General features: G+C 37.1%; 2 long non-coding RNA genes across 2 annotated transcripts; one reads left to right on the top strand and one right to left on the bottom strand.

The window, feature by feature from the left end:
* Positions 1–17,875: 17,875 nt before the first annotated feature.
* Positions 17,876–29,091, bottom strand: LOC138105836 (uncharacterized). Its single transcript, XR_011148724.1, has 3 exons — positions 29,005–29,091; positions 18,949–19,108; positions 17,876–18,108 (listed from the first exon to the last, which is right to left on the bottom strand). It is a non-coding gene; the product is annotated as an uncharacterized lncRNA (long non-coding RNA).
* A 70-nt stretch (positions 29,092–29,161) lies between these two features.
* Positions 29,162–39,812, top strand: LOC138105838 (uncharacterized). Its single transcript, XR_011148725.1, has 4 exons — positions 29,162–29,245; positions 36,720–36,943; positions 38,142–38,191; positions 39,717–39,812. It is a non-coding gene; the product is annotated as an uncharacterized lncRNA (long non-coding RNA).
* The last annotated feature ends 32,277 nt before the right edge of the window (positions 39,813–72,089 follow it).

The following is a 72,089-nucleotide window of genomic DNA, read 5'->3' as shown; positions in this document are numbered from 1 at the left end:
GCACACTGATGATTTCAAAACTCTCAGAAACCAGATACCTATTCAAATTGGATCTCTGATTCACATCTTGAGATTTGCTTGCTAGCATGTTGATGCATTAATTAAAATGTACTCAGTTTACATCCGGATGCACTCAACCACAGTGAAATAACTCATGGGAGGCAAATTCTTTTTGTAAATGAAGAGATGCTGGCTGCACAGCAACTGTGGCAAGCTTCAGCCCATCACTCATTTTGTTAATGACTCTGGAGTGCATGGTTCTGCAGAAAGCATAAAAGGAATTCACTGCACCTTCCTATATGTTGCTGAATGGCCCGATAACCTTGTAGTATCTTGTCTTTTATTTTTTGTTTAATGCTATAGACAAGAATGAGTGTTGCTGTCACCTAAAACAAAATAAAATTTCAAATTTAGTGGTCCCAAGATTGCCACTGTATGAATACTTCTACCATATCATACAGAAAACATGTAATTTTCCCATACTTCAAGTGCCTGCTCTGTAGACCTGGAAATGCTATACACTTAAAAACCAAGCACAAATTGAAATGGCAATAATACAGCTTATAAAGTCTCTCTTTAAGTGAGCAGGAAATAAGAAAGGTGATGGCAATTATAACAGAAATTTTAAAAACCCACACAATATAACTTGAACTCTGTTTTTGGAAAGCTCTCAAGAATGTCCAACAATTTTTGCTCGTATTTCCTTCTGAGGCTATTGTTTATAGCTTGCTTTCTGCTCCCCTCCTTTGCTCATGTATTATTACTGTATATTTATCACTTTCTATACTTCTGCACAAGAATAGACATAATATGCTACTGTATTGCAGATAATAAAATCTGAAAATGGACATTTTTTTAGCATTTCTAAACAAGTAACATCAAATTTGTCAGAAGGTGGAATTAAACTGGAAAGATATATTTTTCATTTTCTTAATTTCTTTTCCAGGGGAATGTTGCAGTCATTTATTTCTAGCACACTGCTAATGAGGAAGAAAAATACCAGATTGTTTTTTAGATTCAGATTTTTTTTAATGAATCTTTTTATTCCTATACACAATGATTTAAACTTGCTCAGAAATAGCAATTTGATTTAAAAAAAAATTACCAATGTACCTAAGCTGCAGCTTAGCATAAAGGTGTGCAAGCTCCCACTCATCAGGGGGAATGGGGAAGAAGACATTGCTGTGTTGCTTTTCAGAGTAAGGCCTGATATCTGTGAATAGGCTTGTGCATAAATCAGTAGGCACATGGAATTCTATTGGATTGAACTTAATTGTAGTATTTTCTACTTTAAGGTTTTTAACATTCAAAACCCGTGTATATTACCTTGTGTTCATATGCATGTGTGTACATTTCATTCACATTACTTTTTCTTGTCATCTGTGCCTTCTAAACAATTCTACTGGAAGATATACATTACATATGAGCTGAAAGAAAGCCTTCTGGCAGTAGTAGGATTCAGACAGTAAACTCTTCATAATTTCATTTTCTAACACCCATAGGAAATTTTTTTATCAGCAGTAATTAAGAAGTGATGATTAATACTAAAAGTAATAATTTTAAATCCACCATTACTTCTCTATTTCTACTTTTTTATGCTTCTCTGGTGAAAAGAGAGCCTCTCTTTTTTATTTTTTTTTTTAATTTCCTCCACAGCCTTAAATATCATTTAGAACTCAAAGTATATGGAAAAAAATAGGAATTATATTACTGAAATTTATTCTTTAGTTGGCAATATTAAAGTGAGGGAGAAAACCCAGAACTATGTCATACTTAACTCCTTTAATATTGCATATTCATACTATTTTATATGGACAGCCAGACTTGACTATCCATTTACCCATGTGGGGTTAGCACTTGACTTCACATTATAATGGAAAAGAGTCATTCAGGAAAAAAAAGGGGGATTTTCTTGGCCGGTTAAGAGAAATTGCAGCTGGACTTCTGTGAATCTTGAACAGTAGTGCTTTGTTCATAGGAACAAATCATTGTATAGCAAAATATATTACAATTCATAATCTAAGGTAATGCTTTGGACAAATTACATCAGAAATGTTTGTCATCATTCCATAGCAGCAAGGTTATTCACAGGTGTAGTGGAATCCCAGTGGATGGAAAAATCACAGAAATTCTTCAGATTCTTTGAATTATAGTGTCATGATATGTCTTGCTATGACTCAATCAGCTAATTGTCCCTCTCGTGCCTGAACAAGAGCAGGCATATAAGGACAAATAATAAATGAGGGTAGCAAAATAAGATGAAATACAAATCAGGAAAAAATTCACACCTTAGATTAAGGTTTTACTAAAGCAGTTAACCAGTGGTTTAAACGTTAAGTAAAATAACTAAAGTGTTCCCTGATAAATAAAACCTGTAATAATACATATAGATATATGTAGAGATATGTAGACATTTTAAGTTCACTCTTACGAAATTGGTAGCAATCTTGTGCTGAAATTAGGACATGCTTCTAATTATGGCATAAAGTTAGGTACTGTTTGGTATCCACTTTATTTTTCTTTTATGGACCCAAATATACACCTTCCCGCATTTTTGGCCTAATGATAACATGAGATATTTCTCCTGGTATCCTGCTATTTCCTCCTTCATGGCAGAGAAAATGAAAGAGGTACTAAAAAAATACATATATCAAAGGCCATGAATGATGATAATGATGATGATGATTATTATTATATAATAGTAATGCTGCCCACAAAACCACATGAATGAGAATGAAACAACTCTCATTGTGTTAGGCTGTGAAACAAGAATAATTCTTCCCTGCAGTTTTGTTCTAGTTCATTTTTCATCCAAAATCAAAGACAGTTGTAATCAACAGTTCTGGATACATTAAGGTCCATTAACATTTCTGGATACATCACTTTTCATTAACAGGAAGATAAAAAAGTTTTCAAATGTTAGGAAGAATATAGGAAGAAGCTATTGGTGTCTGCTGACCATGCTTTTAAAAATGCTTCAAATTTTTGTAACCAGTGACTTGACCTTAGAATGGCTACAGAATATCAAACTGATGGTATTCCAATTTCTAGGATATGTGCCACAGAAAAAAGCTATGACAAACCAAGAATTTCCATCTTTAGTCCCCTGACTTTTGTACAGGTGATGCCTTATGTTTTAACTTTCATATTTTTCAAATTCTGTACTGCTTAGTGTGTAACTCTGAAGTTTCATGTAGCCTGTTAACTTCTGCTCTCTTGTGCTAGGTAGACATAACAAAGCCTCTCCGGGCCTGCTCTCCAGGGACATTCAGACTGTCCTAGGCCCAAAATGTGAAAACCAAAGCCTCTAAAGGGAGGGGCAAGCTTGGGGAAACTACACCATTAACTGAGGCTTTAATTGGAGAATTAACCCTGCTATGCAAATGAACCAAACCTATAAAATTGTAAAGAACTCGTGACCTGGGGTCCATCTTGGGGTCCATCTTGGCAATAGCCTGTGGCTCCCAGGAGGTACCTTTGAAGGCCTTTCAAACAAATACCTACCTTTATTCCTTTACTCCTTTCTAGTCTCTGTTTCTATGAGGCCTCTTAAGGCATCAAGGAAGCATATGTTGAATATGTGAGAAGATCTAGGTCTTCAACACCATTTTTATAGGTCTCCGTAGATTTATTCCATTAATGAGGAACATGTGTTTAGCTGGACTTTGGGACTATTGAATCAGCTGCCAAATGGTGCTGAAGACATTACTGTTGATTTTTAGTTTTCATTTTGGAGAAAAAAGAAAGTTTATTGGTTGTATCTGACAGAATAGTCATGTTATGAAACACTGGCTGTCCATTTTTCTCTGAGAAAGTGAGACAGAGTAACCATGTACAGCAGGAATCTCAATTTAAATGCATACTATGTGAGAAAGCCTAAACATAGATGGGCTCTTCAACTCCCACTTGTGAGGTTATCTAACTGCCAACAGCACATATTAAATGTCATGTGCATGTGGTGTGACTGCGATATGAAGAGTGTTAATCCTGATTTCAAATAACACTCTGATAAAATGTGCTGATTGCTCCTACTTCCACCATACCCACTACAACTTACCTGCAGATTTCTTGCTTGTGTTTTCTAGAAATTATGTGTAATAGATCACATTTTTCCTTTAGATTTTCACTAAATTATTTGATTGATTAATACAATAATAAGGGTTTCAGTTAGCTGGAACAATTTTTTCAAGAAGGAATTTTCATTTCCCTGGTCCTTGAAATTTCTTCCAGTTAGTACTTTAACAAGAAATAAGTATTTTTGCCATTTCTTTAGCACTTTGTTGTATGAACAAATCCTTTGATTGGCCAGAAAATATAAGCCTTATTTGGCTACTGTTAAAGACAAAGGAATTTTTACTGATGCCTATGAAACTCCTTAGTCTCTGAGATCTGAGTTATCACCTCATCTGCCTGTTTTCTACCTAAGGATAGTTTTAATCTTTCTTTGTTCCACTCACGTTACCAGTGTTGCTAACTCAGGAGTTCTAGCTGCCAAAGACCTGGTCCTGCTGGCCATAATATTTCTGATATAGGCCAGGATGCCTTTGGCCTTCTTGGCCACCTGGGCACATGCTGGCTCATGTTCAGCTGACTGTCAACCAGCACCCTCAGGTCCTTTTCTGATGAGCCTTTTTCCAGCCTGTGGAGATGAACAGGGTTGTAGTGACCCAAGGGCAGGGCTTGGCAGTTGATATTATTGAACTTCATACAATCGGCCTCGGCCCATCGATCCAGCCTGTCCAGATTCCTCTGTACAGTCTTCCAACCCTCCAGCTGATCAACTGTCCCACCAAACTCACTGCCATCTGCAAACTGATTGAGGGTACACTCAATACTCCCATGGAAAAGGCCACGGTGAAGCACTGCTACTTATGGCAACAACCACACCAGAGCAGTTATTGGCACTACAGTCACACCAGAGTGGTCAATAAGCCCTGGAGAAAGCTCAGGTCATGGAGGGCTTATTCCTAGAAGGAACCATGGTCCATGAAAGGGATCCCATGCAGGAGCAGTCTGTGACTAAAGGGCTATACTCCACAGAAAGGATCCACAGTGGAGCAGTTCTTGAAGAGCTGCAGCCTGTGGGAAGGGCCCATGATGGAGAAGTCTCTGAAGGACTGTATCCCCTGGGAGAGACCCCACACTGTCAGAGGAACAGTGAGAGAAGGAGCAGTAAAAACTGACCACAGCACCCATTCTGCATCTACTCTGCACTTCTTTGGGCAGGAAAGGAGGGAGGCTGAAGAGTTAGGAAGGACGATGTGTCTGAGCAGAGAGGGAATGAAGATGGTTACAGTTTTGTACCTATTTCTCACTATCTCACTCACTAATTGGCAGTAAGTGAAATTATTTTTCCCCAAGATGAGTCTGTTTTCCTGTGATGATAATTCATGAGTGATCTTTCTGCCCTTACCATGTGAGTTTTTCATCATACTTCCTCATCCTGTCCTGCTAGGGGCAGGGTTTGAGAGAGTCACTTGATGGGCCCCTGCCAGCCACCAAGGTCAACCCACCATGATACCACACTGTAAGCTGGAATTGTAGAAATGACATTACCTTTCATCACCATCTAAAAAGCAAATATTGATCAATTAATAGGAAGAAGAAATGGATTCAGTAAAAAATTATGGACAACTTAAGAAATTTTGAAGAAAGAAAGGATGTAAAGAAGACAGAATGAGGAGGGAGCACCTAAGAAAGGCATCAGAAATTCTGCATGCTGACAAAACATGTACATATGTTAACAAAATATTTCACAAACAACCTTGCTTCCACCAAGCAATAATAATTTGACATAGGAATTGATTAGAGCATCCTCATACTGTTTTTCACAGCAAAAGCTTTTTCATCTTTAAACAAAGGTATTCTGCCAGTCTTCCTGGAGTCTAGAGTACAGTTCTGCAGAATACCACAAAGCTTTCTCCCTGTCTGTGCCCATGTCCTGAAAGCTGTCTGACAGGAGTATGCTTTACACACCACACAGAACAACATAATGTCTAAGTAAGGATGGCTATTCTCTTCCTCAAAGTCAAAGGAGGGAAACCCTTGGAACACAAAGCATTGCTTTGAGTCAGGCTGGTACACATAGATGCTGGTGTTGATGCTGTCAGTGGCTAGCAGTTAGGCAAGATAAACATTTCAGCTCTTCACTGTAATTTCAAATCCTGCAGAAGTTGCTATAGACTGTCTGCATGATCTTAAGGTCCAAAGCAAAATAAAGTAGTTGTTCTAGTGTCAATCCTATGAATCAGCATCAACTTATACCACAGTCAAAAATTGTTAATTTTCTTGTTAATCTTCTGGTTACCAAACTCTGACCTATATATTTTGATTTATTTCAATTATGCTATTTTAATTATCCAAATATCAATTTAATTTTCTCCTACTTATGTCAGTTTTGACTACCTAGATTAATGATTCACTATGAGTTGATGTCCAATAATGTCCAAACTGAAAGAAATGTGACTATTGAAAATATGTCTCATCCCTGACTCTGTCTTGGATGGGTTTTGCATCTTCCTTTCTTTGCAGATGCAATTAACATGGAAATTTGCAACATATAATGTGAAAAGACCAGAAGTGGAGAAGTAGATCTTTTTCCAGCTTGGCTGTATGAGATGATAAAGAGGGTAGTCGCAATGAGTGATAGCCTGAATCCCTCTTCTGAATCTCCAGTTGCTACTGTGCATTCATTTTCAGCTGGTACAAAATCATTTTGTTGGAAAAAATAATTTTCTTCCTCACTTATTCACTATAAATCCCGGGAATAATTTTGTCTCACTGAAAACACTTTTATAGCACAGTAATGCCACTAATTTTGATGGATTTTCTGCGTAGGTAGAACTGAGAGGCAAGGCATGTGCTGTGCCACATTAAAAGCTTCTAGGTGGGGAAAGTCAACAGAGGATGTCTCTAGCGTCATTTAGTTTCATGGTGACTAACACTGCATTCAACATACCAGCTCCACAAACGGCCACATTTACAATTTATAACAAAGTGAATTTAGTCTGTGGTGCTTTACAAATATAGATTATATTTGTTTGACCCCTGTTTAGAGGAAATAAGAGGTAAGATATAATCCATACAATAGCCACTTCGAATCAAGGTCTAGAAAGAAAGTGAAGAGAAGGGAAAATGGAGAATATTCCTGGAATGCATTAGAACACCTATGTGAGATGCTCACCGATATTTTGCTTCTGTGTAAAGGAGATGTCTTTACAAATAAAAGAAAATACATAGTTTGTAACCCATTTTGTTTGAGAAATGTTTCCATGGACAACCTTCATGCAAACCTGGAGCAAAGATGTCAAAAGAGCAGAAACCAGAAAATATTACTGATATTGAAGATTGCTCATTTAGAGGAAACAATATATCTTAAAACCTTTTATTTTTCTTACATATTTTTGCTTTCTTAACTTAGAAAAAAACTAGATAAACTTGTGTGTGGCTGCTGCTGCTGATCTTAACCTTTGCTTGCCGTGATTTCACATGCATCTGTTATTCTAAAACACCACCATATGAAAATGGTTGTGTAGGACAAGCCTGATGCCTTGTTTGGCATGTCTACCAGCTAAACTATTTCAGTTTAACTAAATTACTATAAAATATGAGTTAAATTTTGCAGGTTTGGGTGCAGAAAACCTGTACTTTCCATTATGGGGAAATGCAGCAAACTGCAGCACTCAAGGTTATGTTCTTTGGTATAACAAGAGACAGAGGTTAGCTGTACATTTAAAGTGGGAATGACAGAGAGTTCAGGGGCCTCTAAGCAAGCCCTATCCAGTACTTCTGAGTTGCATGTATATGATGTTCTTCTTTTCTGCGGCTGGTGCCCCATGTCAGACATTCCTCTGGCAGACTCAACATCTTGCACCCAAAGGGAGCTGGGCTGAGAGGCAGGCAGTTTGACAGACAGGGAGCCAGAAACAAGACAGTGTACTATTTATATTGCTGTCTGGCTTATCTGTTTATATGCTAAAGTGTATGAGCTGTTCAGCCTTGAGCTGGAACCCCAGCTGAGTGTAGCTCTGGTGGTACAGTCTAATCAAACACCACAATATTTTAGGAATGCATAGTTTTAGTTAGGACTCCCTCATTTATATGGAAACACACCTATGATAACTAGTGAAAGCTGATGATGGTACAAATGTTTCTTTGGTCCTAACAACACTGCAGTTACTGCCTTCTTTAAAGGCATGATCAGCAGTGCCAGGCAGGTAGGTACTGTCCCAAAGTGAGAATTTATGGGAGACCAACTGTAACTCTGAGCGCACAGCCTGTCCTGCTGTAAAGGTGTCTGTGTAAAGACAGTGCCCTTGCTTTGTAGGGGGTGCCACATGACTTGCCCAAGGTTGTGATTTTTCCCTGCAGCCTAGGATTTGTGAAAGGAAAATATCTTGCCGTGTGTGGGAGAAAGCAGGAGAGAGAGCGGGAGCAAGTTAGTGAGCGAACACTGAGCCCTTACAGGTGATCCATTACCCTGCAGCCATTACAATTTGTCATATATGCTTCACCTAGCATCAGCTGCAAGATGAAATGTTTTCAGCTCAGTTTATCAGTCTACCTGGATGTGCCAGGTCAACTTCCTTTTAACCCACTGTTCTGGTTCATGGGCTTTTAGAAAATATGGCACAGCTGATCAGAGCTAGCAGTTGTCTTTCTTTTTTTTTTTTTTTTATGTTGCTCACAATGTGAACCAGGGATTTCTGTACACAGATGCCACTAAAAATTTGACTTCCAGATTACTCCAGTACAGTTCAAAAATCCTGGAATAAGCCTTCACTTCTGTTCCAAATGTTAATTAAGAAAGCATATTATAAGAAGAACTTCCTTTGTAAATATATTTTCACACACACATGTACATAAGCATGTAGACATGCAAACACACCTACCTACACATCTGCATTCGAAGAATCTAACCATATTGAAATAAACCCACTTTAAATTATTATGGTTGGTTACCAGACTATAGATACATTTTTATATATAAATATATATAATATATATGATATTATATATATATTTATATTTGTATATATTTATATTTATATAGTATATATTTTATAATATATTATTTATTCTTATATATTGATATTATGATGGTTTTCAGTTATATTTATCTTTTATATTTATTTATATTTTATATTTCTCTTTCCCTGCAACTGTCTACAATTGCAGGGAGGAATCATGGAATACACTATAACACCACTCAAATTAGAAAATTCTATTTGCAAAATTTTTAACCTAGTCCTATACATAAAGCAGATAGAACCTGAAGAGCTTAATTTCTGTTTTTAATGTCAGACATAACTGGCTGAATTTCTACGTACATGGTATAATTTTAGAATGGAAATCATTGAAATGATAGATAAAGTTACATAGTCTGACACTTCACACAAATTACATTGCCCTTCTTCACAGAATGTCCTAAGATACTGCTGCTGGTGTCCTGGTCATTGCTCAGTCCATCTTACTCCCAGAACTCATTAATACTGACTACACAGAGATTGAAGGATATTTGTCTATATTTTTTTCATGGTGCCCACTATCCAGTGTGCAACCAAAGTGGGGTATTGCTAACAAGTGCAATTACCATGTAGTTTTGGAAACCTTGCCATTCTTCTGCGCACTTGACTCTCTACGTGGTCTGTTAAAATTATAAATGTATAAAAATATCACACAGCTGTCTTTTTTTTTCTAATTTATCTTCTGCCTTGAAGGGAATGTGGTATTATTGGAGACACCCTGAACACATTATTGTTATTATTTTTATTATTGTCTAAATTAATGGGTGTGTAATATCCAACAACAAACAGTACCTTATGTTATTTGTGATCCTTCATAGTTACTCTACTATTATAGGTAATTGTAGTAGTACTGTAGCAGTAGTAGTAATATTATATTTCCCTACAGGTTGCTAAACATATATACTCTATTTTTTGAAATCTGCAAGCATATAAATGACAGTTTTTCAGTTTTTGGTGTTACGACCCCTCTCCAAATTTCCTGTCTATGAAAACACAGTAAACAAATAGAGTTTTGCCATGGAACAAACCCCATGCAGCACAGAAGAAAGACTGGAATTTCACTGGTACTGTTCCTTTTTGCTCAGGCATGATGCTTGATAAAGATGACTGCTGCCTTGAGTACAATGCAGTTTGATAAAACCTACCCTTTTAGATAAAAAAAAAAAAAAATAGAGTATTCTTTTCCACTTCATTTTTTAATTGCAATTTCTGTGAAGTTACTTCCAATCTTTGTGTTATGTGCTGCAATATAACAATTTCTCACCTCTCTTTTGCCTCAGCCTCAAGTGCTTAGATGGGTATTTTTGAACCTTTCTTCCTGGGATATCTGTTTTTCCTGTGCACATTATCTTACTAAGCTAATGGTGACGTGGTTTTTGATGAGACAAAATCTGTAATTATAGAAGTCCAGAAAAGGCTCACCTGCTTGCCACAGGGACCATAAAGATCTACTTGTCTGTCATCTCCAGCATTTTTAGAGGCATGCTAGAAGTTAGGCCTCTTCCAAACACACAACCCAGTATCCCTGTAAGAACAGTATGGGGAGAAGCTGGATGGGAACCATACTCACTTGAATAGTGGGATGTGAGGGAAAGAAGCTATCCCTAGGCACATGTCAAAAGATGATCTAGTAGAAAGAACATCTAAATGACCTAAGGAGCTTAAGCACTATACAAAAACCCTTGATGTGAGTTGTCATGCCTGAAGGACTAAACTTATTGATAGGAGAGGGGAAATCCAACCTGGTAAGACTGATTGATATTCACCAAATTGCTCTGCTTCTGTTTACAACAGCTAAGGCTAGGCTGGGAATTGTAAATAAGGGAAGAAATTTATTTAAACTATAGCATGAGCTATCAACACTATATTCACTGAGACAGAGTACTAACAGAAATGATGCAGCTTGAAAACAATGAAAATAATGAAATTATGCTACAAAATGATTTTACTAGATACTTTCACCATTGGAGGAAACAAATCTGACTGAATTTGAAGAGTAGGAGAACATTTAACTGCAACATGAAGCCTTCCTCATAGTTATAAACACAAGGAATTAAACATCAAGAGAACATTAAGTGTTTAGTTTAAACGTGCATATTCATGATGGTCTTGGGAAGACTGTTTTATTGACAAGTGATTTACTTCTTTTCATTTGTCTATTCAAACACTGTATTGAATTCCAACAAGCTAAGGAATTCCTCTAATTAAATAAAATAAAATTATTAAGGTGATGTCTTAAATTTATTCAGGAATGACTGCTTTGCTATTAGACTTAAGCATATCAACAAACATACTAACAAAATCATCTAAGGATGAAATTATTTTTGTCACTCAAAACAGCAAACCATGTAAAGCAGCTGTGTTAGTTATATGAAGAAATGTCACCACATTACTGTATTAATTTAAATTGTTCATCTTTGTTAGTCTCGATTAACAGGAAAACATCAGCATAAAAGTCTTCACAGTATTTTTTTTCATCAAGTCATACTTTTGTAAGTGTCATCCTAGAGTGGGAAGGCACATAAGATTCTGCCTCTTTCCAGGGAAAAAAATTGCAAATTACCAAAGGAGAGGAAAGAGCTAATACCTTGAATTGTCTGAAACAGACCTTTCTAGGCTTTTCAATGTCTTCTGCTTTCAACATTTTGAATTATTCATCGTTTTTCTGTTTGACCTGTCTTGTTTCAAAGGAAAAGGCCAACAGAAATGGAAAAGAAAAACAACTGGAAATATATAACCACTTTCTTTCAAGTAACAAAAGTATGTCTATAAATCTACTTGTGTATTGTGTAGAATAATTTCAGAATAAATATCTGCATCTGATCACAACTGTAAAATCTGAGAGAATTTCAGTTTTAAGAACTGTAATAACGTGGGCTTGATTTGCAACATAAATAATATTTGTCTATATCAACTTTCTTTCCCTTGTAGTTTATAAATAATATCTTAAAATGATCCTCTGAGAATTTTTGGCTTAATTGCTCTCTAGCAAATGGCTTATATAGTTTGAATTGACAGGTGGTTATAAGGTAATAAAACATTCCCTAGACCACAGCTTTAAAAGCTCCATGCAAAATGAAGTAAACTGGCTTTATTTTGCATTTTGACAGTGTTTAATCCTTAATGGGCAACCTCTCACACTGACCAACCAGCCAACCAAAACTTTCCTAATACCATACAACCTGGAAGAAAACACCCAAGTCTTTCAAGACTTCAGTGAATTTTGTTCGATTCTTCCCTTTACTATGGCCTTTTTCCTGCATGGAAAGCAACACCAGGAAATCCTATTTAATTTCTTTATGCAAAGAATTTTGTGTAGCAGGACAATGTGCAGAAAGACTTAATTGGGTCAAGTAAATCCTATTTAATTTCTTTATGCAAAGAATTTTGTGTAGCAGGACAATGTGCAGAAAGACTTAATTGGGTCAAGTAATCAATTTGAGAAGTTCTGACAGCATGACCAGATATTTTACTTAAACACTAACACCCCTAATTGACAACAGATTCTAACAGTGCATCAGTTAAAGCCGTGCCATCATTCACTGAGTTTTAAATTTTATGAGCACATAATGCCAGTTATATAAATTTTATTTTTCCTGAGCTTAAATATTCTATTAGACAAAAGCCTAGTCACCGTGCAAAGCTGTATAGTTTCTTGATAGATGACTAGGTTAGAGAAGGTTAAGTAGACATGAGTGTAAAGTAAATAAAAGGCTGAATCGGGAGCATTCCTTTTACACACAGACATTCTTGATACTTGTTTACTTTAGCATTAATTACTTTGTTAGGTCAAAACTGAAATTTGGAGTCTTAGTTCAAGTGGATGAGAAGGCTACTTTTATGTTGGGAGAATTATTTTCACTTTGACGAGAAGAATAAGAAAAAGGCTGGAAATAGAAGACATTATATCTCATCAGGGCACAGCTGCTATTAGAGGAGAAGAGGTGTGAAAACAGACATGTCAAACATGTCTGAACAGACATCAAATACAGTAAAAATCAGTATCTTGGACATTATGTCAGCCCTTTGTCATGTCACTTCTGGTTTTCCTGCAGAAGTTTGGTTTTCAAGCTCTATCTCTTAGTACCTTTACTAAAAAGGTCACTAATATAAGCCCTATGAATCATAGAGCATGTTGTGGTTGCAGTTTGTTTCATCCTGAAGGTCTATGATAGCTTACCCCAAGTTTAATTTGGTTCTTTAACAACACAAAAAGATAAAAGAAGCACTTTAATTGAACTCAAAGGAAAAAGAATAAACAGAGCTGAAACAGGTGTCCTACAGTTACAAATTTATTTGCACTCTTTGTTATCCTCTTTCATATTTTTTTTTACAGATGATTAGATGGCTAGTGCCTATATAAAACGTATGTAATCCTTGTTAATCTCCACAAAGAGTCTACTTAAAGTTTTAATTTTATGTCTAGAGACAAAGTTAAGTTTATTAAAAGTCTAAACCCGGATGATCCAATCTACTTTTAAAATATTTTTTTGCAGTGTTTTTAGATAGCTGTGTATTGATACACCACTGTTGAAATATTATTTTGGGTAAGTGGAAAGTTGGTATGGTAGAGGCATTTCACAAGCAATTGATTATATATTTATTTAAAAAAACTATTAATATTTTTCTGTTTACATGTTTGTACAAAGGAAATGTGGTGTTAAAGAAACAGCAATGAAAAAATAATTTTAAAAATATTTGCTAATTTAAATTCTGATTTATAGCATAAATATATGATATAACAGCCTATCTCAATTTATGTTTTTATGGACATAACATAATGCATAGATAAATAATATAATGACTATGTAATAATTCAAATTAATTAGCATAGCACTTCTCTTTATGCACATGCAGCTGTGTCAGTGAGAACTGTTTCTTTCATAGCTTTGAAAGAAGAAATTCCTCACTTCATCACAGTCTTCTTTGGTAATAACATTAATGTTATAATATGTTACATGTGGAGAGCTAATTTCCCAAAGAGACTCTAACTCAGTAATCAAAAAGCAAGAAATTAAGTTTAAATGCAGAATGAAATTCTAAGCATTCTGCTGGCACTCAGGTATAAAATAATAGAATCATAGAAAGTCCTGAATTGGAAGCGACCCACAAAGATCATTGCAGTCCAACTCCTGCCTCTGCACAGGACCACTCCAAGAGTCACACCCTGTCCCTGAGAGCACTGTCCCAACACTCCCTGAACCCTGTCAGGCTTGGTGCTGTGATGACTTCCCTGGGGAGCCCATTCTAGTGCCCAACTGTCGGGGTCCCTCCCCCTGCCATGTAGCCCTGGGAGAGGGGCCCTGAGGGGACAGGGACGGGGTTTCCCGAGCCCCTGGTCAGCCTCGTTCCCACTGGTTGTTCTGTGTTCCCTGCACGGGCAAGGACCCTCGGTCCCCAGGACTGTGAGAGTTCCTTGGCAGATTCCTGGCCATGCAGCTGGAGAAATAAACATCTCTCTGAAACATCTGTCAAGAATCTGTCCATATACATTTATTTTCCACGGCCTCCTTGTTTGGTACATCGTGTTACAGTATCCCCACTGCAACACCCAACCACCTTCTGGGTGAAGAACCGACACATATTATCTCCTGTTATCCAACCTACACCTCCCCTGACACAACTTCAGGCTATTCTTTCGGGCCACCGATCACCAGAGAGAAGAAATCAGTGCCTGCCTCTCCTCTTTCCCTGGTGAGGAAGCTGTTGAACACTTGGTGAAGAATTTCTTTCCAAATATTGTACATAACAGGATGAGAGAACCAAGTACTCACTTCAGAGCAAAATAAATATATATAGTCTCCCCAAAAACCCAGATATGATCTCTGGAATAATGGATCACATCAACTAATAATTTGTTTTGAATAAAACCCTGTTGTTTTACAAACCTGGCTTTGAAACCATGTCATGAAAAGTGCTTTAAATAAGGATTAACAGAACAAGAAGTGTTAACTGAAGAATGCCAGTAGCCAGCCAACAATAAGAAACAGTAATGCACACAAACCTCTATAACTGGGGAAAGGGGAAGTGAGGCTTCTTGGTGTGATTAGGACATCAGCAGTGTATGACAGTCTGCAAAATACCCTGCTACAGGTATATCAAGGGAAGAAATATGGGAAAGAAAAAAGTGCTGAGACTCTTACCAGTTGGTCAAGTTTGAGAATAAATTGGTATAGTAAATACATGATAGGATAATTTTTATTACTGGAATGTTAATATAAAATAGGAATAGCTTGTACAAGAAAGGCAGGTAATGAAAAAAGGAGAAGAATTGCTTTGAAGATGAAGGATGCATTTACTTGCCAAGATAGAAAATAACAGAGAGAAGCTTGTTGAAAATCTCTGAGTAGAAAGGAAGGGGAAGACAACAATGGAGCTATCTGATTAAAATCTACTAGAGTCCAAAATGTAAAGTTGTTCAGGATAAGGCTTTCTGTGAAGAAATACAAAAATTATTCATTACACAGAATTGGCCTTCAAAAGGAATAAGGGAATTAGGGAAATGATACAGAAAAGTAGAGCTAATTCTGGCCAACATGGAGGTATTGGATAAGAATGTGAAGGTGAAAGGCCATCTTAATGTGAATAAAAATAAACCAGTGGTATTCAAGATCTGGTAGGGTTAAGAAGCAAAATGACATGGAAAAAATATTAAAAAGTCAGGCTCTCAGGAAGACATGTACTCAGAGGGTTGACAAGTATTGCAGGTGAATGTAAGAAAAAGTGATATAAACCATAAGTGTCCTTTTCTTATGAACACAAAAAATAACTAAAGCAAAGATAGGCAGTTGGGAAACTTCTCTGAATTGGGAGTTTTTTATAGATCTCAGATGAGTGGAGAAATTCTGCAGGAAGCAAAAACTATGTTAGCTTACTAAGAATAACTTGAAAAGCACAGAGCAAACACATAGGGACAAACTCTTAAATGTCTAGACACTGAATGAGGTGCAACTTACAAGAAATGGCATTGATAGTGCAGAAAAAAAGTATATTTGTAAGAAAAGGAAAACGTAGAATATAATTGGTCAGCTTCTTCATGGAGAAGGAAAGGTGTTGGCAAATGAGGCCTAGAAGGCCAAATATTTTATTGTCATATGGATTTTCATAAGACATTAAAATTATAAGCCACCATTTGCTATTAGCAAGATTGATGCAAAAAACAAAAAAAAAAGTTTCCAATCTAGAGCAACGGAATAAGAAGTAGGAGTACTGTCTTGGGGTGACTTTATGATGTGTATCCCATATCACTGCCCTATGCCCAGAAATTAACTTTGTGCCTTTCTATGCCTTTAAACTGAGCCTGAGAAGAGGAAAAAAAGTGAGCAAAACTTTCAAAGCAGTTTGCAGTTTGTTTCAAGGACACACACACTCCTCTGCATTCTGCTACAGCGAGAGAGAGGAGCGTGAGGAAGCACTGCTTGCTTTCCAGTCAGCTTTTGACTTTCTTCTTCTCCGGAGGGAGACAGAGAGTTGAACTTTTGTTTTCCTGGGACTTCATTTCTTCCCTTCTTCTTTTTTGGACTGTTTCAACATCAGAACACATCGGGACTTTTTCCACTGAGGTGGAGGCCCTGGAGGAGGGCCCACCCCATCCCAGCTCTGAGGAGGAGGAGGGAGGCTACCTATGGAAGGACTCTGAAATTTTCCCAGGTTTTCTCTCTACAGCGAGAGGTTTTATTATTTAGCATTATTATCCTCTTCCAGTGTGTTTGTTAAATAAATAGGTTTTATCTCTTTCACTTTCCTCCTAGGAAAAAAAATCTTTCTTTTTTTTTCCCCCGAGCCTTGTGGGGGAGAGATGGTTGTAACCTGCCTTCTCTCAGACAATATATTTCCAAATTTGTCCAAACCGGCACAAGTACTTAAATAGGACAATGTTTCCAACTGATTTGATTCCGATATTGTTCAAATCACAAAAATTAAACAGATATTTTCAAGACTGAAAAATGTGAGAGTGATTCATTTATTTAAAAGAAAAAAAACGGAAACAAGAGGCACGTCAGTTATATATAATCCTTGTCAAAAAACCAAAACCAACCAACCAAACAAAACACCCCAAAAAAATCAAAAAGCAGAGAAGCAACTAATGAAACCATCTCTAACCATCTGAAAGACCAGAGAGAGATAAACAGCAGTCAACACAGACATGTATAGAATAGAGAACTATAACTGTGTGTGTGTATATATATATATATATATATATATATATTTGAGTTTTTAATGAAAGGATGACAAATTTGTAGGTCAGGAATTTGTTGTGCTTTTTGACCTTTCTGAGTGCCATTAAAAATAGATTATGATACAGACCTATATTGTTAATCCACCTTTTTTTTTTTTTTTGTAAGTATGGTGCTAAATGAATTACTCTTTTAGTCACATACATTTTTTAATGACATTTACCTAAAATCCATTTGAACTTTTAAATTTCCTTAAAAGGAACTTTTTCATTGCTTTGAAGAAAATAATAGTGTAGTTGACAGAATGATTGGTACTTGAGAGACAGAGATTGAGAGTGATTGTGCAACTACTTTTCTTTGTTTTCATTTTAAAGACAAATGGGAATCAAATGCCAGCATGAGGTAGTTATAAACATAGTGAAATTGTTCTACTAATCTTGCAATATGCTGTCAAGATAATAATAGCTCTGAGCATTCCCATTGATTTCTGAAGGAATTACTGACTTATTATCTAAAGAAACTACTTATAGCTGGTTAAAAATGAAATGTGGGTTTGAAATATCCACTATTTCAATAAATGCTGTGAAAATTACCCTTTTATTCAAAAAGAAAGCAAGGAAAATGAGAAGTAGCATGTTATGGATGTGTCATCTTGAGTTACACAGTTGTAAGGTGGATGGAAGGGTCCCCACATACCTTTTCATGATTGCTTGGAATTGTCCATTCAGAGACTTCTATTTCACAGATCTATCTGAGACTTCAAAATTTATGTTTTGTCCATATTGGACCAAACTGTTGCATGCCATCCCAAGACAGAACTGTAATAAAACAGTGCTCCTTGGAGCAAAACCAACAATATTTCTTGGATTCAATTTCTCTCCTTCTTTCTTTACCCTTAGAGAACACTGGAAGACAGAAATCATCCCATTAGAAAGTACTAAATCAAAAAAGCTCTAATTAAACAAAAAATTTTGAGAAAAGTACCTTTAGCTAGAACTCTATCTTTCATTCTCTACAGTGCAAATTCAGTGAGTAAGGTAGGAATGAGGATCAAACCTTACATCTGGATAGTAAATGTGTGATTTCTTTGATGCATATTTTTAGGTTGAGGAGGTCTTTTTCTGCTCTAGGAAGGAATACATCTCTGGAAAAAATTTGCAGACAAATTTATTACTTTGAAATTGATGTTAGAACTCTTTTGTTATGCTTCCTTTTATGTGGTAGTATAACTGTTCATTCAAAATCTCAGGATACTAATTTTACTTACACAATGCAACACTTAAATAGTAGCTGCTTTAACAGGCAGGGTCCTTTTGTAATAAGAACGGTAATCTTATTACAATGTTTGAATACTTTATACATTAATTTGCAGAAGACTTGCATATGTTTTAGGTACCGTGCTCAGTCCACATCAGTTTAAGTAGTTTACTGAAAAATATTATAATGTTTTCTATTATAAGCATAATCTGACAAATTATTTCCAGTGTCATGCTTGCTGTGTTCTTGATGCAATGTAGCCCAGTTTACATAGGATGTTTAGAGCATGTGGTAAATTTTCCTGCTTTCTGCTTTTACCCCAATTCTGCTTTGGAAAATTTCATTCCTTAACCTTGATAGGCTAAAACTTTCTGTTCTGACGATTGGGAGCTTCAACCCTCTCAAACTATCGCCAGCTACTCATCCACCTATGTTCAGCAAGAAAATACAAATACAATTATCTGCACACAAGGAAAAAATTTACATGCCTGTGTCAAGCAGAGCCTTTGAGTCATAAATCCCAGTTTCTCAAGGCATGCAGCTCAGGACCATGTGTAATTGCTGAGCTCTGGGCAGCGTGTAGCATTCCTCTCATCATCGTTTCCAGATCACTTTGTTATGTGGCATCTATGAGACACACATAGCACGCTGTGGGGAAAACAGAGAGATGGCCATGTGTGGAAAGGTCACACCACAGGTATTACTGGTAATGCAGCACCATGTGGATGCACAGCATGGGGCAGCACTGGTGATCTTAGGCTGAATGCATCAGCTAAGGGCACTCTGTGACAGGCCTGCAGCACCAAACCCCGCTGCAGGAACCCCAAGCTCACAGCAGCAGGTGGGTGCAGAAAAGCATCTACACACGGGTGTACACAAGGCAGGTGTTGCAAGCAGGACTTTTGACCTCAGTATAGGGGGGGTACATTAAGTCTGTGCTTTTTATTATCTGTTTTTACCCTCTGCCTACTCCTCAGGCAGCCTTCAAATCCACAGTCTTAAGTGCTTGCTTTGTACTATTTCTTGTGGATGGAAAACAGGCTTCTACTTTAAGTAGTGAATGTCATGAATAGAACATGGAACAGGTAGGCATCCTTTGCAGTCTTTGCCGAAAATGAGTTCTGGCTAGACGGTAATTTGTTTCAGTCTTCACAGTGTACACGAAGGTATCTGGCTGTGTTTTCACACTATTAGAGTGATTTGAAGTACCCTGGTGTGGTGGAGCAAGTGGCTCCAGCCACTCTGTCTCCTGAGGAGAACTCAGACAACCAGCTGTGGTGGTCAGAACCCATGTTTAGCATGTAACTTGCAGTCACAGTGAGAACCCATAATTCCTTTCTTCTGCTGTTTGCATCTTTTCCCCTGATTGGTTAATGTTTTCCCCTCTCTGTTTTATGTATGAGTTTATGTATATTCATATCCCTTGTTTAATATGTATCAGTTCAGTTCTAGAAAGTTCTTTGTTCCTTGAGTCCCCATTGGATCCTTCCCTGAGTCCCTCCTATGTGTTGTCCCCATTGGTTCCCTTGCTGTCAACCCCATCTACTTGCCTTTATCCCATTGGCTGAGATCCCTTTCCCCACCTATTCAGTACTTGGTATAAAATCCCTGGACCCTGTCAAAAATTTAGTTCTTTGTTCTTGCCCTTTCAGTGGAGTTGGCCTGTATGGAACACATATGCACAGTCCCCTCTCTTTCTTTTTTGCCTTGGCCTTTGTGCCTTTATTCCAGCAACAGGAGGAAAGCTCCTTTGGGTGAGGAGCTCTACCCCTTCTTTTTGTGTGCTTCAGTGGGGATTTCTGCCTTCCAGAGGGGTTGTAGCTTTGACCTCCGGGCTTCCTTTTGTCAGCATGCGAGGGGTAAACCCCCTTCAGCTTCCTCTCAGCTGCAAAACCCCTCACCTTGGATCTGAATACCTGAAGTAGATCAGGAAGCACTTGTTAAGGGGGGCTTGAAAAGACTTAGTTTTCTGCTTTCTGTCAATCAGAAAACAATGCTTATAAATGATTTCTGATATATCTGAAGAGTATGTCCTGTAAATGTTTACCATGACATTTTCTACACCATGAGAAAGGTAGCACCACATTGACCTTCATACTCACTAGAATGAATGCTCTATTTTGAGAATTAGCACAACAGAAATATTTTTATTTCTTGATTATCTGTGTACCGTTGGAGATTGTTTTGAAAAAAAAAAATAGATGGATAGCAAATTAGAGCAACTATATCATGTTTTGTGTCAGTATTGGTCCTTCATATCCTGCACGGTTGTATGTTACTGTCCTTTGTGTGTTATGGTTTCAGTCCAATTTTCACCAATGATGTTCATTATTTAAATGAGACAAATAGGCTATTGTCAGGGACTGTGATCCTGGTGACATTATTATTCTGACCTAGTGTAAATATCATGACCTATTTTGGAACTCTGGCAGTAAATGAAAGGGTTCAGGCAGTCAAGGTGAAAACAGACTCGTCCATAAATCAAACCTTTAGACATTAGGATAAGTTTTATTAAAGAACAAATGGATTTCTTGACATTATGACTTGTATACAAGAGTCAGTAAATATAAGTGTAGCCATTTATTTAAAAATATAAACTAGATTAAGTTGTGAGACTAATGGAAAATATTGCTGTATCTTTTATTTTCAATTTTTTATGTTGACTATGGAACTTCTAAAATACCAGAGGTGGATGATACACACAAAAATCCACTTATTCTGAAAGACAGCAGGAACCTAAGTTGATGAACATAGCTGCTGTTAGAGATCAGTGCCTTAATTAACTCTATACTCTAACCATTTCTATTTAACATAAGGTTTCATGCCATTATTTCATGCTTCAGAAAAGTTCCACTATATCTGGATATGTAAGATAATATGAATTCTTAGGAAAGCTTTAAGAAAACTGAGTGTTTTTTCTTCAGAGGATTTGATCTGAAATCAGATAGTTCAACAATTGAAAAAATATATTGCAGGAACTAAGATGTCTTACGTATACTTGTAGCTTTTTTCATCCTCACTGTACCAGTTTAAACTTTGCACATCCATAAAATAAAGAATTCTAAACATATCATAAAGTGTTACATATCAGAAAACATTGCCCAAAGACATTTTTTTCAAAATAGTTTCATATTAAAATATGTGAGAAATGAAAAACATACAGTTCATGTACAAGATACTCTTCTGTTTAAAAAAAGAAATACCTCAAAAGTGCTGAGAGTCTCATTTGTATAGTCAAGTGTAATATATTTATTTATAAATATTACAGGAAAAGTATATGCGTCTAGGAATTAAATCTGATCTAGAGAAATTAATTTCCTTGGTCAGTAAAATATTTTTTCTTCTAGTTTTATGCAGTGGAAAAATTAAGTGCAGTCTGAGTCCACATGGTGTATTAAATATTGACAAATCACTTTCTAAATTTTCACCTTTGCTGTAATGGTTATGTTTCCTGCCAGTGGGGCACAGCATTAGCATTTTGATAAGTATAGGTCTGTTCTCTTTTCTTATGTTTTACAGTGACTATCCTTTCTATTTTGTTTGTATAGTATTGATTTGATGATCAAAAATCAGTGTTTATATTGAAAGGTGTCTTTAAAGGAGTAGCTGCTCCAGGCCTGAGTAAGGTTGATTAGAGATCAGGTGATAAGTGGTGTAAAACAAAAAAATACCAAAATAAAGGGGTTACACATGAACAAACATGGTAGTACCTAGCATAAAAAGCAACGTCCTCCATAATGTTATTTATCCCAACCTCTTTTCATCACAGCTCTGAACTGAAAACTGCCATGGATTTTGTGTGTTAAAATTTAAGTTGGGTTACTGAAATTTGCACAGCAAGCACCCTGTTGACACTTTGCCACAGTCAGCTTAAAATAATGAACATAATAGCCAAAATAACAGGAACGAATCCCAAACCCTGAATTCTAGAACCATTTATCCATACATGACAAAAATGTGAGTTGAACTTCATCCTGTCTCATTCTCCACTTTACACACTTTAACTTAGCACTGGTAAGGCATCCAGGAGTCACAAATATCAGGATTTTGTTTATTTTAATTTGAAAAGACCCTTTACTCATTTCCTCCTCACTGTTTTTGAAGTCTGTACTCCAAAATAGCCAAAGGCACTCAGAAATTCTCCACAGTTCAGATCTATGAGACCGAAGTCCCTCAGTGCCTTGCTCCCACTCTGCTATCACCAAAAAATCTGTGAGTTGTCCATGCTGACTGTGAGGGTACTGCTCTCCCTGCCTCATCCTGGAATGGTGTTTGGACAGTTTGTGAGAGAAAGCTATCTGACCTGTGTCAAAACCATAGCAAGAAACATGCCAAGAATTGAATGCCTGGTCTACATCAGGATATCCCTCAAGCCCACACCTTTGCTCAGCTGGATTGTTAATGTGAACGTAGCTGTCAATGTGTAAATATATTACCCCCTTTTTTCCTTTCAGTTTTTTTAACTTCCAAAAAAGCAAGATAATTTTTTCCAAAGCCTTATACTGATCAGCATTGTTTCTTTACTTTTAATGTACCATTTGCCTCATAGGTGACTATCTCCCAGCATGTAGCCACCAGCTTACTTTTCAAGTGACTCTTGCCATAGTACACTTGTTTCAGGATTGAGCTCTATAGAACCAAAGGAAAATCAGTTTTCTCCTTCTTCACTATTATGATAGCTTGTGACAGCTTGTTGCTCAAGCTGTCCTGACTCATACTTCAGTCTTGTCTGTCCAGAAATCCTAAGTCAGAGCAAGGCTAAGCTGTTCTGTTTGGCTTTCTAACTTTTGCTAGCCGAAGCAATATGCTTGCCTTTCCTGGAGAGTATAAACCTGCACTGAAAATTTGTAAGGAAAAAATAGTGACCTTCACCACTCTAGTGTGATCCAAAGACATAGGTTGTATTGATGGACCACAAGAAAAAAAGCCCACTTCATTAAAATCTATGTTTCTACATCTATGTACGAAGCTGTAATTTGCCTCATGAATTCAATCTGAATCTTGTTTATGTCAAGCATCTCCCACTTATGATCAACTAGAAATTATATTGCAGTACTGGAAATATGAAGAGTCTGTATTCTGACAAATGTAATCTCTTATCATTATCATCCGTGCGCTGTAAATCACCTGAGCAACGTTCACAGCACTTGTCACTCTATGTTTAGTGACAAGAATTTTCCTTTCTATAAAAGGCAAGTGCTTTAGCCACACTGCCCAAGTCACAGAATGCAAAGGTAAGGATTGGGAGAATGAGAACCACCCACTGCAGGAAAAATCAGGTTCGAGTCCATTAAGGAACCTGAAGATGTACAAGTCATAGAATCATCGGATGGCTTGGGTTGGGAGGAACGTTAAAGATGATCCAACCCCCCTGCCATGTTTTTCACTGGGTCAGTTTGATCAAAGCCCCATCCAATTTGGTCTTGAGCACTTGCTGTAATGGGGCATCCACAACTTCTCTGGATCTGATGAGATGCATCCATGGGTACTGAGGCAACAGGCAGATAAAGTAGCTAAGCCATTATCCATCATATTTGAGGCATCGTGGCTGTCCAGTGAGGTTCCTACTGACTGGAAAGAGGGGGAAATGTAACCTCCATTTTTAAAAATGGAAAAAAATAGACTTGGGGAACTACAGGCCAGTCAGTCACACCTCTGAGCTGAGCAAGATCATAGAACAGGTGCTCCTGGAAACTATCCTAAGGCACATGGGAAATAAGGAGGTGATTTTTGAAAGCCAGCATGACTTCACTAAGGGCCTATTTTGTCTGAAAAATTTGTTGGCTTTCCATGTCAGGGTTACAGAGTTGGTGGATAAGTGAACAGCGAATGACATTATCTATCTGGACTTGTGCAAAGCACTTGACACTGTCCCTCATGACATCCTTGTCACTAAATTGGACAGAGACGGATTTGACAGACGGACGCCTCAGTGGAAAAGGAATTGTCTGGGTGGTTGCACTCAAAGAGATCTGGTCAATGGTTGGATGTCTGAGTGTAGACCAGTGACGAGTGGTTTCCTCAGGGTTGATGTTGGGACTGGTGCTTTTTAACATCTTTGCTAGGGATGTGGACAGTGGCACTGAGTGTACCCTCAGCAAGTTTCCCAATGCCACCAAGCTGTGTGGTGCAGTTGACATGGAAGAGATACCAGCCAGAGGGATCTTGAACAGTTGGAGAGCTGGACCCACGTGAACCTTAGGAAGTTCCACAAGTCCAAGTGCAAAGTTCTGCATCTGGGTTAGGGCAGTCCCAAATGCAAGATGGATGGGGAATGGATTGAAAGCAACCCTGAGGAGAATGATTTGGGGGTGTTGGTTCATGAGAAGATTGACATGAGCCGGAAATGTGTGCTTGTAGCCCAGAAAGCCAAACGTCCTGGGCTGCATCAAAAGAAGTCCAGCCAGAAGGTTAAGGGAGGGGATTCTTCCCTTCTACTCTGCTCTGGTAAGACTCCCCTAGAGTGCTGCATCCAGCCCTAGGGCTCTCAACAGAAGAAGAGCATGGACCTGTTGGAGTGAGTCCAAATGAGGGCCGAAAGATGACCAAGAGAGAACCTCTTCTATGAAAACAGGCAGAGAAAATAGAGGTTGTTCAGCATAGAGAAGAGAAGGCTTCAGGGAGACTTTCCAGTACCTAAAGGGGGGCCTATAAGGTAGTTGGGGAGGGACTTTTTGCAAGAGCATGAAGTGGTAGGACAAGGAGGAATGGCTTTAAAATGAGAGTAGGTTTAGATTGGATATTGGGAAGGAATTGTTTATTGTGAGAGTGGTGAGACACTGGTACAGGTTGCCCAGAGAATCTGTGGATGTCCCATCATTGGAAGTGTTCAAGACCATGTTGGATGGAGCTTTGAGCAGTTTGGTCTAGTGGAAGGTGTCCCTGTTCACGGCAAGGTGGTTGGAACTAGACGATCTTTAAGGTCCCTTCCAACACAAACCATTCTATGAGTCTATGAATCTATGTCACTTGAAGAAAAAGTTTGCATAAGATAGGAAGTTTCTGACACAGAAAAAAATTTGAAGACTTTTAAGATGCTGAACAAAGTCAAAATGAATTAGGGGTTGATTTTAAAATCTTTGCTGATGAAAATTTATATTTTTGAAAGGGACAGTATGAAAGCCAAATGTATCCTGGGAAAATTAGAAAAAGAAAGGAAACTTCTAAAAAAAATTAAGAAACTGAAACTGATAAATGAGAAAGGAAAAATTATATCTCATAAAGAGAAAAAGGCAGTGGCTTTTATTTAGGTTAGCTGACTACAACTAGAATGCAAAGGGAAATGCCTGGCCTTCATTCTAGAAATTGTTTCTGAGATTGCAAGTGCTTTTTTAGGGCTGAAGCCAGTGTGATAAAGTGCTGTTCTTTCACCAGAAAGAATGTTTGCTTACTATTTCATCATCCCCTGGAGGCACAGAGAAAGAAAATAAGCACATCAGTTGTCATTATGACAGGATAAAAATGGAGCCATCATATTTCAATAACACAATGCAATGAGCAGCCCCATCGAGTGATGAATTATGGACTCTCTCTTTCACACTCAACTATAAGTTAATATTATCTCCCCAGGATAATTAGAGTGAAGTTCAATTACTGACCCTGAATTACCGTGTGGGCCACTCCATGGGTTCTGACACAGCGTTTTACACATTTATCTTTTCACCTAATGCGCTAAATCTGCATTGCTCAGGTGATTAATCATACTGGGTCCCATCTAGCTCACACTATTCTTCTTGTATGGATTGGCTGGTCCCTGGAGTCCCCTTGAGCACAATATGAGAAGGTCTATTATGCTGTGTTTTTCTTCCAATTTGTGTTCTTCCTTGTGTTTTGAGATTGTGGTCACTTCTGATGTTTGCCCAAAAAAGCTCATTGTAAAAGTGCAACACTTTCAGATAGGGAATTATCCACCTCCTTGCCAACAAGGAGAAAGATAACTCAGTCAGTGCAGGTAAAACATACCTATAAAACTCCAGTTGAAACAGATAGGTCCCTTTATTCTCTGTGCAAAGATGAAAGAAGAGAAATTCAGAATATGGGTCTGGAGGCATTGATCAATTTCCTGCAAGCTGTGTTATTTCTTTCCCTTGTGAAGAACAAATTCTACCCTTGATCTAGTTACTCAAAATAAATCCCTTCCTAATTTTTCATGTGTCTTTTTAGGGCTGTATATAAGTAACCTCAAATATCCTTCATTAAAAAAAGAAAAAAAACCCAAGTTCTTATTTATAACACAAATTGTATAAACAAACATCTAGATTCAGAACCCTTAAAGCAGCTTATTACAATTATTTTTTCATCAGCCTAGTGTCTTGCTAAATATACATTGGTGATTTGGGAAAGCTAGATAATTCCACCTCACTTAAAGAAAATCCTGGTTTACTCCATGAGCAGTCTCAATGAAATGAAGGAGAAGGGATTAAAAGAGAGTCAGAGGATCTGGATAATCAGCTATCTAAAGGATAGAGATTGAGGTCATATGCTGGGAGGAATAAAAGAGAATGAGATCCCCTTTTATGTCAGAAGTCATAATACTTAAATCTCAGGTTGCAGGGCATTGGAGTAAGTTGTAATTCCCTTACCCACTGGCCAGGGAAATGGGTAGCAAGGAGAAACAAGAGTCAGGGAAAAATTTGAGTGACTACACATAACATGCAGATCAACACAGTGTCATGTAGCAAATTTGGGCTACAGCAAAAAGCTATGCATCAAAACAGAACAGAATCAGGAATAGAAGTAGATCTCAGAAGGGTATCTAATTCCCACCTCTTCCCTGGATATAATCTCCCTGCATTAGATATCAATAATATGATGCCAATGAATAATTGTGTTTGCTCTTAGCAAGCAGTTTCGTGTTAAGCTATAGCCAAATTTGTTACAGAGGTTAAAACCTTGACTCTCAAGTGTTTTTAAGCCCACCCAAATTTTTTTGTTTGAATCAGGTTCAGATCAAGTTTTATAGATGCTTATGTTTTCTGAACTTTTGAGTTCTAATTCTGTCTCTCTGGGTCACAATTTCTACAAATATAATTTATGTTAAAGAAGCAATAACTGCTACTAAACTGCTTCTACACACAAAGGAAGAAAAAGAGTCAAGCTAATATCTGACAAATAACAATTAAGAGAAGGGCAGAAAAACCCAGGGAATATCCAGTCTTCAGGAAAAGGATGGAAAGCAGCTAGAAGCAGAATAAAACTAAGGAGTAAATGAAACACTCATTTAGCCTCTCTGCTATGTGACTTGTACTGTTTCATTGGATGACCCATTTAAATTTACTTGTTAAATCCTTAAAATACTATCCATACAAAACAATCAGAAATCAAAGCTAACAGTGTAATTAGTCATAATTTTATAACAGAACTAGTGCAGTTGTATACTGTATACACCTGCTGAAACTTGGTGAGTTTTCCAAGGAGGTGTGATGGAACATGCTGGCATGCTTTGAGTTTCACATTGATTTATTTTGCATTTATTTATCTTTCAGGGTCAAAGCAAAGTTATGGGCCCTGAGTCCATAAAACTGTAATTGAAGCAGCCATAAAGGTGGTGTGGAAGAAGGAATATGGTTTTCATATGAGCATAATAATGGGCTGGTATTGTGGCAAGCTTTTCAGAGGAAGGCAAATACCTTCAATCCTCATCAGTAGTCGTTTTTAATTACTCTTGCAGCACAACACAGTTGGAAACCTGACTCCTATAGCATGTTGGATATCTCTCATGAGATTTGCAGTACTTGTAAAGTTCTGCAGTTTGCCTTTCCCAGGTTATATATATATATATATTCATAAAAACTCTTTCCATTCCTATTCTCCTTCCCCTTCCCTTTCCTGAGAGGAGTTGGCATTGTGATGCAGAGGAGTCTTTAATGATTCTCAGGTGTTCTCAGGGTCTCTGAGTGTTGAGTGTCTTAAAGCCGACATTCCCCCAATCCCTGTTCTGTGCCAAGGGCAGGTCAGAAAGGCAAAAGAAACTCTATCTAACAAAATGCAAACATCAACCTCTTCCCACCTTCAGGCTGTAATACAAGACCCTGTCTTCCTAATCACCTGGAGAAGCATAAGCAGAGTAACATAACTGTTTTAATTAGACCTTTTGGATGAGACTAATCCTTTCTTCAAGTAAGACACAGAATGTTTTGCAAAAGTCCCATGAGGGTCTGTACTTTCAATCTGTCTGCATATCTCTGCCTTTCCTAAATTGTGCCCTGGAAAAGCCTGTGATTTTTATTTGTTTTTCCAACTATGCATCGCAGTCTAATCACATCGGTCTAGATGATTTACTTTAGCACAACTACAACTATCAATGAAAATTTTTCAATCATGTGATATGGAGGTTTCAGCAGATGAGGTTTTTGGACTTGAATATGCTTTGATGAGCTTCATTGTTGATTTTTTTTTACAACATAAATATCTATACTTGAGAATGTCAACCTTCTTTTATCTCATTCTCACTGATTTGTCACTTTTTTGTCCACTCAGACCAGCCCTCATTACTCTTTTAAACATACCACCACCTTAATAAGCAGTCCGGGATTGGGCCTTACCTGTCAACAAGCTGAACTGTTCAAGAGCTACATCATTAATTTCAACAGCCAGAAAAACAGCAAAGAGCACCTTCCGACTGAGCCAAGCCTACAGAGCTCTGTGTTGGCTCACCTGACAACATTGTTACTATTTTAGTATTTACTATTTTAGACCATAGAGGTACTGGCTTGAGTCAGGCAACTGTAATGTGAGGAGTCACTCTGCAAACCCAGGCACAGGATGAGAGAGATTGCTAATTGGGTAAGTCTGGCCACCATCTGGCACTTGTAGTCTCTACCTAAACTCTCCAGATGCAGCTCTGAGCAGCTGTAAATAAAGACTTTCAGCAGTCAAAGGTAATTTATATTAGATATTTTATTCTGTTAGTCAAAGTCAGGAGGATTTCGTGTGTCTGACAACCTTCTGTGAGCCAGAAGGAAGAATATGGGAAGGAGGCAGAGGATGGCAGTTAAAACTATACTGCAGTTGTTTTCAAGACACTTGGATCACTATGCCAGCAGTTCAGTCACATTTTCAACACACACTTGTGAGAGCAGCTGTTGAACTTTGTCCAGCATGTGTTAGCATCTGAAAAACATACACAGTTTGTGTTTTGTCCCCCATGAGGTTGATATCATCTATTAAGAAAGACTGAAAATTCAGGGTGCAAGTTATGTCATAGTGCTACTGATAATACTAAGAAATGTAGCAATGGATCAATCCCTTTGTAATGCTATAATTGAATCTTAATTTTCTTTTATTATTTGCCATAACATATTCCCATATTTCTATATTATTCTTGTAATTTCATGGGTTTTTTACATTGTGCAGTATTCTTACTCTCCATCTTTCTCTACTTACTCTTCTCTGTGGAAATCCTCTCTCTGGGTTTCCTCTCTTCTCCATCCTTTCTATTTTTTAGCATTCTTTTCTTTTCTCTTTCTTTTCCTCTTACCAATTTAACCTGCTTAATTTTCTTCTGCTCAGGCCTGCATGCCTACAAAAACTCTTCTACTTTCAAAAGGCAGCAGTTTTTCTGCCACTTCATCTTTGAACAAACAAGCATAATCTGAAAAAGCCCCAGTATCCACTTAAAACTGCACTCCCCAGGAGTGAACCACAAGCAAAAGTGCATCCTGGAAGGCACAGTTCCCAAAGACTTTCTTACTCAGCCCTCAATTGACATACCCAATTTTTTTTCCTTCCTTTTTTTTCTGTCTCTTTATTTTCTACCTGGTATAGGCCTATGTCCACCCAAATCCATGTCTACCTTTCTGCTCTTTGTTTACTTTGGACTTCAGTCATTTCTGTCCAGCTTTTGCATACATGGAGATTGTAGTCTTTCCTAAATCTCTAAAGTACATGTTACTCTGTTGATTGTACTAAAAAAAAAAGCAAACTCCTTCTCTGTCAATAAGAAGAACAGTATGTGCTATAGCTCTTTAACTGACCTCAAATTCTATCTCATAAATGGTCCCAAGGGTTTCTTTTAGTTCCATCCAGGGCCACTTGCTCAGCACATTTCCTCCCTGAATCGATAATGCGATACCTGGGCTGGATAACAAAAAGTGGAATGCTACCTTTTTCTTTTTCCTTTTTTTCCTGTCAGACTCTGAGTATAACCAGACACAGTGATTAGATCTGTTTTATGAAACTCCGTGTGACAACCAAATTAGACGTTTGGAACAATACCTGTCTCAAAGGAATGACAAGTGTGCAAGTACCAAGCTTGCAGCTGAATTTCTCTGTGATGAGGAAATTTCTGCCTGAAAATAAAATCTGGTTTATTTTAGAAAAATTTTGAAAGAAGTGAAAGGAAATGTTATATGCCCAGTTCCAACATAAGTGATTGTGTCATTACAGTATGTAACCCCACAAGAAGATTTCCATATAGCAATATTTTGTGGGTGATAGCGGGAAGACTTGCCATGGTCATTCAACAAAATCTGTATTGAAATGGCTTTTACATAGATTTACTACTGTCTTGCTCTCACTTCTGCAAGTTGTCATTAAAAGACAACTTACTTAAAAATTGGAAAGCTTTTCTTCTTCCTGATCAGTAATCACATAATATTCTAAATAACACTATAAAGCATTTGTTGAAGCTTAGTTCCAAAGACTGTTACAATATCCCTCATTTGGACCAGACTGACTACACTGGCAGTAGACAGGAGAGATGTTCTCTCTCTCTAGGAGGGATTAATCCCCAGGCACAAGGCTCTTAGGATGATGGAGTCTACTCTACAGACTGTTCTGAAATCTGATGCAGAGGGAAAGGAATGCTCTGGCCTCTGTCCTTTAGATGGTAACAACATCTTTTGGGTAGAAAAAGGAATGTATTTTCCTCAACAGCAGCTACTGCAGCTCTCAGTAGGCCTCTCTTAGATGTTGCTGCTAAAGATATTCTAGTCACATTTAGTCAAATTGGTGTAATAATACCATGTTGAAAGGTGTGTCAAATTCTAATTTTTCAGTTAAGTTTTTTTCTCTTACACTGATGACATGATGATTTTTGCCTTTTCTTTTATACCCGTTATGCCTTTTTTACAACTTCTGTATTCCTAGTGCTTTTTACCTACATTCTTGGACTTGTTTGTTCAGCTAAGAGACTAAACATTTTAGAAGCTTCGTAGTTAGGGATCAGTGTGCCCCAGACCCCAAGGTCCTCTCCAGAACACATTCTGTAAACCAAGATAGAACCATCCAGGGGAAGGCTCCTTGGGGAGGGGGGCTCGCTTGAGCCTCTAATTGGGGAATCTTTGATAGATATACTAATTAGTAAAACCTATAATGTTATACCCAATCTTTTGGGGCGGGCATTTTTTTTTGCAGGGTGCATTTTGATGCATATGACCTGGACGTGTGCACCTAAGGATCGTTAAAATAAATACCAAGGTAAATCCCTATTCCCCTTCTAACCGTGTATGACTCTTGATTTTAAGACCAGGAAAAGGCATCAACACAGCCTCATGTATTAAAACATGTATTAAAAAAAGCCGAAACCCCACACCAAACCCTGTCAATTATTTGCTGTCTTTTTTCTATAATACAGCTTTGTGTGCCAGTACTTCCTACTGCACAAGAGTTAAAAGGATATTTTTTTAACATTCCTGTTTTCTCACATGTTAGCTTTATTACCAGAGGGGTATTTATATTCCTTCTTTTGATGATAGTCCCTGGCACATCTTCAGTGAAATGTAAATAGTGAAATGTCTGATTCTTTAGAATCTTCTAAAACATCCAGGACAACTTCAGAAAGTCATTGTAATAAACAACTAGTTAAGAACTAAGAATGCTCCTACACTATCCATTTCTTCCTCAAACAGTGGGTACAAGAGTTTGTCAGCTATTCAGGTTTTTGTTTTGTTTTGGTTTTTTTTTACAATTCAGCTCTGAAGCTGTCTCAGGCTGGAGTCAATACTACAGCTATTTCAGGCACACATTTTTTAAGGAACATTTATGTCACCATTGATTGTCTTGGTTCTTTATAACCAAGAATGAGCCCAAACATATTTGCTTACAATACTGTGTATTTATCGGTACCTGTAGTACAATATGTTTTATAGGGTTGGTTAATCCAGGAGGAAGGTTAGCCTAAGTTGACAAGATGGAAAGAAGTCATGTAAAACAGATCAGATCCTACAGGATTTCTAAATATTTGTTAATGATTGATTGATTCTATGTAGAGAACTGTTTAATGGACTTAGATGAGTTAATTTATTCTTCAGTTTTCCTGAGGATCTTCTTGGATAGTTCAAAACCTCTGCTAGTTTACATTAAATCATATGTTGCAGAAATTCAGGGTGTGAATCACTTGCTTAGAATTTCCTTCATTTTCTTGCAGTTGTAGAGTCTGAACTATGAATTGATGAGCATTGTGGGAAATGAGTTCTGTGTTTCCTTTGAAAAGAAATACCACAAAGCATACCATTTACCATCAATTATGATATAGCAAAGATTGTCCAAGAAATTAACCTAAACAATCAAGTCATCCTTTGATATTATTTCAGTAGCTGACTGGCATTGTCACATTTCAGAAAATTGAATTCAGCTTTATGAAACATATGTTTAAAAGTTGTACTCTTTCAATAATTATGCCATAACATCCCTATTTTATGCAAAGCTAACTAGATATTGTCATATTAAAATAGCAAATCCAATTCATTGCTTATGAAACACATGTTTAAAAAAATAAAAGGCACACTTTAATTATTTCAAGAGTGTTCAGACTGGCTCACCAGCCTACTGAATATTGTATTTGTTTAAAACTCAATCATGCAAAATGAAGACTCGATTTGAAAAATTTTAATAAAGATAACCAGACTATCATTATATCATTTGAATGCTAATCGGTGCTTTCATTCAGTGGAGGGAGCAGCGATAGTGTCAACTTTGCTGGAGGCTCTTTATTTCGCAATAAAAACATTTACATTCTAATGATTTTATTAAAGCATAGTAGCTGTCAGCATCCCCAGATGACTCCCTGGCAAACTGTATCAGTTATCAACTCATATTGCCTTTATCAAAACCACCCAGTGGTGAGTCTAGGCCTGCCACAATGAGATGTCTGTTGCTCAGAGAGCTGGTATTTAATCATTTCTTCTTCAGTATTGTTCTGCTTACAGTGCATAAATAAGTGCTTCAAATAACCCCAGAGTGCTACTGACAATGAAACAAAGTATCAGTCCTATTTATCTTTCCCACATTCTTCAGAAACCTTCTCCACTTCTTTTTTTTCCCCCCTTTTTTTATTATTTTGTTGTTGTTGCAGGCACTTTTTATTCACTCTAACCTATCATCATTCAACAGCTCTGAATTTCTCCATGACAAGCAGTAGAACTCACAGATAGAGTCAAACAAGGTGATATTTTTTGTCCTAGGAATTGATACAATGAGTACTGGAAACAACTGGATCAGAAGTGATAGGTGGACTCTGAAGCACTGTTGACCTTAACAGAAAAACCTAAGGGGAAGGGAAAAAAGCAACCAAGCCCCAAGGTTGCCATTTTATATCTCAAAACAGAAAGAATGTTCCTTATGTCGAGAGAGAAGGGGCAAAAAATGGTGGGGTGGTTAAGGCCAAGATTGTAAACCTCCTGGGCAGACCTTGTCCACTTTCTCTTAAGGGACGCTAAATATAAACAGATGCATGCTATGCATTGTCAGATTTCTTTTCCTGACCAAGCAATGCTGGTCTGAGGACAGCTCTCTTAGTGGTGAGAAAAGTGTGTCAGTCCCCAACACACATATACATCTGTTTTTAAAAGAAATTCTTTCTCTGGCTTTCATTCACTTTGTTTTTCACTCAGAGAGCCAGCACAGATTATAGTGCTCTGAGGAGTCCTTTTTCAGCCGAGCCAATTAAAACCATCTCGATCTCATTGGTAAAATGACTCTTAATTTGGTGGTAGTGAAGATCTTTCCTTGGATTTTATTTGAATAACTGCTTGGAATAATTTGTAAAACCTTCAGTAGAGTTTAGCTGTAAATGTTTGTTTTGTTTTGGTGTTAGCCCAACTTGCTCTGACAGATGGCAGAGCGACATTGTACTAGGTGGGGGCTTTCAAGTTCAGTGTCCTAACATTTGACTTTCTGCTTAAACTGCTGAACATCAGTTCTGATCCACTGGGATATTTTTCTTGCAGAAATGTCATCACATCCTTTTGGTTTGTGGCAGCTGTCCATCTACCTAGTCATATTATTATCCATTCCCCACTAAAGTGTTTAGTATCAACATCAAAATGCACCATGCAAATCAATAACATATTGTTGTAATTACATTTCTCGGGCTGGAAAAATCAAATACTGTTTTCAGTGTTTGGCTGAAATGGCACAAATATGCAAAATCTATTGCTCAGCTGGTCTACTGGTAGCAGATCTATTTTAAATCTAGATCCAGATTTTGTTTCTGACTCTGCTTCTGATTTGCTCTGCAGCCTTTGGCAAATCACATTGCCTCTATCTGTAAAAGCAGATGATAACTGATCAAAGGCACCATCTCTGACTGTTGTGTGTAATTGCAGCCTAAAATGAGGACAGATTTTGAAAAGACACTTAGACACAGCAAGGCAAAGAGTCAGCAGTGCTAATGCCTGAATGAGGGATGGATATGACATCTAGACTTGCTCATGAGTGTGTTTGGGTACACTATTCAGGCTGGGTATATTTTATGCTTGAAGGAAGTGTGATTTTGGCCTCCACTGCTGTTCCTTCCAACCTCACTCAATTTCCATATTCTCTTATGAGGATTTAAGATCTGAAGAGGATTTTCGAACTTTGAAATGTTCTGCTTCTGCTCCAGATGTTTTGCTGTTTTAATACTGTTGAGAGGTACCTTATTTTTGTAATTTAAAAAAGCACCATCCAGGTCAACAAACATCCACCTGCATTCAATGAAGAGAGCAAAACAATTGCCTCCTTTTAAATGTACTTCACATTTTTCCCGTCTGATCTTAGTACAAGACTCAGGGCTTCCATTTGACCCTGTCCTGCTCACTTTATAGTGAAGTGCTGTTGACCTGACCTCTTTGATATACCAGTGTTGACAAACATGCAGTCTGACAAACAAGGTCCTGATCAGAGTCTTTCACACACAGCAGCAGACTTCAAACGCCCTTCAAGCTGCTGTTCAGATGATGATGTTGCCAGAACACATTTAATTTTTTTATAAGGTGGAGAGTGTACCAACAGTTTAGAAATAAATCCTCAAAAAATAGAATTGAGATTTTATCAAAATGCATTTATTATTGTTTTGCCTAGTGCAGCTTTGAAACGTTATTTCAGCTGTAGCTTTACAAAGTAGCGCATTTATCGGTATTGAACATAAGTGGTTTTATAATGTTGGATGAAAGATATTGAGGAGTTGACTGAGGATGCAGTACCAAGCTAAACAGCATTTTTATACAAATGTCATTGCTTTTATTAATTATCTTTTTGCATAAAAATTCCCATTTCTTATTTTCAGTGCATACATGCATTTCTTTTGACAGAAGCAAAGGCCATCTATAAACCAGCTATTTTTTAGTTTCATGGGCAGAAAAAGCTGCTGATTTCAATTATTTAAAAGACAGGGATTAAGGAAACTGGATTGCTCTAAGGTGATCTGCAAATTAATTTTCCAATGTAGGTATTATTTGTTGAGGAATTTTAATTTTATATATTTAAAAAAATGAGATTTGTGACATTATATTTGAAAAGAACATGCCTAGGATAAGCATTTCCTTCACCAATTTAAGTCTGCATAAAATTATTTATATAGTAACCTTTGTTTTCTAAATATTTCATTTTAACAAAAGTTGCTGCAGGTTGTGCTTCAGCGAATTTCTGATTAGAGTACTTTCAAGGCAGATGCAGCAATCTGTTATTACTCAATAAAGCTCAGACAAACAAGAATTGATATAAATTTATGTTAATTATATAGAAAACAGGCCAAGAGAATTCTGAATTTGGCAGAGTGTGCAAGTCTTCCAATAATAGCTTGGACTGTCCAACAGAATTGCATTCTTCTAAAATGGATCATGCTTCATCAGTAAGCTACAGACTTCAAAAGATGTGATAGAATCTGAGCTCTTACTGTGAAACACCATAATTGTTTCTCATTTCTTTCTCTAACTTGTATTTAGGGAAGAGAAAAGGTATAGGGGGTCTCTCACCATTTTTACATTACCGAAATTCCTCCTTTTGTGCAGTGTCTGGAAGGATGGAAGAAATTCCAGAAATTGTGTTTTCCTTTTAGGGATAAATCCTGCAACACTCAAGAAAACAGTTTTCTTTGAAGAATAGCAACCTGTGGCAGACAAGACTGTCACCTCCCTTCTGCTTTCATAAGTACATCACACTGTGATCAGAGAGATCCTTAGGATGGAGAAGAGGACCTACAGAACAAAAACCCATTCCCACTCTATCTAGCACTAACTCTGAGTGAGCCTGACAATTATAGGGAGTGGAATCAGGAGACAGGTGAGCAATGGATGAGGTGAGCTCATTCAAGGGTGAGCTCATTCAAAAGTGACTCTTTTAAGAGAAGTACCAAGCAGACTCCAGAACTTTATCTCCATGAAACCCAAAGCCTGTTGTATTTGACATTACCCACTTCCTTTGCCGGTGACAATTTATTGCTTGCAGCACTGAAAAGTTCCACAGCTATACAAGCCAGTGCTGGATGGGGAAAATGTGGAGGAACACCACCTGTCAAGTGAACATCACAGATATCAGAGCTTTTCTGTGTGGTTTCAGAGAAGAATATATGAATGAGAGCTCTGTAATTGTACAATCTGAAAAACTGTCACAGTATTAATTCTTTATGTCTTTCTTCCCTGATCTATGAAGTGACCAGAATGATGTCACTGAAGAACATGAATAAGTGGTAGTAATCTTTTGTCTCTTTTGATATTTGTTATTTTGATATTTGCTGCTGCAGATATTATATCAACAACAACAACAAAACCCAAAGGCTTGAGGGTTTTTTTATTATTTTTATTTTACTTAATAGAAAAATAGTATAATTCAAAGCAATAACTTTAGTGATGTTAATACCATCATATGATCTTCTGGGATCTTTCTCTCATTTTGACTACTTTTGAACTGTCTAAAGGAGTTTTGCTTTCCACTACAAAGAGAAATGTTTCCTGATGTACACAAGAAACACGTGTGAACCTAGAGAGTTTTGTTTACTTATGAAATAAATGGGTTGGTCTTAAAATTTGTGGCATTCAACCAAAAATAAATATATGTGTATTCATCCCTGAGCATTTTTAAGACTGCTTGGCACCAGAGACACTGCAAAAAACCGCAGCACACTGAGATAGCTGTAGAAAAATCAGAAGACTAAGTTTCTCAAAATTTGTTCCTATACCTATACCAATTATTCATATTTTAGAAATGACTCAACAAAATAATAAAAAAAAAATGAGTAATTAATTTTTCTCTTTCTGTAGGCAGTCACCAAAGTTGTGTCGTGCTCAATAATGGGTCTTAGTAGGTTTTTCTGTATTTTAGATAAGAAGCTGTGAAAACTATGTGCAGTGTTGCTCACCTGAAAAAGCATGAAATTAGCACATGGTCTCTTGACCTCCCTGTGGAAGTTCTTCTCAGACATTACTTGCTTTCTGAGTGTCTCTCAGTTTCTGTCATTTAAAAGCAAATATCTCTTTTACAGAATCTGTGAAAACCACGTCAGCATGAAAACCGGTTATAGTCTCTCTGGGGGTAAGAAAGGGATTACTGGAGCCAACATAGTGTTTGGACAGGTTTTTAGCAAAATATGTAGATTTATTAAAGTGAAATATTTGTTGGAAATATTGCAATTTCACAGCTTTTACATGGAATACAAAAAAAAAGGGTTTTTTTCTCTTGATGTTCAATGAGATAAAGTGAGCACAGTTTTTGCTGTTTCACTGAACCACATAGATTATTACATTTATTTTAATATTATAAAATGTATGTACTGATATTTATCTCTGTATATTTTATATGTACATTTAGTCTGTAAATTTAAAATTCACATGGAACAGAAAATTTTTTCAAAGGAGATATTTCAATGTTTCCAATTAGACTTTTGAGATAATTTTTATTATGCAAAAATTTTTGGAATGTCACATTTTTGTTCCATTTGGAATGAAGCCCCTCAAAATGTTGCAAATCAATTAAGTTTTAAAATTATGTAAAGTCTAAAGAAAAAAGGTTTATACTTTTGTTCATCTAGGTAAATGTCATTTCTTCTCAGGTAGAGTCCCACCTCATTGTATTAATGCGAAGTGGTCTTGCTGAAGTGAAGTAGCTATGGAGGATGAATAAGAATTGTCCTGTCCCCAAACCCCTTCCCTTTGCTAGATGGAATTATTTTGACATTAGCTGTTTAAAAGACTGCCTTTTAGATCATAAAACCATGCCTTACACAGAGTAGACTGGAGTAGTGGCTGTGATGGGGGTGCTATTCATTACCTCTGTCTCCATTTGGCACACACAGAACAAGTAATGGCAGAGTTCGAGGCTATATTCACTTTCCTGAGATTCTGCCCATGGCAGCACAGGAATTCCCCTGATAAGCAAAGAAGAGGATATGCCACTGAGGAATAGTGCCATGACTAAGCATTTTCTGAACCAAAATTTCCCCCAGTGAGGATGGATGCTGCTGAGCCTGGTGAGGATAACACGACGTAGATGGCACAAGAAACAAAGCCATGCCCAAGTGGAGTAATTATGTAAAAAGACGTAAGAAGCTCTCAGTAACATTCAGTAAATGAAGGGATAAAATAAACACTGACTTTATTAAACAATTCATTTTTAAAAACAATATTCTGAAGTTACAAACAAATTTACAGATATATCCAGAAAAAAGTGGTTTAAATCACATCCGTCTTTTTCTTCTCACCTTGCATTTTCATGAGCTATCTAACATGATCAGATATGCCTTACAAAGCCATAGCATTACACTCTAAACACATATAACCCAAATGCTGCTCTTCCACTTGAACTAATGATGTACACGACTCCAGCAAACAAAGAATATTCATTTGCAATACATCAAAAAGCCCTGCACTTTATATAATTGCACATAAAATATATTAAGAGAAGCTATTAAGGTTGCAAAGTCAAGCATTCAAAAATTTGAAAAACCCAGAATTAAAATTGCTCATGCAACCTTAATTTACTCTGTCAGTGGATGCATTATTATAAAGATGTTAATAATAGATCACATCCCTTTTTCTCCTTTTTTTTTTTTTTTCTACAGGACCTTTGCCTCATAAAATGGATAACTTTTTCTTACAAATGGCTATTTATTGTACTTTTTTCCCATCATCATTCAGTGTGTGATCTGTGGGACATATGTATTTATTCAAGGCTTTTCTGAAGATGCAACTATGAACACCCTTCAAGGCTTACCTACAGTGCTGATCATTCTCTTATACTTAACAAACAAGGGAATTTATGCCCCTGCAAAAACAACTGGATTGGAATGAGATTCATGTCAATGGTACTTCCAAAACAGATGCTGAATTTGAGAGGCCTGTTTTCTGAATTTTGTATTTTTTCCAAATAAACTTTAATTAGATAGCATTCTGTGGGGGAAAGGATTATTTTTATTTGCTGCGCTTGTATCTGTGAATTCTCATTGTTTATGCCAGACAAGTTATTTGGCCTCTAATCCAACCAAGAACACAGATATAGATGTACTGTCATGAAAAAATCTTTTCTTGACCAGGAACACAAAGAACCTCCACAGCACAGTCACAGTCTCTGAAGTCAGTATTTGAATCCTGGCAGTGTCAGTTGGTGTGATTCGATGGAGTTTTAAGTTAATTGGTTCACCCTGAAGGTAATACCCCTACATCCTCATCTGCGTAGCCCTTCAGTATATTGTATTTAGCTGGGTACAAGGGGAGCTGTAGCACCTAGTTCACATGTAGACACCTACATTTCTCTGTCTTAACCTGCAAATTGAAATCCACTCCAGTTTTCTTGCATAGTCCTGAGATTGTTCTGATTCTTTCTTCCCTTAACTTCCCTTCCTTCACTTTCGCTACATATCTTCCAGCTTCTACAATAAAAGATGCTTTTCTATCCCTAAGGTAGATTTCTGAACATGATATTATATTAATCAACAAAGCTTAGGTATTAGAAAACAACATAATGACAGTTAATGTAGCTCACTTTTCCCTGGAAACGCCTGGAAATCTTTTCCTTGATGCTGGCAGCAATTCCCGTTTAACCTCTTTGTCCTTAGCTAAAGTTAGCCTTTATAAAGGCTATCCACATTTTGTCTTTGTCTTTCTGAGATTCTTCTGTGAATGCCTTCCAGTTTTCCATTGAGATCCTTCTCCAACCTTCCTTTGACTCATTTATGCTTCTCTCTTATTCCTAATAATTTTCAATTCATAACATTTCCCTGTTCTTTTGACTAAAAGGACTCTTTTACCCACTTGAATCAATTGGTTGTCCCCTTCTTCATGTCACCCTGTCAGTCCTCGTGTGCTAACAGTCCACCACTACTTTGGCTCAGAAGACAGTCCAAAGACAGACATAGTCAAAACTGTCCCAGACTATATTCCTCTTGTAGCGACAACTAGAAAGAAAATCTTTCTGTGTTTTGTGTTTTCTTGGGATTCAAGGATGAGCTAATGGGGAAACTGGCAGCAATAATTGTCACCTATGTGTGACATAGACTGAGACTAAACTCTGTGCTAGAAGGCTTTGCAGATGGAAAACCTGGCACAGTCTGCAGCAGCCTAAAGTTACAATTTCAGGAAAAGTCCTACTCATCCATTGGCATAGTTGAGCATGCCCAGATTACCATGGAGAAGTGTGTTTTTCACCAGGCTAAAAATAAATCTGGGAAGATTTTCAAAAGGAAACAAAGGCAATGCACTATTTTCCTGCCATTGTCCTTCCTCCAAGTCTTATACGATGTACACTTTCTTGTTTAAAACACATTCAAACTTTAGAATGGAACAGCATAATGGTTATGGACGAAATTTTGCAAAGAAATTCAACTTTACTTATCCCATTAGGGAAAGATATTTCATCCCTGATAACTCAATAAAGTTATTTACATGAAATGCTTTTTTCATAGGTGTCAGTTATTTTTTATAATATGCTGTACTATCCACCCCACTTGTAATTACTGAACTTCAGAGTATATTCTTGGCTTACAGGTAAATGAAAGCTAATTAAAATTGCCATCACTGTTACATTCCCTGCTAAACATCTGATCCTATATCTTCTAAAATCATTTACTCTGAGGGCTTTAGCACAGGGTCTTACATGTTCAAAAATCTTCCATCCTGAGGACAATGAAAACAGGGATGTGTGTTGAACTCTGATCTCCCTCTCTGATTTAAAGCCGTAAACCCAGAGGCATTAAAAGTAAGTTAATACTTGTTGAAAAAAAATCGCAAATGTGTTTAAAAGGTAATTAGTGAATAATTCCTTGAGTTACTTTTCTCTCTTCCTTTCTCATTGAACTTGACCCTGTTGTCTATAGGAAGCATTATAAATTTTGAAAGTCTCTCATGACTTGGACATTTTAATGAACTACTCACAGCAGTCACCTGTCAGTGGCCAGTTTATTGGAGAGAGTGAGTGAAAATTTATCTCTCTGCACAATATGTAACACTACTTTTCACAGGGACCTGGGCTAATTTAACTCTGCTGTTTTCTGAATTAACAAGGCTTGTCTTCAAACCTTTCGACATAGGAGCATTCTGTTCTGTTATTATTTTAGTGCTCGCCTTCCCACCCTCCCTCAGGACGTGCATTATTTAATCCATCTGGAGCCTTAGTAACCAAGTTCCCCTGCTCTCCCTGACCCCAGTGATTTATGTTCCATATTTCATGCTGTGGTTGGTCTTTTACCACTTATATTCCCCCTCCTTATCCTGGTCAATCTTTTTTTTTATTTTCCCTCTCCCTCTTCCCCTGCTCCGCCCCTTCTTTTTCTTTTTTTTTTTGGAGGAAGGATAAATATTTGACAAGTGGACTGTTTGTCATGCAAGCCCTAACACAGTTACAGTTAGGGAGGGGAATAATTCAATCTGCCAAGAGTTAAATGCTGATAGATCATTGGATGTTGCTAGGCCAGGGGTTGTGCCACTCATAATTTTTCCCACTGATACAACTATTTTATGGAATGTGACATACATCTTTAGGTGTTAAATCATCCCTAGAATAATTTGTCTGTCAGGAATCAAAGTGAAAGGAAATAAAATCACCAGAGCACAGAGTTGTATTGCTAAATCTCATATTCCACAGAGACTCACATTTGCACTTTAGTGTGTGGTTGTCTCTGTGTCTTTAAATAAAAACAACACACGCAGAGGGAAGAAAATCATGAAGGAAGATGGGGTGGGGAGGCATTTGCATTGTGTATGTTGGGTTCACAATCAGTCTTCCTTTGCTCTGTACCTTCCTTACTCCCTGTTCCTCATATCCTTCTTATCAGATTTCATGTTTAATGCCCAGCCTGAACTCCCCATCCTACACCCACAAATCTGACTGAACACAATAGCGCTGATAAAACGGAAGCAAATTTCTTCTATTAGTGACTGACAGCAATTTGAACAAAATGAAGTTGTACCATGATATCGTTATATATACAAGGTGCAAATAACCTAGTTTGAATAATCACAGCCTCTGTCCTTTTAAATGATTTTTCTCCCCCATTTAAAGGGAGGCCTTTGATGTGATAATATTAATTCCCTCTGTGCTTGGAGGAAGGAAAAAAAAAACCTAGGAGAAACGGAAATTAAATGAGTAATGCAATGTCAGTCAATCTTTTAAACCAGGGCCTTATTAACAGCTAATCATTTTGTCATTTTGTCGCTCAAAGTAATGAATTTGATAGGAGGAGAAGGGAATGTTTTATGTTTATTTTTATTAGTTTTAAACAGGAACAGTTGTGGAAATATTATATTATCAAGACTCGCAGCATTTAAGTGGTTTCTGTTCAGCATATTGCTATTTTTCTTTTCTGCCGGTATCTGATTGCCATAATTTTGAATAATCTGCTTGTCTTTCAAAAAAAAAATTGAAAAGGATATTCATCTCAGGCATAGCACAGGGTTCCATCACTGGAGATGCATTAGGCTTTTGTTAGGTATTTCTTTACATCCTATTTATTCAGAAGTATCTAAGTAATTATTCGCTAGAAGGATAGTTATGCAGCTGAAAGGAACGGTCTATGTTTCTCAGCTGCCAACATCTGAAGACCAGAAAAATTACAGGGAAAAGACCATGAATAACTTTCTGTTTCTAAAAGTGTAACGTATGGTTTTGTTGTATTTTAACATTCTGTAGGCTACAGCTACACATTAGACACGTGCTAGTAGAATGCATTAAATATTTGTTGCTGAGAATGGATTCTCTATCGATGTCCCTGTAGCATTCTCCTTTGAAATGGCAGGGGTGACCTCTGAATTGGGACTCCAGAGGACTCTCAAATTAAGTACTTTGAATATGGTGCTATTATAAGGCTTGATCTAATGTTGATGGTAGTTTTCCATCAGCAAAAACTGCAAGGAGAATACAAGTCTCCACAGCCTCCTATGAGGTTGCAAATTTTGGGTTGCCTCAATGTTGCCCTTCATATGCTTCCATTACATTTATGTATTTACTTATTTTATATTTTCTTACTATATAGTAGCTTATTTCACACTTACATTTTAATGGCTGAAGAATGGACTGTAACTCTAGAGAAGTACAGAAAAAAATAGTCCCTGATCTCCAGCTCCTTTACCATGAGTTAAGTTAGCAAGCAAAACAGTAGCTGGTAGTCTGGTGATACATCTGGTGATTTACTTACTCATTGACTAAAAAGTAATTGAGTAGGTTAGACTACATGTGAAAACACTTCTGTAATATTAGCATAGGTTCCATTTGATTTTTTTTTTTTCTAACATGAATGTATGGAAATTCTCTCCACCAGGATGGAAGCATTTACTGCATAGGAAGACACACATGATGGTGGATAAAGGCAACACTCCTTGAAGCCTAAACAGGAAATGCTGCTCTACTCTGTAGTGGTTTGGTCCAAAATACTCATTACTGTTTATCTTCTGTGAGATGAGAATTAGGAGAAATGCAAAGCAGACACCAAACTTGAAAGAATATAAAGAAGTTTATTAACAGACCTAAAAGAAGAAAAAAATCATACCACACCTTCAGAACTCTTCTCCTCTCCGCACCTTTCTCCCTTCTCCCAGTGACAATGTAAAAAGACAACCCTTGAGATGTTCAGCCCATGCTATGAAAGCATTATCACAATGAGACAGCCGCCCACGTTGGTTCTCTGCTCGCATGCGAGTCCCTTCCCACAACTGCTTTCAAGGGTCCACTCTTGAAGTTTTTTGGGGTACAATTTTAAGGTTGAGCCGTTCAGAAATAAAAGTTCTCTTTACCCATCTCTGGGAGCATTTCATCTCCAAGAACAGAGGCCCTTCTCCTTCCCTGGGAGCAAAGGGTCTTCCTCATCTTCATCTTTAGGGCTATCTCTGGGAGCATCTCTAGGAACTGAGGTTTTCTTCTTTTCCATTTGGAGTAAAAGTCCTCATTGCTTCCATCTCTCCCTGTTCAAACTTCTCATTAAATTACAGCTGCTTCAGCATCTGCCTATCTCAGCGCAGGTGCTTTTGCTCACAAATACAAGTTGAATGCTCCACCCTCCACGCCTTCATGAAATTACAACGGGTACTCTGATATATCATAGCTTTACAACAGAATTTCAGCTTTAAGCATCTCCTCTTTCTCTTCCCTCAGGTTTTCAGCACTTCACGGCACTAATAGGGTTAATCTCACCTCGGCCTTGCAGCTGGAATTTCGCTTATCGCTGTTGGTCACATGATCTCTGCCAGACAGCGGTGCCGCTTTAGCTGAATCTTGGCCGCACTGGAGAGGGGGAGCCGAGCCGCTCCGTCTGCCCACAGCAGGGCTGTTGGGGGGGTTCTGCGGGTGGAACAGGGCCCACCGGCTCCAGGATGGCCGTGGCCTGGCCCGGCCTGGCCCAAGCAGGGCCTGGGCTGGGCCCACTGGCCCCTGCACGGGGCCCGCAGCCACCTGTGCCAGCACTGAAAATGAGAGAGAGCTGGGGGGGGGGGGGTCTATTCTTAAGTGTGGATCACAGAGGTGGTCACAACTTTAAGTGGCTTAAAGAATTGTCCATATTCAAACTGGCCAGCTGATAGGTTCTGTCAGGTCACAGAGGAAGCTGTAAGCACCCCTTTGCAAAAATATCACTTCCGGGACTATGCTTGCTAACCCATGACATACTCAAATAATAAAAAGGTAGCTATAAACAAACCCAACTTCCAGACAGTTCACAAAGTGAGGGAATGCACCATCTGTTGAAATTTGCAAATGGCAGGAGAAAAAGGTGTCCTACTAGCCACAACTTCAAGTTATAGAAATAAAGTAAGAACAAAGTGATTTTTGCAAAACACTGAACCCAAGGTTATGCCTGGCTCCTGCTTGAGTCCTACAGTCATCGTTTGTTCTCTGCTCTAAGAATTCAGATATATCTATGAGTTTAATAAATGGATACATAATAACTGTGGCCACAGTAATTGTCATCTTACCCAACCAACCTGTGGCAAATATGAGATGAAACCTATTAGCTAAAAAACTGTTGACAGAAACCTACATGAAATTGTTAGGTCTCACACTTTTGGTGGTCTAGGATTACATACAGGGTCCCCAAAGGTCAGCTGTCATACATAAGTTTGGCTAAGCTCTGTTAATGGATCTTTGTGTTGGAGTCCCAAGCATAGCATAGTATTTGAGCAACTACACTTCCAGCTCTCTGGGTCAGCTGATATTCTTGTTGTCTTGTTTCAGAGATGTAGAAAACAGGAAGAGGAATATGAAATACTATCAGTGTAGGAATTTTAAATATATATTTAGTGAGTGTAAACCATTATCTTATGCCAATGACTCTGCTGTTTTTCAGTGAAAGTATTACTCAGGAGTCTATGCTAAATGATGATTCCTCCTTTTCATTAGCTTTACATGTCTAAGTATCCTTTGTGCTGTAGAAGAAACGCCCTTGTGGGAACTGATTGCTGCCATTAGTCTGTTGATTCAGTTGATTGCTGCTTTAGGCTGTTCATTTAGTCTCTGCTCTCCTCAGAGAAGCTTGTCCAGAGAGTCTCATAAAGCTGTTTCTTTTCAGAAGAGAAAAACCTTCAAAGCATTACCAGAGATATTATTTCCTTTCTGGTTGTATGGAGCAAAGACATCAAAGAAATAGCTGGATCTATAATCTACAGCGTATTCAGAAAGTACATAAATTTTGCAAATTTCTCTATAATTAGTTGGAAATTACATTTTGGTATTGAAGAGAGAAAGAGTAGTTGCAGAATCACAGAAAGATTTAGTTTGCAAAAGATCTTTGGAGGTTGCCTAAGGGCCAACATGGATCAGGTGGCTCAGGGCTGTGTCCAACCAAATTCTGTGGATGGAGGCTCCACAGTCTTGTCAGTGACTCTTCAGTCCAACCCTTAAGACTGAGTCCAAATTTTCAGCAGCTGAAACCAAACAATAAGTTGATAATGATTTTTTTTTTCATTAATTACATTTTTCTAAAGAACTTTTTTAAAATCAAAAAGTATTTTCTGACCCAAGTGTTTCTGGTAGATATGGTCTACAATTGGAACATTTATACTTCAATTTTGTGGAGCAATCAGAAGAACACACATTTTCACTGATTTTAAATACTTCTGGTGAAAAGAAACTTCAGCTATCCTTCTGTCATAAGAGAATTGCAAAGTTACCACCTGAATATGAAAAGACATATATGAAATGCCATTGTTGAAATTCAGCTTGAATTTGGGATACAGATACTTGAAGTATGAAACCTTTCTCAGCTAAGGGAGTCCACATTATTCTCTTGAATATTTTCTTATCATATGCACATTCTCCATTTGCTATTAGAAGTCCACTCATCTCAATGCACATTAAAAATTGTGTATTTGCTGCAAATATTCAATGCATTCTTATGAATATATCCAGTTTACTACACATACAATCTGTCTCTCTGCAAATAAGGTGTCATCATTAAAAATGATATTACAAATAAAATATGAAATGTGACCGATCATGAAGCATAAAATTCTGCACTAATTTACAAATTTCTCTGTTCTTCACAATAAAGCCTTTTTTTTTTTTCCAAAATATTGTGTCTCAGTACTGTAATGTTCTTATTCTTGCCCTAATCACTTCTTCACATTTAAAGATGGCTGAACTCATCACTACATAGAAATTTGGCTTGAAAATTTTCTAGTCAGGAGGCAAGGATTTAAAAAACTGAGGGCAGCAACTGGAACACATCTATTTGTATATTTATAACTGCAGGTTTCTGTAATTAATAATAAAAGCCATGCTGCAGAAAGGAACCTGGTTGACCGAAAGTTGAATATGAGTCAGCAGTGTATTCTGGGGTGTGTCAGGCACAGCATCACCAGCTAGTCAAGGGAGGGGATTGTCCTGCTCAGTTTTGCAGTAGTGTAACCTCTCCTCGAGTGCTGTGTGCAGTTTTGGGTGCCACAATATAAGAGAGATGTTCAACTATTAGAGAGTGTCCAAATGAGGGCACTGAAGATGGTGAAGGGCCATGAGGGGAAGCTGAATGAGGAGCAGCTGAGGTCACTTGGTCTGTTCAGCCTGGAGGAGACTGAGGGGAGACCTCATCACAGTCTTCAACTTTCTCATGATGGGAAGAGGAGGGGCAGGCACTGATCTCTTCTCTGTGGTGACCCAAGGGAATAGCCCTATGTTGTGTCAGGGGAGGTTTAGGTTGGATATTAGGAAAAGGCTCTTCACCCAGAGGGTGTTTGGGCACTAGAACAGGTTCCCCAGGGGAGTTGTCACAGCACCAGCCTGAAAGAAGAAAGAAGCGTTCAAGAAGCGTTTGGACACTGCTCTCAGGCACATGGTGTGACTCTTGGGGTGTCCTGTGCAGGGCCAGGAGTTGGACTTGATGATCCTTGTGGGTCTTTCCAAGTCAGCTGATTATGTGATTCTGTGATTTGTCCAAACATGCACACACTTTCACTACAGTTCCTATACTTTTATATTTTTAAGCTATTTCTGATCTATACTTGTATACCATTTTGCATCTTGATTCCTTAAGATTTTCCATCTGAAAGACAGGAAGGAGTGCCTTTTACAGAATATAATGTTATTTAATAATTATACACATTTTCCATAAAATTCTTATAATTTTCTCTGTGTGTGTCAGTACCAATATACCTTTCAATATTAATATTCATTTAAGTATGAAGAGTGAAGTGTATGTGTAAAGAAAGTAATCTGTGAGAAATGATATACACTAATGAGAACACTAGAGGAGCAAAACTCTTCAGAACATATGCAGGGATAAAAGCTTATGTAGTTGAAGGGATAGTATTGAATTTTTTTTTTTAATATGGAAAAGCACCATCATTTCTAACTAATTTATTGCAGAATTATGATCTGAATAACTTGTACTAAAGCCAGCTACAAGTAGATATATTTGGCAGACACAATTGAAAAGCACCATTGTAGAGAACTAGGGCTGTAGTGCAGGATATATTATTCATCTCACCTCCTGAACCATTGTGTCAATCAAGTGTGAAACGAAACATCTCCAAAACTTCTAGGCCAAGAATTTTTAAAATAGGAGCCTAAATTTAGTTCCTTAAAGTCTACCCCTAGATACACAAATAAATTACCTGTTTTATTAAAAAAAAATTGAGCTCACAAAACCTTTAATCTCAACAAGAGTTTTGGGTACTCTGTAGTTCTGAAAATCAGGCCATTTCTTTATATGACTGAATATTGGTTTTAGGAACTTAAATTCAGCTTTTGAAAATCTTAGTCATTGATCTAAGTTTGTTTCTCATAGAAATCAATATGAGTTTTGTCTCTGTTTTAAATGTGAGTAGGAGTATATACTTCACTAAAATATAAATCCATTCACAGCAGCATAATACATAGACAGCTTGTGCAAATTTGAAGTCAGGCTGTTGTCTTGTGGGCATGTGACTGACATGCAGAGGCTGATAAATCATAAAACCTATAGGGCTTTCTCCTGACAACTGGACACACTTTAAATGCCTAAAGGATAAAATATAAACTACCTTGTAATTTTTTTTCTAATACTCTGAATAAATAATATTACATGGGAAGTCACAGAATGCCCCCAATATAATAGAGAATAATATTTCAAAATTCATATTCCCTGAATATACTTTGTTTAGTCATTCAGATCATCAATATGGATGACTTTCTGTACAGAGTTATGAGAAGGAGAATACTTTTTCCCATACTTCAAAAAATATTAACATTTTCAAGGCACAGAGTTTAATAAAGTTTGTCATGCAAAATGTCCCCAGATTGTTCCCAATAAAATCAGGCCCTAAAGATGCTAATTTAGGAAAGGAAAGATCTGAGGAATCATAATGGCTGCACATTTAAGTTGTTTAAAAGCAACTCCTCAATTCTGAGAAATGTATTTATTCTATAGAGTAGTATATCATGTTGTTTTTTCATTATACTGTAAAAAATTTCAGCGTGAAATGAGGATTGAGAAGTAACAGCAATCTAGAGTTATTTTATATATCTCCAGATATACCTTCCGCATGCCCCTTTATCCACGTTATTCTCTGGCAAACAGGAGGAAGAGACTCATACCTATCGTAATTAAATGCTTCTAAGACTCTCAGAGTTGCAGTACAACTTTATCCTTGAGAATTATTATTGGAAACACAGGTGCTTAAAACACTCTATTGCACCTTTGTCATGTTTAAGAGACTCAGCTTTGTAGTTCAAGCAGTTTCAGTAAGAACTGTATTTTGTGTGCCCTGAAAGGTTGATATGCTGATAGGCTATTTGGAGCTGATTACTTCTTCTTTCAATAAAACTTTTACATCCTTCAAAACCAAAGCAAAATCCAATTAATTGAGATACTAATTTTAACAGTATTCATACTTTTTTTTTTTCTATGAACACATGCAAGTAAATAAAATTGTGTCATGTTCCAAGAATGAAAAGACACATAGTCTTCCAGTAATGTGATATGGTGTGGTATCTCTAAAAAGTTTCAACTGCTGTCTGAAAACAATACATATGATTAGATATATATTTAACTGCAGAATTGTGGACTTAAGTTTATGATATTCAGAATATTTAAATTGGTTCAGGGAAAAAAAGTTGTAACTTCTGTGGTTCAAAATTTTAAATAAAATACCTACTGGTCTGCTATCAGCATTGTTTTACTGCCGCTCTGTATGATTTTGGTTTGGATGTATCTAAGTAGAAGTTGTCTCTTACTGTTGTTAATCTATTTTACTAGAGCATGTAATTGAGTAGAATTTCACCTTAGATCACTGTTCTAATGAAAAAATAATGCAGTATCTTATGCATGTAATTAAACAAGCAATAGCCACATACATCTTTATGTTCTACATTTTATTGACAAATAGGATTGTATTACATAGATCATTTTCTGAAGCATCCATGACATAAAAATAGGGCATCCTCTAACAAGTTCATCAAGAGCTCAAAAAAGAGCCTGTCTCTCACTAAAAGCAAATTTAGGATTGTTCCTTTTCTTCAGTCTATGTTAGACCAGAAGAGAAATGATTTTACAGAGTGAGGATGGCAGAGACAAACAGGCAAGCACGCAAGGCTTACTTGCTGACTACTACTACTGCAGCTTCTCAAACAGTCACTTCCTCACTGGCAGTAAAGGAATTCTGAAACAACCACTTGCCAATGATCAAAATGAAATTGAGCCAGATTACCCATCTTAGAAGTGGATGATATTTTGTTTTCATTTCTATATTTAGTACTGTCCCAAAGGGCTGTGTCTGTCCTTGTAAATAAAATGATTGGGTGCCTGTCTTCTGATCCCCAGGGGCATGTGACACAGCACAGCTCATGTCTGAAGTCTCATAATCTCAAAAAAACAAAGTAGCATAATTCATACTGAATCTTGGTGATATTTTCTGAATTATTCAGTCCTCTGAAGGGTGCCTAAGTGCTGTCTGGAAAGGACTCAAGGCTGACCAAGGCTTAATATTTTAATCGAACAATGGCATCTAATCTGAATTTATTGCATTCGTCAATGCACACAGCTCACAACTTGCAAACACATCCACACAGGAGAAGCCTTACAACATGGTAAATAAGTTCAGAAACTTTCTGAGGACTATACTGTATATGCTATGTATAGGGAACTGAATATAGGTGTGAATGACAATCTGCAAGTCTCTCTTTTCTGTGCAGTGCATAGGTATGCAGTGAAAAGTGAATATCATTCTGTGTGTTGAGTAGTCATGATGTATGGTTTCAAACTTGCTGTTCTCAGTCTTGCTCCACAGTGCTATGTTATATTAGTTGATAGCTAACTGCTTTACAACCAGCAGTGAATACTTGCAGATCTAGGTTAGATTCCAAGAATTAAACTGATTAAAAAATTTCAAAAATCCATTAGATTGATTAGATGGCAGGTTGATCAGTTAGAAATGTAGCCCTGTGATTTTTTCATTTTAAATAACTATTTTTTATTTAAAGCATTAGTACACAGAGAAAAATTGCACTGTTAAGTTGAATTCAAGTATTCTTTTATTCTTTTTTTTTATATTCAAGAAATATTCTTGCCATATAAAAGAGACTGTGACACACAGAGGTGACATAGGTGCTTATGGTACTACCTGTGACATAATGAATGAGGTAAGAAGCCAAGTTCTTCCGGCAAATTTGGATGTACTAATAACCTAGCATAAGACCCCTCATTTTTTCCTTGATATGATAGCTAAGTCACAATATGGTCCATTTAAAATGTGATCTTCCAGAAACTGCTTTAATTCTGTGCATCTTTATATCCTGAACTTAGGATGAAACTTTTCTGTTACATCAAGTTGCTTGTGCCACCATCTCCTTGTAGACATTAAATCCAGCAATTCTTATTAGGCATCTTGAAGGGCCAGGAAGCTTGTGTTCACAAAGACAGCAAATTCTTTCTTTATCAATCCCTCCTCCAAGCTTTTTGGGACTGCTTTGGCTAGGAGATGACCCAAATGAACAACACTTGAAGATTCTACTAGCTCTTCTTTCTCTGACTATGGGGAAGACTTATAAACTGCTTTGCAAAGAAGTAGGAGCTCCAAAGGCTCCAAGACAACATGTACTAGAGCAACAAAGACTAAGTCCTCTAAAAACATCAAGCCTCTAAGAGTGAACCTACCAATGCTTTTCATGGGCTTTTAGTACAGTTTGCCAGAGTAAAGAGATACGTCTTCACTACAGTGATACAAAGAATTTAAAGAAACATGCTGTATAAGCCAGTGTGAGTAACAGGTAATAAGATGTTATCTGAAAAATCATCTACTCTGGGAGTGCTCTTCAGCCTCACTTGTAAGGTGGCAATTTGTACAGCACTGTACACCACTGATCAGCTGTTCTTGTCTCACTTTATTGTTACCAATATGTTCCAACACGTACTGCTAATGCCTACTTCTCATGACCTCACTTAAATCATGAGGGACAGGGAAGGCCTACTCCACTTTTCTCTTTTTCAAGCAATATTGAGAGACATTTGGATGTGTATTGAAGACACTTTTTACCTTAAGGGTTCCTCAGAGTGATATTTTCATTAAACACCACTGGTTTCCAGCAGCTTGTTGCTTTTCTCTTCATAATTTTCATAGAATCTTAGAATATCCAGAGTTGAAAGGTGGCCACTAGGTTCTTCAAAGTCCAATTCTTCTGAACAGTTACCCTGGGAGTATGTATAATTTGAGTAAAAGTGTCCAAATTCCTGAATAAATAACCACCACTTGGAAAAATTCCCTATGTCTAAAATGAACTTTTGTGTAGCTGTAGATTTCATGCTGGATGTTTTAACCATATTTTCCTTTGGAAAGTAAACATGACCTTACAGTTTAATAAACACACTTGGAACTTTGTGAAGAGACACCTGAAAATTAAACGCTGGGATACCTATGACGCACTGCCTCCTTCTGCCAGCCCTCACTTACACCTCTGCCAATTAAGTCCACTGTATCTCAGGTTAAAATCTATTTTGAAATTTGAATAGCATTCATCTTCACTTATTGTCACACTTGCCAACTGAAATTACCTAGTGAATTCCTAGTGGGCTTCACAGAATCTTTTATGTTCAAATGCACTTGTCTTTTTATCTCTTTTCACCTGTTCCCATATGTTTTCATTACAAAAACAAAACTAAGCTAAATTACTTTTTTTTTTTTTCAGTGCCTTATGTCTTCCGTGACTTCTCTGTAGTAGTGTTGTCAAATAAAACTGGACTACTACATTTTATAAAAATATCCTAAGAGTTCAGAGGAACAACTGTAACCCTGCTAGAGAGAACAATGTGCCATTAAGCACCTAGGAATACTTGAGATACAATGCCATGAGCCATTGGCTTTGGCAGCTTAACCGATTGAAGAAATTCTGTCTCTCTCTGTCCCCATTCCCACATGCTCATTCCTATCCCTGGAGCTTCTGAACCTGGAATATTTGATTTTCCTTGCTTTACAGTGCAGGAACCTAGAGATAACATACTGAGATGGGAAAGGGGAAAGGATGAATCATTTGAACAAAGAAAGGCAAAATTAATTTACAAATCTACAAAATTAGACATTATTTCTGTACACATTATACACTAAGTGCTGTACAAGATGGGATTTAAAGCATAACAAGGGTTTCTAGTCAATTATGCTACAGGCTCTGCTACAGTAATTATGTTACTCTCTGTGTGCGGATTGATCTAGGCTAGAGATGGGACGATGAGAGAAACACACTGGAATGAAATTTGAATAAATGACCTGGTCACTTGATTGGCCAGAGATAGCTGCTTCTTCATTTAATTTTTCCTTTTTTATTATTTTCTGATGGTAGGGGTCAGAACATCATGTTTCCTTGCTTTAATAAAAGTGGGGTGTGTGACATCTCTGACTTGCTGATTTGCCTTGATGATCAGCCCATGTGAGAGTGTGCACACACACACACCCTCTGCGTGTCACAGCACTTCATTAACTTCTGACTTCATTAGAGGCTGTGTTAAAAAGTATGACGTGCTACAAATGGAGCACCTTTATTCAAATGTGTGACCTTCGTGCTTTCTGATTTATTAGTGCAATATGGTATAGGGCAATATCACCTAAACATAGCGTATTTATCAAACACATCTTTCCAGTAACTTGTGATGAGCATAAAAAAAAGAATGCACATCTTTCATATAAAGCCTCTTACACGAAGGCACAAGATTTTAAATACCATTGGTAAAAGTACAGTGGATTTTGCTATGCCAGAGCAATTTCTTCACCCTGAATATCATTGCCTATTAACTATTTTGTGCTCACACTTTCTTAGCAGTAAATTTCTACTTGGAGTATTTTGAATCTTAAATTCTGCCTTGGATATTTAAAAATTTTTTTTCCACTGATGAATATAATGAGTAGTTTCCACTCTGTGATAACGTAAAAAATACAATGTTGTATCATATGGCATTTTTCCTAATGCTAATTAACTAAAAGTCCTTGTAAGACTAGTATGGCTTTTCATTAATGGAGAAAGTTGACATCTTTTATATACACCATTTACAATACTTTGGCACAATTAAAACTCTTAATTATAAAAACTGAAAAAAGAAGTATTTTAAGGTCAGTCAAAGTATATGGAAAAATGTAAAGTAACTTCCTAATAAATTTGTGTCAACTTAACAACTTAAGACTAGTAATGACTTCAGTACTTCTTTTTACCTTAAGACACTGTTCTAATTTTTTTTTTTTTAATTATGGGATTTCTGATACATTTCATGCTTAATGTTTGACATTTCAGAGTCTTAGTTCATGTAAATTACCAACATTCTAACAAAATATTTTCGGCTCTTCAGATGACAGTTTCCACCTTGCAGTGGACGTATCTTAATTACTAATTGCTGTTGAGACCTTTACATGCTAAGCCACAGACCTATCAGGCTTCACCCTGGCTTTTGCTATATTTATAAATAATGTTTGGCATATTTCTGACATCAGTTTCTCATTTGCAGCGTAAACTAATAACGTAAGATGGAATGGAAAGACACAGAGATAATCCTCACTGACCCTTGGGGTCACCCTCTGCTTTGCTATAAAGATGAAAAGAAATGAGCTGCAGCTCAGCCTTTTAAATTAACAGCAAAAGATATCAAATCCTTAAACCATTTAACAACTTAATTTGACTTGGTTTTGTTTTTCTTTTATTTCTTGTGGGAGAAGGAAATGGGGAAGTCTGATTAGAGAGGGGTTCCAATTCTACCAGTCTTTGAACTAACGTTTGGAAGAATGAGCTCACTTAATATTTAAATCATTTTACAATATATTCAGTCCGTTTACATATACTGCAATGTGTCAATAGAATCATTCTCTAATAAATGTGATGCATGCTACAGTTTAGCTCTAGATAGGCTGTTATTTTAGAACAGTGATAATATTAGTATTGCTAATGACTTCAATCTTTTAGATTCATCTGCTTTTCCTATGGCCTCTTAAATGCAACTAATGAAACACCCAGCAATCCAACCACAGGAAATCGGTATTTTATTGAAAGATGCTTTTCAATCTATTCATTTTTTTTCAGCCTTTTTATCAAGTCTTGGTTATGATTTAAGTAGCTAAAAACCGTCGTTTTTTCTTCTCCTATCAGATATTTTTATTATTGTTGCCCTGGGATACTACTATGACAGTGATAATTGAAATTGCTCTATTTCTTCAATTTTAGTATGCAGTCAAAACATATTTTTGGATCCAGAATAATCATTACTACACAGTATTAGATTGTTATGTCACCAGTTTAGGATTGCTTTTGACTTCATTATAAAACCTGACAGGAAAATAAGATGGATTACATGGCTACCAGCTGAGCAAAGTTTAAATTACTTTTTTGCATCCTATGAAGTAAAGCTTCCTCCCCTCCCAAACTAAAAAAAAAAAAAAGAAAAAGAAAAACAAACACACCAAAATCTGATGTAACAAAAATATGAATAGCAGTGATAAAAGTAGTTAAAATTAATTCTACTTTGCATCTAGCAGGAGATGTCACAGTGGTGTGAGTTTCTAGCACCAAAGAAGTCAGGTTTGAATATTGATCTTTTGAAACTCCATTAGCTATATTTTGAGCATTGCTGACATCACAGATTGATGTCTCTTTAAACTGTGTCTCAGATTTAATCACTTGGGGAAACCAGCTATTGACTTTGGATGTTTGTGCTGTTCAGCCACTGGAGAATGCTCTCTTACTATCTGTCTCTCCCTTTGTCCGTCTGTTGTCTGTGTCTCTCTCGAAGGCGTGCACACGCACACACACACGTGCTTGTCCCTTTGTGTTAGGGAATATTGTCATTATTTTCTGTGTAACTGCAGCTTGCCAAAGTCACCCTTAACGCTTCCTTATACATCTGTACATTACAACATGTAGGTCACGATGTTCACAGTGAGGCAAAGCACTTCTTACTGATTTAGGGTATTGAGATAATAACCAGGAAGGTCTAAAGGGATGAGCATCATCTAGTCTGTGGAGACCTTCATTTCACCTTGTAAAGTGAGGCAACCACAATAGCCTCCAGAAAAGTGCTGTAGGAATCAATAAAGACAAAGAAACCAAAGCCCTTCTGAGGTGCTGGTGGTAGTGATGTGTGTCTGCATGTGTGCGTGCCTGTACGCCTAAGGATGAAGAGAGATGGGTTCTGATGAAAAGAAATGCAAATGTTCAAGGCATTGATCAGCACTCATCTCCGTTCAACCTCATGCCCTCTGCTACATCAATACATTGGAAACATAATTTGTATCAGCAGTTGTTTCTTTAATTAAGATCTCTCCCAAATCTTTCTCATTGATTCATGCCATTAACTTATTGATCAGCTTGCTTATGCTGAGGTGGTAGTTTTGCTGAGAGAGGGTGTCTCTCTCAGTTCATGATGTTGGTTCACAAATATCTTCTTGGCAATGAGTGGGTAAATTGGAGCTCATGCAGCTTTGGTACTGCTTTAGTAGTACACAAAGGCTTTCCTGAGGCAAGAAAGAAACCAAAAAAACCCCACAAAAATAATGACTTGCCATCTCAGGACTTTGAAAATCTGCCAAAAAAAAATAGGTATGGAAAGTTTTATATGTTTTAAAACCTCACTGAAGAACTAATCACTCTAAAGACAACATGCAGAAAATATTATAGCCATGGGGGCCATATGGCATATCCAGTCTCTGTATGTTAATGGCTAATAACCAGGAACTAAATGATAGAATTTGAGCTAAAATGTAAGATATATTTAGAAATTAATGACAAGTAGCTGATTCCAGATTTAATCAAATAGTTGGTAAAATATATGATAATCAAGGCAGAATGAGGTTATGGCCAGGTGAAATCTGAAATGGAAAGTTCCACAAGTATTTCATAGTAATTCTGCAGAGATCATGTCATCATATGATCTCTTTATGTTATTTTGTCATAAATACTGTATCAAACAGGAATACTGGTCAGTATGCTCATTGATACGAAATTTCATAGGGATACTCAGGGTCTAAAATTGAGTATTTGTATCGGAACTTGAACTGTGTCACCTCTGTCTTCTTAGATAGTCAACTAGTTGAAGTAACACAAATGTTGTGTAGTTGTGAATGGCTTATGCAAAATTCACAGATGAAGATTTATTCAACAAAATGATTTAGATCTAAGGTTCTTCTCTGTCTCATATGGACTTCACGATGTCTTTCTAAAACTGCAGGGAAATGAAATGACTTTTAGAAATATTGTGCTGGGAGGTTCAGCAGGCTCCAGATATGCAAGAAGGAACAGAGCATCAGTGAACTGGTTCCTGTAACCCTAATTTCCAGATGGAACAGCCCAGGGACAGATAATGTGCACATGGCACTCATTCCAGAGTTATGCCTAATACTTAACCTTTGGGGAATGCTTTAACCTCATCAAAATACTTTTGAATATTCAAATTGACCAGTCAAGAAATGGATGAACTGACTAGTTTGCTGGGTCAAAGAAGCACAGTGTAGCACAGCAGTGGCTGGACTACTGGGACAGATGTGTGAGAATTTGGGACATATGATGTCAATAGCAGTGAGTAAAGATATTACTGACAGAAACCATTATCAAAGAAGAGATTCAGGAGCTGATGGTTTTCCTCATGAAGAAATGTATTAAAATTAATACAAATACAATTAATAAAACCATTCATTGTGTTTCTTAGGCAACTAACATTTGAACTGAATTTACTCTCTGTGAAAAAAATGTGTCTTGGGAGTCCAGATACTGATTTCAAAAGTAGTACTTTCCAAGGCTGCAGTTGAGTTTTATACTCTAAACTCACGCAAAGAACAATTCATTGCTGACAGGCCCTTGTAGCCTGGATGCTCTCTTTCAAATCTGCTTCAGCAAGACAAATTGTAAGACACTGAAGAACAGTTTAGCAATAACAGTGTGTTATCTCTTTAGATTCTGATAGAAATACAGTAGGAAATGAGTGCTCTTTTGCATTAAGATCCCTGAGATACCTATTCTTTTTGATGTACTGAGCACCAAACTTTAAATTATTACTATTTGGCCTCAGAAAATTTACTCAGATGTACCATAATTCTCAGAAAATGACATTATGACACTCCCAGAAATGACATTCACCTCAGGTGACACAAAGGGCCATGCACCCTACCAAAGGGATAAAGAACATGTAAAATGAGGGAGATATAACAACTGCATGGAAGCAAAAATGTGACTAAGTGAAAAAATCAGGCATGTAAGCCAAAACTGACCTTCTGTAGCTTTAAATAATACAACCTGCATTTGTACAGGATATGGCTTTCACAAGTTATGTGTTCTCCCTGAAAGCTTTCACAGCAGCCATATCAAACCACATGAATATTCATATAGCTATATCAGTAAAATGGGGAAAATATGGCCTATATTTATCAGAACTCTGATTTCCCTTTAAAATATGTATTTATTTGAAGATGCCTACCCTGCCCATGGTAGATCAGTATCTGCAGCCATCTCTAGAAGTCCAGAAGCAGCAAGACCCAAACCCAGGCCTGAGTGTCTGAGGCTGAGGAGTTATAATGTTACTGGAAGTCATGTTGATTTTGCCCGTGCAGCTTCCATGGAGATGAAAAACAATAAAGATTTTGCTGTGCTTCTAACCCTGTTCCCTGTTCCTAGCTGCACCTTGCCATGTGGAGCTAGCAAGGAAGCAATAGGGAGTGATCTGGGAAAGACACAGACCACAAGACAGGTGGCAGCTGTCTTCTTTTTGTTCACTAAATGGAAAAATGGATGAGAGTACACTCAAATTCAAACAGTTTTGAGAATAAGTGGTCCACAAATATATATCTGGTGTGGGACAAACAGACAGAATTCATGCTGCACTTCTCTGTACAGAAAAAAAACATCTAAAAGCAACTTGCAACTTCCTCTGTTCTTAGAAAAATATATCTGAGGAATGGTAACCTGATGATAAATAAGCAGCCAGAGATGTACTGAACATACTGTGTTCACTGTAGCATGTTGCACCATAATTCCATTCAGAGGTTATCAGAACCTGTTTTCTTGTTTTCTTTTGGATAGCTTGCCTTCCAAAAAAAGAAAAAGAGTGGTTTAGAATTGTGGGATACGAAATTAAGATGAATGTTGTGGTCAAAATGATTGGGAGCGAAATTGTTGTGTTTTTTGCCTTGGCTAGGATGAGAGCTAAATCTGACCTAAATTTGGTCATTTCTCCTACTTGAGTTAAATCTTTGCAGTAAGTTTTAGAATAGGTGAATGAGACATTGAGATGCCCTTGCCAGAGCTTTCAGGTGAAGTTTTGGAAACTTACTTCAATGGACACAGCATTTAACCATATTTTAGTTAGCCTACAAACAACATAAAATAAGATTTGATCAAGTTATGCTAATTCACATTTTCAAGGTTGTTTACAGAATGGGTGAAATCCTGGCAGAGAATCCATCAAAATTAATTTAGCTAATTGGTGGATTCTCCTCTGCAATCTGAAATGAGTGAACATGGATCACAGTTTTCATTAGGCTGCTTTCTATTCCATTTAGATAATTTGGTATTTGAACTGTGTGTGGTTAAGACCATATGTTCTGACACAAAGTTCAGCTAAAAAGGAGAAAACATGAGAAGTTGCTTACTTAGAGACTCATGGAGTTTAGTAAGGAAAAAAAGCTGACTGAGAATCCTTTCAGATGATGGTTAAAGTGTTCACCATCTGTCTGATTTTAGTATTTTGGACATACAGCAAATTTTACAGTCTTTGCAAGATAGCCTAATCTACAGGCTCTGCAGGATAGTCCTCTCAGGTGGAGAGGTACTAATTCTAACAGGCAGAAGAACATCCAAGTAAGAGAAGTCTGTGGGGCTTGCTTGCTTCAGTTTACTGCATACAGTCTTATTTGTATAAGTTTTCACAGAAACAAGTTCATATGAGAAAAATGAGGGTGAAATTTTTCTGCAGTGAGAGCACTCATTCCAATAGACAGGATGAGATTTCAGGGGAAAAGTGAGACTTCATTGCAAGAACTTTCATTTATAAAGTGGGCAACCCTTTATCCTGTTGTTCCTTCTAAAGGAAATATTTTTTGTCTGTGAGTTAAGTGTGCTGTGTCTCAGTTTTTAAACTCTGACGATTATTTCTTTCTACAGCCTCTCAAGTTTACTACCAAGTAACTTGAACAGGTCTAACTTTTATTAATTTTTATTATTTACTGTTTTTCTTGTTAGTGTAATTATAATAAAATGTTAAAAGGAACAGAAACCTGAAAGGTCAGCTTATAATATTGACAGATGTCCACAGTAATACTATAATGCATAAAATTTATCATATATGCAAGCTTCTCAGAGATATCTTTTGATGAAAAATGAAAAACCCCCCATTGTACTCAGTATGTTGAGGGAAAAAATAGGGACACTGGCTTTAACCCTCTTGTGCTCATGGTAAAAAGAACCTGAGTGACCCAATTTGGAGCAGAGCAATGGGTGGTGATTTGCTCAGAAAGTTAGCCAAGACTTAGTCTTTGCAAGCAAGTCTCTCTGAAGGACTTGAGGAATACATATGGGTTGATGAAGAGTGATAAAGAAATTGAAAATTTGGCCTACATATTTTTCAGAAATATTTTCAACTAACATTATCTTCATTATATTTTCTTCATAGACTCACAGAATCATAGAACAGTTTGGGTTGGAAGGTGCCTTAAATGTCACCCACTTCAAGCCTCCCTGCTATGGACGGGGACACTTTCCACTAGACCAGGTTACTCAGAGCCCCATCCAGCCTGGTCTTGAACACCTCCAGGAATACAAATTCCACAACCTCTCTGGGCAGCCTGTTCTAGTGCCTCACCACCCTTGTCATAAAATATCTGCTTTCAGCTCACAGGAATTGCCCTTTGTTCTATCTTTTCACATCCTTGTGCCTCTCTGGCCCTCATGTGAGCTCTTCTTCTTGTAAGCACTGGAAGGTGCTACAAATTCTCTTTGGAGCCTTCTCTTCTCCAAGCTGAACAGCCATAGGAGATGTGCTCTAGCTCTTTGATCAAATTAGTGGCTCTGCTCTGGACTTATTCCAATAAGTTTCTACTTTTTCATATTTTGCAGTATCCTTCTTGAATTTTTGGTGCTACTGCTATAGCCTCCTGATTACCCATTTTTCTTATTTTTGCTCTTTTTTTTCCCCTTTTTCTCCCTTCATCACTCTTTTTCTCTTTTTCTGTCGTTCTCTGTTTCCTCCACTCTTTATCTCCACATCCCATTTGCTTTTTCTTTCTCACCTTTTTTTCTGACTTACTTTTTCTCTTTTTTGTCTAATTTCTCTCTCCCTCTTGTTCTCTATCTTGCTTTCTCCCTTTGTCTTTCTCTTGCTCTCTCTCTGTCTCTCCTCTGCCACACTTCCTTTACAGTATTTTGTCTCCTTCACGGTGTAGTTGCATTAACCTGCTTCTGCATGATAAAGGAAAAAAGGGGAGGCAAAAACCAACCTGAAGGGCTGTGGGCAGCTAGAGGCTGGTTCTGCTGCAGAGTAGGGGCTGACAGTTCAGGGGGGCTGATGTGGGGTACAGGGCCACGTACAGGGTGGGGGGGGGGGTTGGGGGCTGGGTACAGACAGTCAGGGCTGGTGGTGCCCACACGACCCTGACAATTATGACCAGGGTGTCATGTACTCTCACTCGGCAGAAGTCCTTCCCAAGAAATTTTTTTCAAAGAAACCAGGACAGCAGTACTGTGAATTTTAATTTACTTGAGCATTTTCCAGCAAAAGATATGTAAGTAAAAATGACCTGCTCAACTTGAATTTTAATTGAAAACTTGGAAAAAATAGATACTGTCCACCACTTAGAAGCAAACTTTTTCTCAGACCTTGCTGAATCTCTCTCTCTTTGTCTAACAATGGAGAAAGTAGATTTATTCTGTGGTATTCAGAAACTGTATCTTTGCTGGAGTGAAGAATGGGTTTCATATTGGTTGCCAGACAATGAATTTGAAATTAAAACTGTTTAACATAGATAAATACTACAGAAGAAAAGAAATTCTTAGTCTTAGAAGAGATACACTTATAAAATCAAAATTATGGATACCAGATATTATCAACCCTATATTTATATTGGAAATCTAGCAAAACACTGGGAACGTGCTATTAGAGCTTCTGGTGTGTAAACTAATGGTAAGTATTGTAAGGTTGTGATCATTTGAACTGAATACAGAATAAAAGAAGCTAGTGTTTTTATATAAAGATATACAAACCTAGGAGAAATTACTGAAGGTTTGAGGCATATGCTATGACCATTCAACCAGGATTTTCTTGTAGGAAGATTTTATTTTGTGAACATTGATACCATCCTTTAATGTACTGACAATAATTTCAGAGAAGAGGGACTTTAATGTTTTTCAGTCAATTGAATTTATAAAGATGTGATTCCCTTTGAAATTCCATATTGACTTTTCTAGAAGTTTAGTCTGTATTTTATTGGGAAGTGGGAGCAGTTGTGAAGATTGATTAATTTTGCTGTATCTGACACTGCCCCAGAAGAACTGTAACTGGCAGAAAGGTTGGCATTCATCTCAGCTATCTTAGATGTTCACAGCATAGACCTTGACTCTTAGTTGTCTAGACTTCCTTTAAGTCAGTTCTTTACAGTCACTCTGTATAAACCATAAAGAGAATTTAAACTACTACCTTCAATATTGGTGTCAATGAGAGTTTAAAGGTAATGCCCTCTGAGAATATACTACATGTTGCAGGTGCCGGAAGTTTAGCGGAATGCAAGGGGTCACTGGAAAAATTGATAAACTAGAAATCCCTTGAGGCTTAATAAAAACATGGACACCACTTCTGGTTCAGAAAATCTCTGAAACACAAGCTTTTGAGGGTTGAGAGAGTACTTGTAAATGTATCTTTACAAACTTATTTTGTTTTCATGCTCCTCCTCAGCCAATCACTTATTGCCATTGGCTGGGACAGGACAGGGTGTGCTGAGATGCACTTTTGCTTTCACTCTATGCACACCCTCATGTTATGACATTCCCATAGTAATAGACAGTCGTAAGGGTTTTTTAACTGTAAAATTATCTTTGTGTGGGCTACAAGACTTTTCTGTCTGAAAATATCTATCGAAACTATTCTGAAAAAAGTGTGATGGATCCTGAAAGAAGAATGTCAGTACATTTAAAAGCAGTGGACCAGCTTGTTAGCTACAGGCTCTTTTAGTCCATCTGTAAGTTTCTAGAAGCTTTACTTTATCAAAGGTAAAGCTCTAGAAACTGAAGGAGGCTGATCAGCTGAAAAATGCTTTGAGAAATTTTGTGATGAGGATAAGACCTGAGCTGCTGGCAATACACATGTTGGTATGGCATGAGCCAAAAAGGAATACTGTTTCTTCTTTTGTTTAAAGGCTGGCTTCCTCTAAGAAAATTTTTCTCCTCACCTGAAAAAAAATACTGTTACATGGTCATCTTGTCACTGGCGTTACTCCCAGGAAAGGACTGCCAAACCTTGTGAGGTGAACTCTGACTGATATATCTTGTCTGAAATCCAGAATGTAGCCTGGAAAGGAGGAATTGTATGCTCCCATCTTGAAAAAGAGGAAACAACTAAAATGGTCCAGGAAGGACTGTACTCAGAGAGGTCCAAGAAATCAAATGTGGAATTAACTTATTGACTGTGACTGACTGGATATGCTGCAGGTAATGACTTCTCCAGTCATTCCATTACACTGAAAGATATGTGAGATGGTTCTCACTTCTGTTGTTAGAGAAATTATTTCTATAAATAATTCACTCTACTCTCTATACGTAATTGAACATTATTTACTTATTCAAGAGAAAGTCAACCTTAGAGAGGTTGACTCAGTAGCTCTGTGGTCAGGATATTCTTATTTTTCAGATGTGGGACATGGTACTACAAGTCCAAATAGCTCTATGGCCTGTAACTAATTCCAGCCCACTCCCTAATGAGAGGGAAGATACATGTGATATAATAGTAACACTCTTCACTCTTGGAGTAATGCAAAAGAACCCAAAAAACCTTTACGTACTCTGAATTTTATGTTACAGAATTCTTTTTATACACTTAAGATGGCTTGAGATGGGCTTAATTTCATTATGCTTCTGTTAGGAAAAATAGCTGTGGATATTTCCTATGACTTCTTTTTAAAAGACGTGTGACAACTTCTTTAATATGTAATATTTAATTCATATTTTTTCAGTATATTGTGAAAATATTAAGCTTCTGTAGTTTGGATGAACAATTGGATAGAGTTAAAAATTGTTTCATCCATTTTTTCCCTGACAAATAAATTTTCTCTTTTGATTGAACACAGCTTGATATAAACCATATGCACTTTACTATATTAGAATGAGTACCTTGTACATGCATTTCCTTGCTTTGCATATCTATTGATCAGAGTGACAGACACTATGAGGTCAAAATTTTCTATTATACTTAGCCTCATCTTATTCTGGGTAAAAGGAGGTGGGTAGATTAATTACAAAGGCAGTATCTTAGTATCTTATTTTCTCTGAGCAATCAGTGGATTGGACATGTTTTAAGGTCGTATAGATTAAAATATAAGACTGTGTGGTGTTCAGAGCTCTTTAGGATCTTAAATTCAGCTGTGATGACCCTTCATCATCAGGTATTAAAGGTGTCTTCTTTATATTCCATATGCCCTTTTGTGCAACTATATATTCTTTATTGCATTCATCATGAAAGCAAAAAGAAAGTTGCAGAAATCAAGCAACTGTTCCTTACATTATTTCACACTAGCATAAACAATAAAACTGTTAATTAAATTTTGGTTTTGGTATAGAATTAAACCTGAAAAATCCTAGGATTTTTTAATTGATAGCTTAACAGGAAAGGCCGAAAAAAAGGTTTTTCTTTTGCCCTTCTCCAAAAGTTTGATTATTCTTGTTAAAATCCAAGTTCTCAGTTCCTTTTTTTTTTTTTTTAATGTAGTAGAGGCAATTGCAAACAAGAAAGATTCTTTCTGGGTAAAATAAAAATTAACAGCTATGTAAAATAAACAATTTTGAAATGCATGAGAACTTTTTTGTATAATCACAAATTTCAGAGAATTCTGCTGGCAAGATAAGGCTTTAAAACATGAAAATGTGGCCAGACTTGAAAATTTCTACAGCTCTCAGTTTTTATTGAGATGCAACCACCTATGAATAAAGTTCCTTGGGTCATGGAGGACTTTGCTGTAACACATTACTTCAGTTTTCAAGTGGACTTTGGAAGACGTTTTCAGAAACATAATTTACATCTAAATATAAGGTTTGCTTCCATAAAGGTTGCATGATAGTTTTTTAAAAGATCTAAATTAAAAATCAAACAAACAAACAAACAAAACAGAACTAAAGAACCCCAAACCCCAAGTCCTTCAGCTACTGTGCTGACACTATTGCATGGCTAAAGAATATACCAGAATAAGACAAAGATCTGTGAAGAAAACAAACTTTTTATCTCAGTAAATATGATGAGTAATGTTCCAGCAAAATTTCTGAGTAATTGGATCTAACCATTTCCTCAAACCTTCTTGCAGTGTAACATCTCATGGATATTACTTGATCTCAAAAAATCCTCCCAAAAGAAAACATTTTACATTTACAAATAATGATATAAGTGGTTACAGAAATGCAAAACTGTGAAGTGGCTTTTCTCAACAGCACCTATCTATTCAAAGGAACTGCAGTTAGGATATTCAGCATTATGATATCTAAAAATTTTTTTATCCTACCTATTTGTCATTGGGTAAATAATGGTTAATTAGAGCACAGTATCTGGAGGTGTTGTCTGTATTCTCAAGGACCATGGCAAATCTAATGCATCTCATGGATCATGGCAAAAACAATAACTTTGGGTGAGATCTCATTAGCACATCAAGATGTCCTCTTGAAAAATAAAAACATTGCATTGTCTTGAATGAATGAATCAATGGTTTTGCACGGATCAATACAGATAGCAAGGGTGCTGTAGGTTATGCACATAAACTGCTTTGGTGTTTGGAGTGTTAGGTGGAAGAATATTTGGTAAAAGACAGAAGGCAAAGGAAGGATCTATACCCATCATAGCTTCAAAGAACAAAACTCTTGAAATGCCTTTGCAATAAATCCATACGTATGTAAATTAATATCTCATGAAGTTTACAGAATCACTGTAACTTGAGAAACCTCGCTGAAATGACCTTCAATTGGAACCACAGATTCTACCATGGAAGTAGATTTTTGAAGGAGAGTGAAATGCAGGTCTCAGAGTTACAGGTGCTTAAATAGTCTAAATTTAAAACACAGTGGAGTTATCACTCAAGCATAATATTATCCTGCCCTGCAGCTCTTTTATGTATCTAACTATCACTCTAGTGAATGCAGCATTTCATCAAGGTAATTGCAGAGCTGGACTTCAATACGTCTTTGTTTCTTTGTGATGATTTATTTGGAAAATATTGTATTTGGCACTAGTAAGAATAGAAACATGCTTTGCATCTTAAACTGAAAACTAAAACCCCAACTGTGCAAACATTTAGGCAGGTCTTTATTTTTGTGCATTATGAATATCTCTTTGCAGAATTCAAGACTTCAATGCTCTACTTATTTTTGTTGTTGTTGTTGTACACAAAACTTTTCACTTTGCTGTACAGCTGAGCTTCTTTTATACAAGTTTTTGTACCTTTTAAGAAAGTACACCCTGTATGAGATTTCCTTAAATTCTTCTTTGTATGTCATATTTCCTCTCTTACAGTGGATGCTCTACAATATTCTAGTTGGTTTACTACTTTGCAACTCAACTTTATATATCAAGTTGAATGTGTACTACATTTACAACAGATAATGAACAAAAGGACTGCTTTTTTAAGCAATATAACGTTCAAATGATTTTCATAAACCCGTAACTGCTGCACACCATCAAACTAAATTTTCACCTAATGCAGTGACATTTGTACCTACTATCACCAGGACTGGATCCAGTTCATCATGACCGGGCTACACTCACTGTGTTCCTCCCACTGTATGACTGTGGGTGATGTGTAATCTACATTAAGGATCATGCAGGCAGCACAAGTGGACACATTATAGCAGACCTCTGTAAAGTGCCATTGCAGAAGCCTTGTAAAACGGAGCAAAGCTCACTAAATAGTAAAGGAGTGCTGCTTTTCAGCCTTATTTGGGGATTTTTTTGTGTGGTATTTTTGATGGATCCTCTTACTCAAAATCCATCAACTCATCTGATACCGCTGGAACCTGTGAAGTGTTAACTCTTAACCTCATCCTTTTGGGACATGACTTAAAATAGGTAAAAGGATGTGTGTTTTGTGGAGAAGGGGGATATATATTAAAAAAAATAAATAACGGTGTGATAGGGATAAGGGGCAAGGGGGGGAGCTGATGGTTTAAATCTCCATGGGCCTTGGAATCGAGCCTGTTTCAGTCAGATTGTGGCCCTGCTAACAAATCCAATAGCAGCTAATCTGATCATCTGCTCTCCAGTTTTCATGCTGTGTTTTCTTCAGAGTTCCTTCTCCTAGTTCCAGTCTGTGACAGTGTGATAAGACACAAGAAATTTAGTCATCATTGCTGCTGTAAAGGAGCTCAGAGAAGGGATTATGATATTCCATAACCCTTACATTAGACACGGACAGGGGCAGCCCCTGCTGTGATTACAGGCCTGAACACTGCTGTTATTTTCCCCACCTCCCTCCCACTAGACATTTAATTATTTATTTATTTTTATTTTATTTTTTATTTCTATTTTTTTTTCAAGAAAGCTTTAAAGATTAGCTGAGAAATAGTCATCATCACAATCATCATCCTGAATCTCGTGCAGAACTCAGAAGCTGGGCAGCTCAGAAGGTTGTTACACTTCTAACCAACAAGATAGCTCTCAACCAAGTTATCAAAAACACTCATCCACTATTCAGTCATTATTAGAAAATTCAAACAGTGTAAGCTGAACAAATCAACATGGAATACAGAGAGGATGCCACAGGGAGCACTGATTTGGGAAAAAAATAGTATGCTGCTGAGGCAAGTCAAAGATTAGGTTGCCTTTCCTCTGTTCCGCACATGGAAATATTTATGATGAATATAGTATTTGCAGTACCTCTTGCTTCTGGGTATCAAGTAGGTTTGCACTGATGTCTCTGAACTAATAATTATACTTGTGTTAATTGATATTCCTGCACCAAATCTCTTCATGCCATCTGTGGCTCTTATCCTCATAAAGAAGGGTCTTCCTGAAAAGCAGCAAAGGCACAAATTAAAATTACAGGTGATGATGGAAGCTGGATTGCTTAGTCTCAAAAGGTAATAAAATGGTCTGGAAAGAATCTGTTCTGTTATTTGCTTGCTTTAAAGGGAAGAAGTGAGAGAGCTTTTAAATCGATTGATGCTGTTGGTTAAAGATTGCTTCTTGCATTTCAAGAATTGGCATTGTGACTTGTTTTGCAGCGTTATTACAAGAAAGGTACTGCATGGAAATGTACACCATATGCCTGAGCCCAAAGAAAAAGTCTGTGAAGCACTGGGCAGACAACAGAATTCAGCTGGGATGTTCTATGTCTTTATACACATGTGGTGTGCAGTGCTGCCCTGCCCTGCCCTGCTCTGCTCTGCTCTGCTCTGCTCTGCTCTGTGGGCACAGGTAGAACCCAGAAATAGCTCTGTGAGAGTTATTGGACTGGCTCAGTAGCTGCTTCTGAGATTGTAAAAGAAGATTTCATTGCAGATGAAACATCTGACAGGACCTGCTTGGTCACTACTCAACTCTGAGGAAGGAGGAAAGGTTTTAATTACAGCAGGGAAGGGTAGATCTGTAGATCTCTGCAGCTCCACTTGGGGCTGAAAGAGATGCCTGTTGTGAGCACTGGGCTTCCCTTATATACCATATAATTCTGGTTATGTTTGGCTTTTGCCTGCAAGTGAAGGGCAAACTTGAGAGCTCTGAGAGCCGTGGAGACTGCTGCCCTGCTGTTTGGTGAGAGATTTCTGAGCTTTTCAGAAGGGATTTTGATTCAATTTCTAGAGCAGTAGTGATCTACCATACACAAAACCTAAGACTTCAACTCCTGGACCAGATCAGAGGAGAATGCATTTAAGTGTAATGTACTAAAAATATGGCAATGTAAATATCATGTTAATACTTTATATTTTAATATATGTAATCACGATGAAGAGAGGAATTTTGAGGGACATATTATCATCAGTAATTCCTACCAACAGATTTAGTTTAAAATTTAATCAAAGTATTCCAAATATGGTTTGCTATATTTGATGCTATTTATAATGGTTTCTGTATGCATTAATTTTCTTTTTAATTGGAAGACTTATGTAGTACTATCTCTTTGAAAGTTGACTGGAAACTATTAATTCTGACTTATCAAAGTTTTGCATTCAGTTAATGTAACGTTTAACTCAGCAATGTTTTCTGGAAACAGCTATTGCTTTCTTTAAGAAAAATTTCTGTGTATCCTTTCACAGAATATTTTTTCTAAGACACAGAAAGAACAAAGGTAACTCAGATGCATACATAACATTGCTTTAACCCTAGTTTACACCTTGACAAATACAGCTAGATTTCTTTGGCCTTTTTACAGAGAATATTGAAAAGATTAAATATTACCACAGAATAAAAATTCCTGTGAGAGGAAAAACTATGCAACCTCTTATAAAAAATTCATAAAAACTGACAGATGTCTAAGACTGATGGCAAAATTCCCTATTAATTTATGATATTAGGAGATTCAGCAGGCCTTGTGTGCAGAGATGACAAGATATACAATGATAGTTTTTGCTAAGTAGGTATGCAATCATTCTTAGAAAAAGGAAAAAAATAAACAACAGAAAATCCACCCTCCAGCATGTTCCTCTTCTGTATTTTGAACTTCTGTGTTGAAGCTGATTGCCTTGAGTATGCCTTAGACATTTTAATTTGATCAAAACCTTTTGACATTTCTTTAACATATTTTTCTGTATTACCCCTGCCATCTCAGGTGTTGCTGACATCCACAATCAAAGTGATCCAGCACAATGGATTAGCACTCAGCCAGTTACCCTACCCCATTAAGATGAAGGCTGATAATTTTTGTTTGCTTGCTTTTGATATTTTGTTTTCCTCTAGTTAAGTGAAAATTTATTACAGAGCAATATATCCAGAATAGATTTTGATACGAAGAGGCCTTATTTGTCCTTGAGCTAATCAAATTGGGAACTCAGACTGACAAAGGCCAAGGTTGCCAACTACTTCCTGTTTCCTTTAAAACTAAAAGAAACATTAAAAGATCCCAAACTTTTAAGCCATCACCATGGGGATTTTAGAAGATGATTGAGGCTGGAACAAAGCATACCCTTTTGCTTCTGGGTATCAGGAAGGACTTTAATGGTATCACGACATTGATCATTGAATTCAAGGTCACAGTCATGTCAATGTTAATGAATTCCAAGTATGATTTCAGAAGATATTAGTATACAGCACATAGGAAGCAGAACATATTATAAATGCTTTTAGACATTATTTATAACAATCCATAATAAAGCTTTATGTTGTCCACCTATGATAAATTTAGACAATTTTTTCTTTTGTGTCATGTGAATCAACATGAACAAACAGCATCCTTAATTTCCATATAGATTTTCTTTATTCATCACTACTTTAAGGAAATTGTATAAATTTCTTGAAATTAGGGTTGCAAATTTCTGAAGAAGTTATCTAATCCTGACTGAGTAAAATATTGATAACACTGTGTTCTGAAATGATTTTCTGTCTTTGCTGATTTTCTCAGTCTGTAGTCAGTTCACATTTTCTTGTGATTTGCGCATATTCAAAGTCAGATGAAATTAGGACAGAGCTATCTCAGTGAAGCCCACAGCGACAGACATCTCCCCAGCTGCAGGAATTTGCAGTTGTGACTGCCTCTTTTCTCTGTCCACTATAAATATTTCAGTAGGTCACAAAAGAAGCCAGCTACACAGATCACAATTACAATGTATTGAAGTTAGCTTGCTTTCCATTGGCCTAGCGTAAGCCAATACTTCTTTAAAATTCATTGTTATGATGTATTACATGCATTTTAGATATTTA

The sequence above is a fragment of the Aphelocoma coerulescens genome, chromosome 2, assembly GCF_041296385.1.
Source record: "Aphelocoma coerulescens isolate FSJ_1873_10779 chromosome 2, UR_Acoe_1.0, whole genome shotgun sequence".
Lineage (NCBI taxonomy): Eukaryota > Metazoa > Chordata > Aves > Passeriformes > Corvidae > Aphelocoma > Aphelocoma coerulescens.
The sequence above is the reverse complement of the archived record's forward strand: the minus strand, read 5'-3'. Positions and strand labels throughout refer to the sequence as shown.